General features: G+C 36.0%; 1 long non-coding RNA gene across 1 annotated transcript; it reads right to left on the bottom strand.

Moving 5' to 3' along the window:
- Positions 1-24,751: 24,751 nt before the first annotated feature.
- Positions 24,752-67,999, bottom strand: LOC136794683 (uncharacterized). Its single transcript, XR_010841763.1, has 3 exons — positions 67,818-67,999; positions 66,909-66,993; positions 24,752-24,997 (listed from the first exon to the last, which is right to left on the bottom strand). It is a non-coding gene; the product is annotated as an uncharacterized lncRNA (long non-coding RNA).
- Between the last annotated feature and the right edge of the window lie 4,090 nt (positions 68,000-72,089).

Genomic DNA, 72,089 nt, shown 5'->3' with positions numbered 1-72,089 from the left:
AGGAATAAACCTACCTAAGGAGAGAGAAGACCTGTATGCAGCAAAGTGTAAGACACTGATGAAGGAAATTAAAGATGATACAAACAGATGGAGAGATATACCATGTTCTTGGATTTGAAGAATCAACATTGTGAAAATGACTGTACTACCTAAAGCAATCTACAGATTCAGTGCAACCCCTGTGAAACTACCAATGTCATTTTTCACAGAACTAGAACAAAAATTTTCACAATTTATATGGAAACACAGAAGACCCCAAATAGCCAAAGCAATCTTGAGAAAGAAAAACAGAGCTGGAGGAATCAGGCTCCTGGACTTCAGACTACACTACAAAGCTACAGTAATCAAGACTCTATGGTACTGCCACAAAAACAGAAATGTAGATCAATGGTACAGGATAGAAAGCCCAGAGATAAACCCACGTTCATACGATCACCTTATCTTTGATAAAGGAGGCAAGAATGTACAATGGAGAATAGACAGCCTCTTCAATAAGTGGTGCTGGGAAAACTAGACAGCTATATATAAAAGAATGAAATTAGAACACTCCCAAATACCATACATAAAAATAAACTCACAATGGATTAACGACCTAAATGTAAGGCCAGAGACTATAAAACTCTTAGAGGAAAACATAGGCCAAACACTCTCTGACATAAATCACAGCAAGATCCTTTTTGACCCACCTCCTAGAGAAATGGAAATAAAAACAAAAATAAACAAATGGAGCCTAATGAAACTTAAAAGCTTTTGCACAGCAAAGGAAACCATAAGCAAGATGAAAAGACAACCCTCAGAATGGGAGAAAATATTTGCAGATGAAGCAACTGACAAAGGATTAAAGTCCAGAATTTACAAGCATCTCATGCAGCTCAATATCAAAAAAACAACCCAATCCAAAAATGGGCAGAAGGCCTAAATAGATATTTCTCCAAGGAAGATATACAGATTGCCAACAACACATGAAGAGATGCTCAACATCACTAATCATTAGAGAAATGCAAATCAAAACTACAATGAGGTGTCACCTCACACCGGTCAGAATGGCCATCATCCAAAAATCTACAAACAATAAATGCTGGAGAGGGTGTGGAGAAAAGGGAACCTTCTTGCACTGTTGGTGGGAATGTAAATTGATTCAGCCACTATGCAGAACAGTATGGAGGTTCCTTAAAAAACTAAAAATAGAACTACCATAGACCCAGCAATCCCACCACTGAGCATATACCCTGAGAAAACCATAATTCCAAAAGAGTCATGTACCACAATGTTCATTGCAGCTCTATTTACAATAGCCAGGACATGGAAGCAACCTAAGTGTCCTTTGACGAATGGATAAAGATGTGGCACATATATACAATGGAATATTACTCAGCCATAAAAAGAAACGAAACTGAGTTATTTGTAGTGAGGTGGATGGACCTAGAGTCTGTCATACAGAGCGAAGTAAGTCAGAAAGAGAAGAACAAAATCGTATGCTAACACATTTATATGAAATCTTAAAAAAAAAATGGTTCTGAAGAACCTAGCGGCAGGACAGGAAGAAAGACTCAGATGTAGAGAATGGACTTGAGGACATGGTGAGGGGGAAGAGTAAGCTGGGACAAAGTGAGAGTGGCATTGACATATGTACACTACCAAATATAAAATAGATAGCTAGTGGGAAGCAGTCACATAGCACAGGGAGATCAGCTCGGTGCTTTGTGACCACCTAGAGGGGTGGGATAGGGAGGTTGGGAGGGAGATGCAAGAGGGAGGAGATATGGGGATATATGTATACGAATAGCTGATTCACTTTGTTATAAAGCAGAAACTAACACACCATTGTAAAGCAATTATTCTCCAATAAATTCATTAAAGATTTAAAATTAAAAAAGAAAAAAAGCCAATCAAATAAGTTGGTTCACAGAATAATTATTAGAGAGAAATGCTACAAATTATAGAGCAGGTTATATTGTTGCTATCGTGTAATATAATCTCTTATATTATTGGTTCTTCATGGCAAGTACATTTAGTTACATTAGTTAGAGAGATGTTAATTACACAGCTGAAGTGTTAACATTTTCTGATATTGAAACATTTTAAGTTATAAAGAATCTTCAAATTTGTTATTGTCTTTGAATCCCTACTGTACATTATTACAGTATTTCTCAAAGTGTGTAGCAAGACATTAGAATTAGTTGCGCTGATGTTAAAATTGCACAGTCCTGGAGTTCGTGTTCCGAAGCGGGAGGCAGGAGGTAAGGAGAGTCCAGGAAGTGATACCCACCAGCGTTCCTATCCTTCCCCAATCGGTAGAAGTTGATCAGAGTCTGGGCCAGAAATTCAGGCAGTGCTTCACTGGGACACCTGCTGCAGCAGGGGGAGTGAGAACAAAGCAGGTTCCCTTGCTGGCTGGCTCCCTGAGGTGGGGGAGAGCTGGTTCCTTAGATGGGCTAAGGGTAGGGGCAGATCCAGGGGTCGGCAGGAGGGGTGGCCTAACCCTCGGGTGGGGTGTGTGCAGGGGGCATGCGAAGTGCCCTGCTTTTCCTCCCGACGCCCTGTTTTTGCTCCTGCCTCTTCAGAAGTGACAGTTGGTCTTTTTGGTCTTTTTGTATCTTTTTGTCCATAATTTGTCCCAACTGAGCATGCACGCAGTTACTTTTAGTCCCATAAGTTTCTTTGTATTTTGTTGCTTGAGGAGAAGTGTGTCCAGGTGCAAGCCCTGCAGCGAAGGGTCCCAGGTCCCAGCCTGTCTCAGTATCTCCATTTTTGATGAGACTTATATCCCCTACCCCCCACGTGTGATACTAATGGACATGAAAGTTTGGAAACTATAGATTTAGACACAACTCAGAGCTTTTATTAGCTTGAGAAAAAACAATTTGCTTTCCTCTTAAATCAAAAGGATAAATCTTGTAAATGAGGGGTAAAATGGTTTCAATTTTTATTTTAATTGCAGTTTTAGAAAAACACATGCTGGAAATGTAAAGAATATTAAGAATGGATCCTAGTACCTTGTAGAAATCTAGATGGTCATTCCAATCAAAAATGGTCTTGCTTTTTTATTCCCATTGCAAAGATGGAAAAACACAGTGCTCAGAGTGTAGCTGGAACATTGGCACCCCATATATATTTATAGAATAAAAGTCTCCGTATCAATGCAGTGATTAATATTAATGCCATTGAGCTGAGTCATGCAGTTTTTAAATTATACTTGCCTATCACCAATTTCTCATTTGAATCTAATAGAACTTCCTTATTTTGAAATTTTGGAGTTGTCTATTTTTCATTGTGTGTGTTTCTCTACATTTGATTAAAGGTAAAATAGATGAATATAGATAACTTCCATAATATTAACAGTTATCCCTTGTTCTGGTCAAATTGCTAGGCATTGTACTTAAAAATTTATCTGAAATTCTCAATTAATTCTCAAATAATAGAGAACCCCATTTTACAGCCGTGGCCATTCAGGCTCAAAGTGTCTAAGTGCCTTCCAAAAATACTTAGGTAGCTGGAGAGGAGGTGGAGAATGGAAGTGCCTAACACAAAGCCCCTGCTCTTAGCTACTAGGCAACACGCCTCTACCAGCTTTCCTGATGAAACGAGGAAGAGGCTAGCCCAAAATAAGATGCCTACGTGGACAGGTGTCCCCTGCATGTCCTCCTGCCTGTTTGACAGTTCTGATGTCATTTCACTCATTTCTATATTCATTCATCTAATGTTCTATCAGCGGGGGATACAGCAGTCAAGAAAATAAGTCTCTTTTTGCAGCGTCTACTTTCTAGAGGAAAAGACGGGAAAAATAGGGAAACAAGTAAATGTGTCATAAGACAAGAGGTGGTATGTGCTACAGAGAATGTAATGGAATAAAAAGTGGTGGTGAGAGGTGCTATTTGATAGTCGTTGGTTGGGGAAACTTTTTTTTTTTTTAGTAATGAGGGAATGAGTCACATATCTATGGAGAAAGAGTTCTCTAGGTAAAGAGGGGACAGTACAGAGATGCAACACCTTGAGGAAAGAGTGTTCCGGAAACAGCAGGGAGGCTGGTTTGTCTGGAGCAGAGGTGGGAGTGGTGGCCAAGGAGGCCAAATATAGCAGAGGGAAGCAGGACTTGAGGACTTTGTAGTCCCAAGTATGGACTGAGATTTTCCTTGTGTGTGGGATGGGAAGCTGAGAGTTTTTTAAACAGAAGAGTGGAAACCAGTCTGACTTATCTTAGAGAAAGATCTTTCTGGATTGGGAATTAATCTGGAGAGTGGATTGAGTTTGCTAAGACTGGACATTAGAGCAGCTCATGCAATAGACCAGGTAAGACATGACTTCATCAAGTGGTTCGTCATAGGTGGTTTGACTAACGTGCCAGGAGTTCATTTGGTGAAAAGTGCAAGGGCTCTGAGTGTATTTTGAAGGTTCAGATGACAGGACTAGGTTTGGGATGTAAGAGAAAAAGAGACAGATTAAGGGAGAGCATCAAGTTGTTGCCATGCGTAACTGAACAGTGTTTACCGAGATGTGGAGCCTTGTGAGTTGGGGATGGGGAGAGCTGGTCTATTTTAGACACATTAAATTCGCCGTCTGCATCCCCTAGATCTGAGGTCTGCAAACTCCTGTGCACCAGGCAGATCTGCTTCACTCATTGTCTTTGTAGACCCACTAACTAAGGATGGTTTTCACATTTTTAAATAGTTGAAAAGTAACTATTAATAAATACTATTTTGTGATATGTGAAGGTTACATGAAATTCACATTTCGCTGTCCATAAATAAAGCTGGTAACATAGTCACACTTACTTGTCTATGGCTGTACGCCTGCTACACCAGCAGAGTGGAGTAGTTGCAATAAAGACGGCACAGCCCGCAATGCTGAAAATATTTATCATCTTGTCTTTTACACAAAAACTGCCCACCCATGACCCTGATGGTCCGCTCCTACAACATGCTAGCTTGAACTGTAGGAGAGCTGGGCAGCATCTCTACATCATCCCCCATCAAGAAAGTCATGATTTTTGCTCACTTCTTTGAAGACCTTAGTCACGAAAAGACAGCATACGTTTGAGTTTTAATGGGAACATCAGTGCCTTCAACAAAAGTAGATTACTTATGGTGAATGTAAACTTCTCTTAGGACAAGGAAATAATTCATATAAGGATCTTCTGAATTCCCTAAAGTGCATTATGTAAGGTCTGGCTTATTTGGCCCAGAGAACAGCTGTACTGGCCAGGAAGGACCACTTTTTCTCATAGTGTCTGACACAACTGCTGTGCTCTCCATCTCTTGAGATGATGTTGCATCACCAGAAGTGGATTTTCTACCGTTTGGGGATTTGATAAACCCAAAGGAGAAATTCTTTTTTTATTGAATAGTAGTTTTTCCTCCCTCTAACTCCTAACTAGGGTAAATGAATTGAACCCCATTTATTTTTAGAAACCAATGCAATAATATTGGTATTATTAAAAAAAAAAAAAAAGACTTCTATTGCCCCAAACTAAGTATAGTTGATAATTTGGAAGACTTCAAAATGGTCTTTATTTTCTGAAAGCTGAGTATTCAAGGACACAGGAATATGCTGCAAAGTATAATTTCCTCTGAATTTATTCCATATTATTTTTAGGTACTCACTAATTGCACATATACAGAACTGCTTTATATATATTTGTGTGTGTGTGTGTATGTATATATACACACATACATGCAAACACACACATGAAAAACTGAAAATATATTCAATATGTGAAAAGACACTTTCTTTAAAACCTTTTATATCTAGTGGAGCTATTTTTTCCCCTTTCTATAAAAAAGAGACATAGAGAAGGAGAAATGATCAAACCCCAGCAGCATGGCAATACCTGCTGGGCTGCTCTGACAGCGGCAAGACTCCTATAAAGCTTCCGTAGTGTGTGAGATCTCGCCTTCATAAAAATGAGTCAGGGCTTGCTCTGTGACCGGTAAAGCCTTCCATTTCGTGAGTTATTTTTAACTTGAAAAAAATATCAATTTCTGTGAATCTTGTGCTATTGAACCTGCTTCCTAGTACTTAATCGTGTAAGATCTTTTGAAAGGATCTAATGTACTCTTTGCTTTTTGAATATTTGATATTCAAATATTGAAATCACACAACATGCATATGAAAAATACACAACATGCATCAGCAAATTATTTGATTCCATTTTCACCTTGGCAGTGTTACATGAGATTGGACAAAATTAAATGCGTATATGCACGCCAGTGGCTATAAGCTGTGAAGTACAAGGAAGGGACCTTGAAATCTCAGTGATTTAGAGTGTAGGGTGATTTTGTCCTCATCATTATACATAAAGTATTGCTCACACCATTACTATCACCATCCTCATCAGAAACGTCAGCATTACTCTAGTATTCGTTAATCCACCATATGGACCTGAAACTTTGTTAGTTATCATACAGATGAATACTTTCATCTTTCCTTATTTTAATGATTTTCTTTGGCTTTTAATTTTGATACAAGCAAAATACTATTAACATTTTATTGCTGGTAATCCCACCAGTAACATCTGATAATTAGGTGGAGTTATGTCAGAAAAGCCAAGAGTTCCATTAGCTAAATAGAATGACCTATAAAAAGGCAATAAATTTTAGAGCCTGTCTATACGGATGATTGGATTGTTAATTTTACAGGTCACTTGAAAATGAATAGTATGTCTGGATACTATTCATGAATAGTATGGAACTGGTCTGTTCTACAGAGATAGATGATTATGAGAGTGGAAAAAAAATGCTATCACATCAACTGTAATAAATTCATATGATCACCTGCTACATGAGCCTTAGTTTTCTGTATTTTCCTAGCATTTCAGAAACTTTTGATCAATTATTTGACCTGCAATGAAATTTTCAAAATGCAGCAGAGATTCCAGTTTAGCAGTAATTTTCAAATTGCTCTGGGTGTATTTATCATGAACCTGGGAAGAGATTTTTCAGAAGGTAGGATGGAGCACGGTAGAGTTTTTTATAATAAAATGGTTCAAATAGTTGAAGCAGAGTTTCCTGCTGTGTGAGGGCTGGGCTCTCAGTTCATCTTGCTGTGGCTGGTTGCTGGTTATCTATTTGCATCTGCTGATGGCCCAGGAGCTTCTTCAGAAAAATCACATGTTCCATTCACAGCTGTAGTTTACATATGACGGGTTTACAGAGGAAGAGGGGGGAGGTCATCATGGTCAAAGAAGCAAGGAGACCCAGCATATAGGGACTGGCCATAGCAAAGAGGAGAAGGAAGTCAATGCAATAAACTAGGCGTATCAATAAGACAGTCATTTTAGGAGAATGCTGTTTATAGCACTCGAGGAAATATGAATTGGCTTGGGGAGGGTGTAGTGTGGATATGTGGCCCAAGAAAGTTTGGAATAATTCCAAGACATAAAACATCAAACGCTATTGCATCTCAGGGCTTAAGCTACCCTACTGTGTACACATGGAGAGAGAGCTTTCTCCTCTCTTGGCCGAGCTGTCCTGTCCCTGTGCGTTTTGTAAGCCTCACTGGTTGGGGGATTGTCAGCTTCGGGCCTCAGGGAGATCCGTGGTCTGAGGGGACCCTGGAACAAAGAAGCCGGGGACATGGTGGGGGCAGGCGAGACACCCTCCAAAAGCACTAGGACTGTTTAGAGATGAGGAAAACTTTGTGTCCTGCTTGAGCAAATGGGAGACAGAGAGCTGAGAATCCAGATATTTGCTTTATGGTGAGCTAATTTCTTACCTGAGTACCGGGGGGCCTGTTTGGTGGCAAACCCAAGACTGCCAGAATCGATGACCCATTCCCTAAATCTTAGCTAGAGAGGCTTTGGCATAAATCTTGTTGTTGATGTTCATAAAGATGAAATCATATCATTTCAAACTGATCCATCTGTAAACTTGCTTAATCTTTACAATTTAGTAGGAAAATTTATAACAGCTGGAATATTAGAATGTTTCCCTCTTTTATTTTTTACTTATTTATTTTTTAAAATTTATTTTATTTTTATTTATTTTATCTTTGGCTGCGTTGGGTCTTTGTTGCCATGCGTGGGCTTTTCTCTAGTTGCAGTGAGCGGGGGCTACTCTTCCTTGAGGTGTGTGGGCTTCTCATTGCAGTGGCTTCTCATTGCGGAGCACGGGTCTAGGCTCATGGGCTTCAGTAGTTGTGGCACGTGGGCTCCAGTAGTTGTGGCACATAGGCTCAATAGTTGTGGCTCATGGGCTCTAGATTACAGGCTCAGTAGTTATGGCACATGGGCTTAGTTGCTCTGCGGCATGTGGGATCTTCCCAGACCAGGGATCAAACCCGTGTCCCCTGCGTTGGCAGGTGGATTCTTAACCACTGCGCCACCAGGGAAGCGCTCCTCTTTTATTGGTAACTGAATTTAAAAGGCAACTTTCAAAATAAATAAATAAATAAATAAATAAATAAAAGGCAACTTTCTTTTTTTAAATTTTATTTATTTAAATAGAATTTTTTAAAAAATTAAAGTATAGTTGATTTACAATGTGCTAATTTCTGCTGTACAGCAAAGTGGTTCAGTTATACATATATACATATTCTTTTCCATTATTGGTTTATCACATGATATTGAATATGGTTTCCTGTGCTCTACAGTAGGACCTTGTTGTTTATCCATTCTGTATATACTAGTTTTTGTCTGCTAATCTGAGACTCCCAGTCCACCCCTCCCCCACACCCCTTCCCCTTGGCAACCACAAGTCTATTCTCTTTATCTGTGAGTCTGTTTCTGTTTCGTAAATAGGTTCATTTGTGTCATAGTTTAGATTCCACATATAAGTAATATCATATGGTGTTTGTCTTTCTCTGTCTGACTGATTTAATACGATAATGTCCAGGTCCATCCATGTTGCTGCAAATGGCATTTATAAAAGGCAACTTTCTGACGGAAATATGGAGGAACCTAAAAGATTATTCTTACTATTTAATTTCAAATGTTCTCTAAGAATCATTCACAAAGTCTGTTTTTAAAAATTGGGACATATGTCAGAGGAATTATTATGCATTTGAAAAAGCAAGTGAAAGACGGGGAAGAGGAATTTCAGTTGGAAAGTTATTTGTTGACTTGCTTATATTCAATAATTTTCTGGCCTTGATTATAAATGCCAGGCTTTTTTCCCCAAACCTCCTACATTATTCCAAAAGTTCTTTGTTAATTAACGTTAAATTCTGTGGTAACAGGAACAGAGCTAAACATGTTTCTTTTAACTAAAAAATGACAGATAGCAATTTAAAGTACAGTTTCAGACTTTATCATTTTATATAACAAGCTTTAATAAATTAATAATTTTTAATTCTCTATATGTTTATATATGTATTTGTGTATTTGTATATATATACATACATATATTAACAATTTATTGGGATGAATCAATTTTTTTCTGAAACGATTAAAAAGTTTCTAGTTGATAATAAACATTAAAAATAAAACAAAATACTGCATACAACAGAAATGAAAAGAGCAACTTCAGAAAATATAATTACCTTATCTATAGGGATTTAATGAGATTACGCTGACTATATCCTGAAAAATAACTAAGAAAGGAACTCAGGAATGATTTAACAAGCAAGAAAAAAAATTAGAAAGATATCCAACCTTTTGAAAATCATACTGTAAAATGCATCTACTTTAAATACAATTTTTTTTAAAAACGTCAAAGCAACAATGTTTCCTTTTTGTTAGGCAGGAAATGAAAATCAGAAAGATGATAACATATTTGATGCATTAAAACATTTACCTATAACACAGGTTTTAGCAATGAGAGGCATCAGAGACATGTAGTGATAGAAAAACAAGTGAGAGAATCTTTAAGTGGACAAACTAGGTACAAATCTGAGACTTCTGTTGGGATTTCATCATTGCCTTCCAGCTTCGAAAATTGAGTCCTAGAAGAACACAGTATACTGGGACTCGGCTCAGTCAGTGATGAGTCAGTCACTTGCAGGGCAGGAAGGGTTTCAGTGTCTCCCTCAAGTCTGGTCCATTATCGCTATGTTTAGAGAATCAGAAGCAGTCCTGACCGAGTAACCTATGATGCTGCAGCGCCCACATACTGAAATCCGCTGGCTCACACTGGCCGGCCTTTCGTCTGCAGTCTACTCGGGGTCTAGACATTTGCTTTAATGTTCCTGTGTTTTCTTTCCTATTTAAAAACATTTGATAGTGCTGGTAAATCTGCTTTAATTAAGTATCATCCGTGAACCCAAATAAATGATGCGGTTTGCAGTATTAAAGAGGCAACTCTTCTAGCCCTTGGGTGATACGATGATAAGAACCGTAATAGCAGCATTTACCATGGGCCTGGCGTCTGTGATGGGAACTTGACGATCGCTAATGTGTCATGTCCTCGTGGAACCTAGAGACAGGAGATAGGGACTTGCCTGATATCCCACGGCCAGTGAAGAATGGAGGCGGGCTTTGCTCCACAGCAGCGTGGACCCAAAGTCTATGCCTTGGTCCCTCCACCTGCTCACCTCTCATATCCACATCCACCCGTGCAGTGACCTATGAACACATGGCAGGAACGCAAACACAGCTGTCCATTTCATGCATATAAATATTGCATGTATTATTTGTTACATCACTTAAGAAAAAAACAAAATGTCCTACCGCAAGGGAACTATGTATTCTGCACATACCCCGCAGCCATCTAGTAATAAACATACGCTCCTTCATTTTCCACTTACTTTCGGTCTTTCTCTTTTTCCAGTCGATTTTAGAGAAGGGACCATGTGTAATATTGACCATTCCAGCTAGCTTGTAGTCCGGCTTTGCGAACACCTCACAGCTCCATGAATACTACACTGCTGATGTCTTGGTGACCGGACCCTAAATCTTTAGAGAACCAGTCTCACCTGTTTAACTGCAGGTACTTCACACGTAATCAATACAAATACATCTTTCTGACAACCGTGCTTTCCGTAGATCCCGGCTCTTAGGGACATTTCAGATAATTCTGCCTTGCACTTTATCTCCCAGTATGTTACTTAATGGGGCCGTTGTTCTGTATCTTGTTTATGGCACTCATTCACTGTCAGCCAGTGATCCTCCGTGGGGATCTAAGCACTTCCTTGGACATGGCTATGCTGGTCCTTTAGGGTTGGTTTGTTTCTAGCTGTTTGTCAGAAGGGCCCCTCCCGTTTGCTGCCACCTTTTTCAAGCTCATCCGCCGTGGCCACATCCCGGTCCTCCCAAGATGCTCAGTGCTGCCTTTTGCCGGTGGCTGTTCCTTGGTTCATCATTTCACCATCAGGGATGCTCTCATTCTCTGTCCCCCTCACGAGGCCACCTCCGAGTACACGTGCCCTTCTCAGGCTGCGGCTGCTCGCTCGGAGCCGCTTTCATGCCTCCCACTCCAAAGAGGTATCTTGTCAAGTCCCCTTGCTCTGAGGTTTCCTTGGTGTTTTATTCTTTCCGAACCTCCCCTTTCTCTAAGGGCATCTCCTCTCCACATCTCTTCACTTGCTTCTTCCCTACTTACAGGTAGGGCTAACAGACTTCCGGGGGGGAAAATGAAAATAATAAAGGCAAGTGATTGAAGTTTTCGTTTTTTATTAAAACAATAGGTGCAAGCACATTTTTCAGCCTAAGCTCCAAGAAGTTAGCAAATAGAACAAAATTGAGCCAAGTGTAAAGAACTCTTACAAGCAGCCAAGCTTCATTAACTTTTGAAAGGAAAGATTCACGGTTTCACATTTGGGTTTCGATTTCTAGTAGAGAAGTGAATTAGCATTCGTATAGCCAACGTTCCAATTTTCTGTGGGAGTCAATGTAGCCTAACGTTATATTTATAAAAATTCAGGGTAAATTATGTGACTTTAAAACTGTCAAAAACTACTGCTGTCTGTCTCCTCGTGTCTCTAAAGGAATGATTTGGCAAGGCTGGGAGGTAAACTAGAGGGGCTAAAATTTAGGATAACGAATATTTATTCCTCAGTGATGAAACATAATCACACTACATTTTAGTGTTTCAGAAGGAGGGAGGAGTTTGAAAAGGATGAAAATGATGTCCACAGGACTTTTCTTGATAGCAGCATAAAACAAACAGAAAGAAACAAGCGTTTCTGTCCTTCAGATCACCTGCTGGATTCTACCATGAAATAGGCACAGTTTATATGCAGTTATATGTAGCCAGCGGAGTTGAATGCTAGGTGTAGTTCTGGCCATTCTGCACTGCTGTTTCACTGAACACTAACTTGAAAAATACCGAATAGGTCCTAGGTTCGCCAGATATTTTAGGCTCTGCAGTGGGTACTGGGCATACAGTAGAGTGTACTGGTTCAGAGAAGGGGCACTGGAGTGAAAATATCAAGTTGCAAGTCCTCTGTCATTTATTTAAGCTGTGTGACCTTGAACAATTTGCCTCACCTCTCTGAGCTGCAGTCAGAAAATAAAAATAATGTCTCAGTCTTTTTTCTTTGGACGTTCTCTTTTTTTTTTTTGCTTGTTCCACTCATCCAGACTGCTCTCCTTCATTTCTTTTTTGTTTGTTTGTTTTCGCGGTACGCGGGCCTCTCACTGTTGTGGCCTCTCCCGTTGCGGAGCACAGGCTCTGGACGCGCAGGCGCAGCGGCCACGGCTCACGGGCCCAGCCGCTCCGCCGCACGTGGGATCCTCCCGGACCGGGGCACGAACCCGTGTCCCCCGCATTGGCAAGCGGACTCGCAACCACTGCGCCACCCGGGAAGCCCTCTTTCATTTCTTGAAGCTGGTGCTCCTGACTCACTGTCCCTCTCATGTCACCACACACATTAAAGTTGGTGATTTCAGTAGCTACATAGATGATCCTTTCAGGGCTCTGGCTTTAGTTTCCGGATAAATCTTATTTCCTCTCTGGCCTCATCATTCACTGCTGTAATCATACTCTAATCTGCACTGCCTACATTAGTATAAAATTAACCACATATGACTATTAAAATTTAAAAAATTAGGACTTCAGTCTCTCAGTTGCACTGGCCATATTTCAAGTGCTTGATAGGCACATGTGGCTAGTTGGCCATCATATTGGACAGCTCAGAACACCTCCATGTTTGCAGAAAGTTCTACTGGATAGTGCTGACTCCTAGACTGCTTCAATATCTATAACTGAAATTCCTCCATAATCTCGGTTTTATACCTTCCACTTTCCGACCCTTACTTTCTACATCTCCAGCTCACTGCCTCTAGTTGGCTGACTCAGTCTTGGACACCTCCTGGAGATACGGTTTATCAATCCCAACCTTTATTCATACTCGTAATCTTTTTCATGCTCTTACTAGTCTATTAAAACAGCTTGAATGCTGTGTTCAAATTTCATAAACCCTAACCTGCTTCCCCTCTCAGCTCCCTGTCCCCTCCCTCATTTCTTTAGATTCTTCTGGCTAAAATACAATCTTGGTTAATCAAACTACCCGCCCTGTTGTCTAAACTGCAGAAGTTGTAAGTAGCTGAAGGATATTCCATCATGCTGCTTGGCCTAATTCTGCACCCATTACCTCTAACTTCAAGAGATAAATAGAACTGTTTTTGAGATTGGATAATATCAACTATTGACTGGTCTTCTAGTTCACCTCCCCCTTCTTCTGTATTCTGTTCTTCAAACTGTTGTTAGCTCATTCAGTGAAATTTCACTGAAATATACTTTTCTATTCTCAAATTTCCATTTGATTGTTTAAAGGTTTTCTATTTCTCTATGGAGATTTATCATCTGTTCATTCTTTGTATCTTCCCTCAGGTCCTTGGTTTATTTATAATAGCTCTTTTAACATCCTTGACTACTAATTTCAACATCTGAGTCATCTCAGAGTCTAATTGTATGTTGTTTTCCTCCCTTGAATATACATTGAGTTTTCTGGTTTTTTTGTTTTGTTTTGTTTTGTTTGCTTGCTAAGTAGTTGTAACTCTGTGCTGGATACTGTGAATTATATGTTGTAGGGAATCTGGATTATCTTCTCTTCATTTATAGGTTTTTGATTTTTGTTGTGGACGGCAGTAGAATTCCTTGAAGACTTTTTGAACCTGACAGACTTGGCTTTGTTTTTTTGTTGGTTCTGCTCTCTGTTGATTTTTTTCCATTTTACCTTCTCAGTTTAAGTGAGACTGGTAATTTTTTCTGGCTCTACCTCCAATAAAGGAAACCAGGGCAGTGTAGAACTCACCTCATGTGTTTCCCTTCTCTTAAGAATCTTGGTACGTTGAAGCTCTCTAGCCAATGCCTGTTGTAGATTTGTACAGTTCATGTTATATTTTCTCCAGTGGTATAATTGTTTAGGACAGTAGGCCAAGTCCAGTATCAGTAATTTTGTCATGGATGAAAGTAGAATTCTATCCCACTGTGCTTCCCATTTCAAAATGCTTTATTTTGCAAAAAACATACATACAGATGTAAACGTAAAATGTAGCGTACAGCTTACTGTTTAATAGAAAAGAAACCACCGATGAAACTTCTATGTAGATCAAGAAATAGAACATTTTCACTACTGCAGAAATGTGTCCTCAAACTTGACATTCACAGTCTAAACCCCATTGTTCTTCCGTAAGTGTAATCACTCCTTTTATTTTCTTTATCTTTTTACTATCTGAGTGGACATTGCTAAAGACAGAGACTTAGTTTTACCTGGTCTTTTGCATCGTATAAATGGAATAATACACACAGTAAATGTGCTCTTATGACTGGCTTTCTTTCCTGGACATTATGCATAAGGAGATTTATCTAAGTCACTGGATGTAAGTATAATTCATTCATGTTTATTCACTTCTCTCTTTAATTCACTCCAATCAGACTTTTCCCATGCTATTTCACCTAAACTGTTCTTGTCAAGGTTGCCTATGCCCTTCATCAAGGTTGGACCATTTCTTGTCTCAATTTCAAGCACTAGACCTTCTACACTTCCTCCCTCCTGCTTATCTCCTCCACCTCCAGCTTATTCATTCCACTCATAGACGGATCCATAGGCCACTAAGAGAGCATGTGTGCAGATCATTAAGTTTTGTGGGAACCATGGAATAGATATGTATGTATACATACAAGGTAGTGAATGTATCTACTATAGACATTCTGAGACATGCAGGAGTCTTCCATTTAACCACTGGAAAGCCATATCAAAAAAATAAAGGCTTAGTTGTTGTCTGTAAAATGGATTCTGGGGGCAAAAAGGATGTAAAAAGAACATGTCTCTCCTTTGCAAAGGCTAATCAGAAAGGCTGTCTCTGGTCATTGGCTCAGCAAAATTTCAGTTTAGAGATGAAATGGTGAAAGACTTCAGGGATGAAGGTATTTTTAAATGTGTTCACAATTCTGGAACTTCTTATATCTTTTATTTTAGTAGAAAATTGATCATCTGGGAAAGGCATTAAATGAAATAACATTATTTCTTTTATTGCTAAGAGAGATCTACTTCTTTAATTTCCTCGAATGTTAAACTGTCTTTGAAGTCTTATATGCTAAAGCATATTTTTTGAATTATCCAAAAGGGTCCTGTTCTTATTCTCATTTTAGTTATTAGTCTGGAAATTGCCACCATTCTGGGATCTTTTAGTGGCAAGTGAGTGAAGACAACATAAAGTCAGATGGTTTTACATTAAGCTTGGGATTGGTGCCCAGAATTACCACTTTGATGCCAGAACTACATTCTAAGTCTTATAGCTACTCTTATCTCTGAATATTAGGTAAAATGACCACTCTTTCTTAAATTACCTAGATAAAGTTTCTTCTCTAAAAAGCACCTTGACTACATTAATTATCCTGGTCACTGTATAAAATTCTTTATTTTGTTCGATGAATTGAGAAGGGACTTTTCCTATTTACGGCACTTTTGCCATGTGCAACTATATACTCCTGAATGTATATCAAATTTTAAAATCACTAGAATTTCCTCTCTCCTCTGATGCCATTAACTAAGATTAGTATGTTTTCAAAGGCTGACAAAGGCTGTAAATGTGAAAAGACAGTGACTCCACATCACTGGGGTACATGAAAAGGTCCTGGGATGGCTATGCTTGTGTTGCATGAAATGCATTTTGAAGTCATGTGTTCACACCAAAAGTTGGCATTCAGTGCCCTCTGGAGAATATAATGGTCCAGTTCTATTAACATATCAGAGTGTGCTTTACAATCGTTGAGCAGCTAAAAAGCTAGAGAGATGGTGTATTTCCATTGCACATTTCACATGATTCTATTTTTATCAGCTCAAACTGACTTAAAGGAATGACAATCCAGCATCCATCACAGGGAAGTCCTACGCATTATCAATTGATGCAGGCAGTGCACAAGAAGGCAGACTTTGAACAACCTGTCAGTCTAAGAAATGCTGGTGAAAAGGCAGTTTGTTCCTTGAGAATAAGCTGATAGTCCAAGGACAGAAAAAAATGTTATACAACTATAAAGGCCGATCAAAGTCTGAATGATGCAGTGGTAAATGGGACTGTTTCCTTAATTTCCCTTTCAGATTTTTCATCATTAGTGTATAGGAATGCAAGCGATTTCTGTGCATGAATTTTGTATCCTGCTACTTTACCAAATTCATTGATTAGCTCTAGTAGTTTTCTGGTAGCATCTTTAGGATTCTATATGTATAGTATCATGTCATCTGCAAACAGTGACAGCTTCACTTCTTCTTTTCCGATTTGGGTTCCTTTTTTCTTTTCTGATTGCTGTGGCTAAAACTTCCAAAAGTATGTTGAATAATATTGGTGAGAGTGGACAACCTTGCCTTGCTCCTGATCTTAGTGGAAATGGTTTCAGTTTTTCACCATTGAGAACAATGCTGGCTGTGGATTTGTCATATGTGGCCTTTATTATGTTGAGGAAAGTTCCCTCTATGCCTACTTTCTGGAGGGTTTTTATCATAAATGGGTGTTGAATTTTGTCAAAAGCTTTCTCGGCATCTATTGAGATGATCATATGGTTTTTCTTCTTCAGTTTGTTAATATGGTTTATCACATCAATTGATTTGTGTATATTGAAGAATCCTTGCATTCCTGGGATAAATCCCACTTGGTCATGGTGTATGATCCTTTAAATGTGCTGTTGGATTCTGTTTGCTAGTATTTTGTTGAGGATTTTTGCATCTATGTTGATCAGTGATATTGGCCTGTAGTTTTCTTTCTTTGTGACATCTTTGACTGGTTTTGGTGTCAGGGTGATGGTGGCCTCGTAGAATGAGTTTGGGAGTGTTCCTCCCTCTGCTCTATTTTGGAAGAGTTTGAGAAGGATAGGTGTTAGCTCTTCTCTCAATGTTTGATAGAATTATCCTGTGAAGCCATCTGGTCCTGGGCTTTTGTTTGTTGGAAGATTTTTAATCACAGTATCAATTTGAGTGCTGTGATTGGTCTGTTTAAATTTTCTATTTCTTTCTGGTTCAGTCTCAGAATGTTGTGCTTTTCAAAGAATTTGTCCATTTCTTCCAGGTTGTCCATTTCATTATCACAGATGCTTGCAGTAATCTCTCATGATCCTTTGTATTTTTGCAGTGTCCGTTTTTACTTCTCCTTTTTCATTTCTAATTCTACTGATTTGAGTCTTGTCCCTTTTTTTTTTTGATGAGTCTGGCTAATGGTTTATCAATTTTGTTTATCTTCTCAAACAACCATCTTTTAGTTTTATTGATCTTTGCTATTGTTTCCTTAATTTCCTTCTCATTTATTTCTGACCTGATCTTTATGATTTCTTTCCTTCTGCTAACTTTTGGATTTTTTTGTTCTTCTTTCTCTAATTGCTTTAGTTGTAAGGTTAGGTTGTTTATTTGATATGTTTCTTGTTTCTTGAGGTAGGGTTGTATTGCTATAAATGTAATACACTGATGAAAAAAATTAAAGATGATACAAATAGATGGAGAGGTATACCATGTTCTTGTATTGCAAGAATCAAAATTGTGAAAATAACTGTATTACCCAAAGCAATCTACAGATTCAGTGCAATCCCTCTCAAAGTACCAATGGCATTTTTCACAGAACTGGAACAAAAAATTTCACAATTTGTAAGGAAACACAAAAGACCCCAAATAGCCAAAGCAATCCTGAGAAAGAAAAATGGAGCTGGAGGAATCAGGCTCCCGGACTTCAGACAATACTACAAAGCTACAGTAATCAAGACAGTATGGTACTGGCACAAAAACAGAAATATACATCAGTGGAACCGGATAGAAAGCCCAGAGATAAACTGACACACATATGGTCACCTTATTTTTGATAAGGGAGGCAAGAATATAATGGAGAAAAGACAGCCTCTTCAATAAGTGGTGCTGGGAAAACTGGACAGCTACATGTAAAAGAATGAAATTAGAACACTCCTTAACACCATACACAAAAATAAACTCAAAATTGGTTAAAGACCTAAATGTAAGGCCAGACACTATCAAACTCTTAGAGGAAAACATAGGCAGAACACTCTGACATAAATCACAGCAAGATCCTTTTTGACCCACCTCCTAGGGAAATGGAAATAAAAACAAAAATAAAGAAATGGGTCCTAATGAAACTTAAAAGCTTTTGGTTTCGAAAGGACAACCCTCAGAATGGGAGAAAATATTTGCAAATGAAGCAACAGACAAAGGATTAATGTCCAGAATTTATAAGCAGCTCATGCACCTCCATGTCCAAACATCAAACAACCCAATCCAAAATTGGGCAGAAGACCTAAATGGACACTTCTCCAAAGAAAATATACAGATTGCCAACAAACACATGAAAGGATGCTCAACATCACTAATCATTACAGAAATGCAAATCAGAACTACAGTGAGGTATCACCTCCCACCTGTCAGGATAGCCGTCATAAAAAAAATATACAAACAATAAATGCTGGAAAGGGTGTGGAGAAAAGGGAATGCTCTTGCACTGTTGGTGAGAATGTAAATTGATACAGCCACTATGGAGAACAGTATGCAGGGTTCCTTAAAAAACTAAAAATAGGGCTTCCCTGGTGGCGCAGTGGTTGAGAATCCGCCTGCCGATGCAGGGGACACGGATTCATGCCCCGGTCCGGGAAGATCCCACATGCCGCGGAGCGGCTGGGCCCGTGAGCCATGGCCACTGAGCCTGCGCGGCCGGAGCCTGTAAAAAAAAAAAAAACTAAAAATAGAACTACCGTACGACCCAGCAATCCCACTACTGGGCATATACCCAGAGAAAACCATAATTCAGAAAGAGTCATGTACCACAGTGTGCACTGCATCTCTATTTACAATAGCCAGGACATGGAAGCAACCTAAGTGTCCATTGACAGATGAATGGATTAAGAAGATGTGGCAAATATATACAATGGAATATGTATGAATGTATGAATGAATATTCATGCCATAAAAAGAAATGAAATTGAGTTATTTGTAGTGAGTTGGATGGACCTAGTGTCTGTCATACAGAGTGAAGTAAGTCAGAAAGAGAAAAACAAATACCATATGCTAACACATATATATGGAATCTAAAAAAAAAGTGGTTCTGAGAACGTAGGGGCAGGACAGGAATAAAGATGTAGGTGTAGAGGATGGACTTAAGGACACAGGGAGGGGGAAGGGTAAGCTGGGACGAAGTGAGAGAGTAGTATTGACATATTTACAGTACCAAATGTAAAATTGGTAGCTAGTGGAAAGCAGCTGCATAGCACAGGGAGATCAGCTCAGTGCTCTGTGACCACCTAGAGGGGTGGGATAGGGAGGGTTGGGAGGGAGATGCAAGAGGGAGGAGATATGGGGATATATGTATATGTATAGCTGATTCACTTTGTTATACAACAGAAGCTAACACAACATTGTAAAGCAATTATACTCCAATAAGGATGTTATAAAAATAAGTAAATATATTTTAAAAAGGGATGAACTATTGATAGACACAACAAATTGAATGAACTTCAATTAAGTTACGCTGAGGGAAGAAAAGCAATCTCAAAAAAGATACAAAATGCATAATTCTGTTTATGTAACAACTGTAAAATAACATAATTATAAACATGGAGAAACAGAATAGTGTGGCCAGAGGCTAGGGGTGGAGGTGGAGGGGACAGGAGAGTAGTGGCTGTAAAGGGGTCAGACAAGGGAGTCTTGTGGTGATGATTCATTTGAGTTTCTTGATTGCGGTGTGGGTTATGCAAGGCTACACATGTGGTAAAACTGTAGAGCTATAAACCCACACAAATGGTACATGTGTAACTCATGAAATCTCAATAAGGTCTGTGAATTGTGCCAATGTCAGTATTTTGATTTTGCTATTGAAGTATAGTTGTATAAAATGTTAACACTGGGTGAGGCTGAGGGAAGTGTAAGCAGGACTTCCTTGTACATTTGTTTGCAACTTCCTATGAACCTATAACTGTTTCAAAATATAAAGAAAAAAAGATAATTTAGAAAAAAACCTCTGCCTTCAAAGCTCCCTGATGCCAGCTTTGCATATTAGTGATTCTTTGTGTACATGCATGCGTGCGTGTGCGTGCCAGTAATTATGATAATTCTGTGGACTTAAAATAGTCTTTGCTCAGAAATATGACTATCATGCACATGAAGGGTGGGGTGACTGAGCAGATAAATTAATCAATTTCCTAGTTTTCACATAGCTTTACATGGGGTATTTTCTTCTAAAGGGTTTAATTGGGTTGAGGGTCCAAAAATTTCAAAAGTTAAGTATGAGAGTGACAGATGATTATCTGCCTGAACTTTTCTCACTGCTTCTTCATCAGCTAAGGAATCCTGATTTCATTCCCAGTGGTAATGTTCCCATCCTGCATCTAGCTGTGGCCCTGTGATTTTTAATCAATAAGACATAGGTAGCTTTAACCATTGTGAAGTGCTGTGTCAGAATCTAGGCATACTCTTCAAAGCGAGATAGCTTCTTCTGAAAGTGCCTCCTTTAGGGTCTGATCGCCTTTACCCTTCTTACTGCCTCCAGTGTGGATGTGATGTCTGGTGCTCCAGCAGCCATTATGAAGACATGCTTCAGCATAAGAATGGAAGCCATGTGTGGAGAGAACAGAGGAGACGTGTGGGGGGAGCCTGGGTCCTGGTGAGTGTCTTGCTCCTGGGCCTGCCCAGGATGCTCAGTCAATCACTGTCCTTTTTATTTTATTTTTTAATGTGAAGGAATAAACATAAGCCACTGATTTGGGGATGGGGGTGGTTTCCTCTTTTTAGCAGTCAAATGTAATCCCAAAATATATATCTTGAATAGGGAAAGACTTAATGTTAAATGCAGGGAAGACCTTGTTCAGAGGCGGGGAGATAGGACATTTATGTAAGGTATTTGTATGGCCGTCTTGACACTCCTTTCAGTATTAGGACAGACTTCAGTAGTCTTCATTTCAGAGCTTTTCAAGTGAGATTATAAAATATGTATTCTTATACAAGATTGCCTGACCGTTGAGGGGTTTTTGCTTTTGGCTACCTGTGTGTGTGTGTGTGTGTGTGTGTGTGTGTGTGTGTGTGCGCGTGCGCGCAGGGGACGGGGAGGGGACATAGATATGAGCTATTCTTACTCTCCGAGAGATGTACTATGGCAAATTATCAAACTATTTTTTTGGAAATATTTTATCATAAAATTAAAAACCTGCACTATTTTTCCTAAGGTCAGTTAAGAAACTTCAGCGGAATGTGCAGGATTTACACACTGGCTTGCTCTTAGTTAGATATGTTCACCAGTCGTTCCTCTCTCAGTTGAAATAGATGCTGAGTTCTAAAATAAAATCGAATTGCAGACTTTTGTCTCACTATTAATTCTTCATTCTGCTCTTGCCTTGGGTGCGTGTATGTGCACATGCTGAAGCTTGTATGACTTATCTATGACTGCTTTTGTCATGGGTACTGCTTCTGCCTTTAATGTATGTATTATGCATGTGTGTGTATATACATGTGTGCATGTATGTACTTATGTTATGGCAAATGTATATACGTACATGCACACATGGGGATGCTTCAAACATGACCAGATTGTATTTACGTGTATATGTAAATCCCCCATATACAGTTGCATATTTCTACCTCTCCAGACATTTTCTCTTTTCTTATCAACACTCACCTTTACCTTAATGGTGCTGAGGTTTTCTCTCACAGTAAGCTTACCTTCCTGGTATCAGCTCTTAACTAAGGAGAAGGAAAACAGGATATTTAACTTTCCCAGTGCTTCCTACCGCTTTCTCTGTTCTGTAGCACTTACTGTGATGTCACATGCTCTGTGTTTTATGTATTTCTCTTTTTTATTGCCTGCTTCTCACTAGATTATACATCCTGTTGGGGAGCCAAGATTTCTTCTTTTGTTTACTGGTGTATTCCTAGCACCTAGGGTAACACCTGGTGCCTTGTAAGCTTTAAGTAATATTCGTTAAGTGAATGGATTGGTTCCAGTCACTGGTAAAAAGAGTTACTAATGGAAAAGTCCTTTTAAAGAAATACCATTTTAGAGTTCAGCTCTGTGAGCTGTTCAAATTTCCCATCTGAGCAGAGCCATCAGATGATAACGTTTCAGAAGGAGGCCTCTTCCTCGGGGTAGATTCTTTTGGATGTCCTTTACTTTTACTATTTCCCATGTCATTTGCGAGGGGACTATTATGTGCTTAAAAATGTAAACTTCCAAATTATTTGGGGAATAATGAAGTGCAAAGGATGTCCGAAAGAAACTACCGTCAGAAAGAGGCCACTTCTAAAATGATACTATCTTTGACTCTTTGCGGTGGAGGACACCTCGGCAGGAAATGATGACAATTCTACCGATAGGAAGCTGAGTGGCCCGAGGTAACTCAGAGCCCAGCTTTCCTACAGGCACAAACGGGAAGCCAGCGGCATCACTGGAGCCCGAGACGTGACTGTGCTCTCACGCTCAAGAATGCTACGACCTTGAGCAAATTACATAACACGACGTAGCCTCAATGGTGATGATCATAGACATTAGGGGGTAGGTGTGAATGAAACATAAGAACGTTTAACAGCACTTCCTGTTATTCTTCCCTCATGCTATTTCCATTACACGTCTATGCGTGTTGGTTGCTAAGTATTTTCTCAGGTGAAACTAGGTGACTGTTGGGAGGATTTGGCAGGCTTTTTGGTCCATTATGCATTGCTATCTGAAAAAGAATAAACCCTTTAAAAATATTACTTGTTAGCTTTTCTCTGCTTTAATTTTGGCTAATTGTAAAGACAGAAAATGGAATACCGTTCATTTTGATGAATAGCATTGCATATTCCTTTAGAACCATTTAGTATTTAACTGTACTACTGATGTATGGGGTCTTGTCACTATTTTGAAATGAGAAGGCTCTGTCTGGGACATAGTTCCATCCTGATAAAAGGATACGAGTTACTTAAGCTCTAGGACATAAGGACAAAGGCTGCATTCAATGTCTTTGCCCATAGAAATTTATCTTCTGAGATCTTACATTTTACAAAATCCGCAAAGTGTCCTGAGGTTAAGAATTTACTTTATTTCGATGTACTTTGCCTTGGAGCCAAAGCTGTGAAAGAATATTTTTGAGCCCTTACGGACAGATTCTGCCACATGCTAAGAACGTAGAGATGCGGGGGTGGGGGTGGGGGCGTAGTGTCTGCGCTGTCTGAGCTCAGAGCTTATTCAGGTGCCTGAGACATCGCAGGGCACGTGATGGGTCTTCTGACACAGAGGTGACAGGAGCATGCAGCTGGACCCCTTACAGAGCAGCCCTGTTCCAGCCGGGCTCCCAGGAGGAAGTGGGTTTGTGTAGGAGTGGATGTCCCACCGTTGGAGGAGGACAGGGTCCTAGTTCAGGCAGTGAGGCCACATCAAGAAGAACAGGTGATGCACAGGGCAAGAGGAAGGAGGAGGGTTCAAAACTGCTCAGAAGGGTGAAGTGCAGGAGAATGTGGCAGAGTGACACACAGCTGGGGTGGCAACTAAAACTGGCCCCTTTCCCTGAGCCTTTTTGAGACATCTGAAAGTGAAGAATTTCCTGCAAGCGCCTTCAAAAGAGCCTCTCTGGGTGTTTACAGAAGAATTTCCAAGTTGTTTATTATATATGAATTACTGCGTAGTGTTTTGTAGGATGGCATCCTAGAACTTAGATAAGCAAACTGCCATCTCCACAACTCTGCTGGTCGACATATTTAGAAAGATCATATAGGTTTAAAGGTATATTGTCATGAAAAGTAGACACTGAATTTTTAAGCCAAATTACTCAAGGATAAATAGAACCTAAAGTATGTAATTTATTTTACTTATTCATAGCTCACTGCTCCTAACACAAATATAATTCCTTGCCGTATTTCAGGTACTTTTTTTTTTTTTTTTTTTTTTTTTTTTTGCGGTACGCGGGCCTCTCACCGCTGTGGCCTCTCCCGTTGCGGAGCACAGGCTCCGGATGCGCAGGCGCAGCGGCCACGGCTCACGGGCCCAGCCGCTCCGCGGCACGTGGGATCCTCCCGGACCGGGGCACGAACCCGCGTCCACCGCCATCGGCAGGCGGACTCGCCACCACGGCGCCACCAGGGAAGCCCCAGGTGCCTTTTTGTAAACAATATTAAGTGTATTCTGTCAGTTTATGTAGATACCATATCATCTTTAAAATTCAGTTTCATTCATCAAAAACTCTGAATATTTCCAAATTTCTGTTCACGTCTTACATAGTATTCAAGCATAGTTAGTTACATTCCCTATGGATGAAATTCTTTTATCCATTCTAAGTTAGAATTTCTGAGCCTCTGGCATCCCCTGAATGGAGACCCAGATAGAAAATGGTTCCCTGGGAATTATCACATGGCGAAGGCTGTAAGAGCAATTCTACTTACTGCTTTTTTTCTGTCTTAAATTCCTTCTTCTGTTTCCATCACAGTAGTTTGTATTTTCCTTCCCAACATACAGAAAATTCTTTAAAAAATGTGCAGGTCACTCTCCCTCCGTCACCTCAGTCTTCATGTTTGGTGAAAGATATTCATGACTGACCTCAATGTAACAGCAAAGAACAGAGTGATTTTTCATCAACTTGTTAATGATCACAGAGCTTTTCCTGTTCCAGCTGTTCATATTCTGTTACCAAGGCTCTTGTAGTTCAGACCTTTCATTTTTGGGTAAAGTCAGATGTACCTAAGTAAGAACAAGCACGGGCAGTTAACCAAAACTTTAAGGATAAAGTAGCAAACCTTGATAGGGTTTAAAAAATCTTTATATAAAACAATATAGACAAATCTATGGCTTTTTTATTGAAGTATAACTGCTTTACAATGTTGTATTAGTTTCTGCTGTACAGTGAAGTGAAGCAGCTCTATGTATACATATATACCCTTCCTCTTGGACCTCCCTCCCACCCCAGCCCCCTTCCTGCCCATCTAGGTCACCACAGAGCATCGAGCAGAGCTCCCTGTGCTATAGAGCAGGTTCCCACTAGCTATCTGTTTTACACACGGTAGTGTAAATATGTCAATCCTCATCTCCCAATTCATCCCACCCTCCCCTTCCCCCACTGTGTCCACACGTCCATTCTCTACATCTTTGTCTCTATTCCTGCCCTGCAAATAGGTTCATCTGTACCATTTTTCTAGATTCCACATATATGTGTTAATATACAATATTTGTTTTTCTCTTTCTGACCTACTTCACTCTGTATGACAGACTTTAGGTCCATCCACATCTTTATAAATGACCCAATTTCATTCCTTTTTATGGCTGAGTAATATTCCATTGTATACATGTACCACTTCTTTATCCATTCATCTGTTGTTGGACATTTAGGTTGTTTCCATGTTCTGGCTATTGAAAATAGTGCTGCAAATGAACATTGGGGTACATGTGTCATTTTGAATTATGGTTTTCTCAAGGTATATGCCCAGTAGTGGGATTGCTGTGTCATATGGTAGTTCTATTTGTAGTTTTTTAAGGAACCCCCATACCATTCTCCACAGTGGCTGTAGTAATTAATATTCCCACTAACAGTGCAAGAGGGTTCCTTTTTCTCCACACTCTCTCCAGCATTCACTTTTTTGTAGATTTTTTTGATGATGGACATTCTGACCAATGTGAGGTGATACCTCATTATAGCTTTGAGTTGCCTTTCTCTAATAATTAGTGATATTGAGCATATTTTCATGTTCCTCTGGGCCATCAGTATGTCTTCTTTGGAGAGATGTCTATTTAGGTCTCCTGCCCATTTTTTGATTGGATTGTTTGTTTTTTGATATTGAGCTCCATGAGCTGTTTCTGTATTTTGGAGATTAATACTTTGTCTATTGCTTCATTTGCAAATATTTTCTCCCATTCTGAGGGTTGTCTTTTCATCTTATTTATGGTTTCCTTAGCTGTACAAAAGCTTTTAAGTTAAATTAGGTCCCATTTGTTTGTTTTTGATTTTCATTACTCTAGGAGGTGGGTTAAAAAAGATCTTGATGTGTTTTACGTCAAAGAATTAATCATAATTCCATGACAAATTCTGATTTGGTCAAACATGTATTTTGATACCATGTCTCTGAGATGAAAAATAAGCTTATAATTAGGTCAAAGCCATAATACTTGTTAATCCAAGTGATTCTTGAAAATTGATGTAGATTTTCTATAATGACTGTGTTTTGGGTCATTTCCTGGATATTAAAAAAAGTGTAGCATTAGCTGCCCTCAACATTTTCATTCCTTAAGATTATTTATTCCACAGAAGTGGTGTGAGTTGAAATGATTACTGCTTAATTAACACATTTTTCTAGACTGCTGATGTTTCCAGAATAAAATGGTGTGTTTTGGAAACACAGGAGATTTCATTTTTTATGGAGCACTGAAAGTAGTCATTTTAAAAGAAATCTTGCCTTCTGTGTGTGATGGAAGAAGGAACCTGTGAAAAGGGAGATTTGGTTGAGTTTTGTTCTGGGACATTCTCTTTCATATGTTGTTTCTAAAGAAGAAATGGCAGGATTGCTGTGTGTTGTGTACTACAGCCACTTAGCTGCTTTCTTCTGCGAAGACTTTCATGTATGACCACTTTTAGAGGTTTAATTTGAACAATTACACTGCCCCTTAGAATCATGTTATTATTGTTTTATTATTGTGGAAATGAAAATAGTACTGACGTAAATTCCTTAACATTCAGCTCCTCTTGAAAAAATGCAGATAACATGCTAAGTTTGGAACTTCAGTCGGGTTACCCTGAGTTTTTAAGGTGTTATCTGATATTTGTCTTTCTCTATCTGGCTTATGTCACTTAGTATGATAATCTCTGGATCCATCCATGTTGTTGCAAATTACATTATTTCATTCTTTCTTCATGACTGGGTAATATTCCATTGTGTTTGTGCGTGTGTGTGTCTTTGTGTGTGTGTGTGTGTGTGTATATATATATATATATATATATATATATATATACCACATCTTCATTACCATTCATCTCTGTCCTTGGACATTTAGGTTGCTTCCATGTCTTGGCTATTGTAAATAGTGCTGCAGTGAACATTGGGGTGCATGTATCTTTTCAAATTTTGGTTTTCTCCATATATATGCCCAGGAATAAGATTGCAGAATAATATGTTGGCTGTATTTTTAGTTTTGTAAGGAACCTCCATTCTGTTCTCCATAGTGGCTGCACCAGTTTACATTCTCACCAACACTGTAGGAGGATTCTCTTTTCTCCACACCCTCTTCAGCATTAATTATTTGTAGTTTTTAAATGATGCCCACTTTGACCAGTGTGAGGTGATACCTTATTGCAGTTTTGACTTGCATTTCTCTAATTAGCGATGTTGAGTATCCTTTCATGTGCCTTTTGGCCATCTGTATGTCTTCCTTGGAGAAATGTCTATTTAGATCTTCTGCCCATTTTTGATTTTTTTTTTTTTTTTGATGTTGAGCTGCATGAGCTGCTTGTATGTAATCCCTTTTTGGCCACATCATTTGCAAAAAAAAAGAACAGGTCCTGCAAAATGAAAATTCCATACACCTCTGGAAGTCATTTCCTCAATACTAAAGAACATTTTTTTCATGCTTTTACAAATGTTCATTTTACTGAACATTTCCTTTGGTTAGATTATTTTCAGTGCATATCTACTTTTTATATCCAAGTACCCAAAGTCCTTCCTCTGTAACACGTGGGCTGTCCTTTAAAACCTTGCTGGCGAGCATATCAACTTCACAGGACAGCTTCCTCAAAAGGTGCCCTGAGCAGTTTAATTACATGTTCCTGTGAATCACAGGAAGTCAGCTCTTTTTTAATTGGGGTCTAAATGCCATATAACATTATATTAGTTTCAGATGTACAACGTAAAATTTGATATTTGTATATACTGTGAAATGACCACCACAGTAAGTCTAGTTACCATCTGTCACCATCCACAGTTACAAATTTTTTTTTCTTGTGATGAGAACTTTTAAGATCTACTCTCTTAGGAAGTTTCTAATATGCAATTCAGTATTATTAGCTGTTGTCATCATGCTCTATATTACATCCCATGATTTACTTTTATAACTGGAAGTTTGTACCGTTTAACCCCCTTCACCTGTTTTTCCCACCCACCCCCTACACACACTCTCTAACTTTGGGATTTGTAAAACTTCACTAAAGATAAACCTCTGGTATGTGTATGTTTCCATTTCCTGGAAACTGTCTTTAAAAAAAAAAACCAGATAACTGTAAGTTGTAAAATATTTGTTCTTACAGACTCATGGATTCATAGACGAAAATGAAAATAAATGAGGAAATTACAGGCTTTGTATCTCTTCGTCCCAATATTCTTACCACTAACATCTGTTCTAATATCCAAAGATGACAAAGGAGCCTTTACATAAGTCTCATATCCATAGTATATACATATTATTCTTATTTCAGTGTTTGCTTTGTTTTAAGGTGGTACAGATCTTGATCTGTGAACAAAGGTAGAAGTCGGCAGCAAAATTAGGTGCCAAGTTCAGGACATTACAAACTGATAGATTATAAAACCTGTACTTCTAAGGATTTCATATTTGAAATGGATTTCAGAAATGTATTTACATTGTTTCCTATACCAAGGTAGTTCTACTTCTCTTTTTTCCTCTTTTCCCCTTTTATAAATAAAGGCAAATTCTCTCATTGCTAAATCACAGTTGTCAGCTAAACACATACAAACACACATACACAAGAAAGAAAGGTTCACACAGTTGGGGCCCACGTGCCCTGATGCTGTACAAAGGCACATTCAATACAGCAGAGTCCATCAGACGATGGTCACTAATATGCATTCACAGTTTTATCGACGTCTTGAGATAATATTTTCAAAGAGCAGGCCGTACATCCTGCATGTATACTGAAATGTCTTTTACATTTTTGTCTGTCTTGGTGGCTGTGGACAACCTTCAAGTGAATGGCAGAGGCTCCCCCAAACTCCCCTCTCTGCTCATCCATCCTCACTCCCTGAAATCCCAGCCTTTGGGTTCTGTCCTTTCTTCCTCTCCCCTTTCTGCTGATTTTGACCTCTCTTCAATCTCCTGGAGGAAATCTGGGTCATTTGAAATTTCTCTTTCTCTCTACCTGCTGTCTAGGTCTGTTTCACAAATACTCAGGAAACGGGCTGGCCAAGAAAATACTGTTATTTAGCAGGTGGGTGAGAGATTCAGTTTCTCAATTTTGTTCTCACCCCATAGTATCCCATTCAGTCCATATTCACACCCACTCTTTAAAAATTTAGGAAGAAAAAAAAAGTCAACAACTATACGTGCAAACGGAATGTCTTAATGAAAAAACTTCCCCTATTTTAAAAATTACTAACTGAGTTAGGATTAATTTTTCGCATTGATTCCACTTGGCCTCTTGACTACTAAGATAGTTTTATGAAAAGCCTTTGCTCTGTTCATCTTGAATGTTCTGATGCTTCTGGAAATTCTAGATGTATCATAGTAGGAAGCAGAAAAATGGTTAAGGTAAGAACACTTCACTAAATCAGTAGAAGTCATCCCTTTATAAAAATTGGTGAGATCAATGAATGTTAACAATGTCCCCCTCTGCATGTATGGTGTGAGCAACTTATCATTAACAGACCCATTTTCATATCATTTAACCTACCCAGTCTCATTTTAATGAGATCAGTGTTCTATAGGATTGCTATAGAAAGACAATAAATGAAAAGAAGTATTTACTAGGCTTGAGAAGCTACCTTAATCGAGAAACATTTAAGGGAGGCATGAAAAAACATGAAAAATTCTTGCTAATAAAATGATGTGAGAAATAAGGTTACGTTTAGTTGCATTTTGTCAAATTAATCTTTTTTTTTCCCCATTAACAATTAATCTTTGGAACTTCCCAACATTCTTAAGATGTAAAAAAGCACAGCAACAATTTCTACCCTTTTGTATGCTGCACTGGTTTGGAATTAATAATAGCAATTGTTCTATTTTATGCAGTCTTCCATACAAATGATAAAATATTTTGAAGAAAATAATTCCTTCATAAAATAGTAAACTGCAGAATACAAATCAGTGTTGAAAACATATTCACAGACCTTAAACAAGTCAATAAATCATTGGATGGGAAAAAAGAAAAAGAAGCCAGTGTTTGTGATGCTAATCAGTTGATATAAGATAGTAACATGACTTAAAACAATATGCTAAGTTTTGTCATCCTCAACTTCTCCCCAAAATGAGAACAACATATTATTAATCTATGGAGGAAAACATTACAAGTTTAATTTGGGAAATGAGTGTCTACTCCTATTCTCTTTTAAACTATTATATAGCTCTTTGGCCAGACATAAATCTGTCCGTGCATTATACACACGTGACTTGTAATACCTGTCTTCACAGTTTGCTATTTTCTTTTCCTAGAATTCCCTTGCTCATCTCTACCTAATAGAAATGTACTCATCCATCAAGATTCATGCTCAGTTACGACTTATATAGTTTAATCCTACTATCTCTAATAAGAATTAACCTCTTTTGGATGACATGTCTTTATATTAGAAAAATGTTAACCTTTTACAAAATTATCTCTAAATGTAATTCAATTCAACTAAAATCTATTTTTTTGTATGTATATTATTGCTGATGTATTGGGGTGGGTGGAAAATGGAAAAATCATTTAATATCTTATAGAAGAATAAATGTGTGAATATTATAATAATCGTCAAAGGAAACATTACTAAGTTGTATTTTGCCATACTGGACAAAATCACTACAACAAAACTGTTATAAATCATGATCAAGGCATTGTGGGGTTGTCATAGAAACACACAAATGTATCAGTTTCTAAGAGTACCACTGAAAAGATGGTAATACATACTACACCTAACATTTGTTTTAGTTTCAATATTCTATGATATTGCAGAGGAATAGGAGAGAGGAATTTTGTGAAGAATTCAGCAATAAGTAACCCTGATTTTGCTATTAAGTTTCATGCCTAATGCTAATATTTTTCTCATTTACTGATGGGGAAACTGAGGTTGAAGAAACCTCAACAACCAGGAAGAAGCAGAGCCATGGGTTCAGAGCCAAGTCAGGGCTGGCTAAGTCCCAAACCAGTTCCCCTCAATAAGTCTCATTCTCTTCTTTTTGGTTTTACTTACTTTCTTTCTTTTTTTCTTAACTATATCAAAACCAAGTCTCCTTTTCCGTGCTTTTGAAAATAACTTCCTAGTTAATATTTAAATGTATTTGCACACTAAATTTTTCATTAATGTGTTAATATGATTACTTTTAGCTGTATAACAGAACACCCCAAAGTTGGTAGTTTAAGCCAAAAAAATGTCCAGTTACTCTCACATTTGCATGGTGGACAAGGCTCAGCTGATGAGTTCTGGCTTGAAGTCCCTCGGGTGTGAGTCAGGTGGGGGCTGCCCGAGGGACCTCATTCACACGGTGTCAGCTGCCGCTGCCTGTAAGCAGGGGACTCAGCCAGAGCTGCTGACCAGTGTCCACACATGGCCTCTCCTTGTGGCCTGCACTTCTCACAGCCTGGTGGCTGTTTTGAGATGTAGCATCCCAAGAATGAGTGTCCAACAGCCTAGCAGGTAACCGTAAGGTATTTCATGACTTGACTCTGAAATCTCAGATATTCACTTCATAAGATTCTATTGATCAAGCAAGTCATTAAGACTAGCCTAGTTTTAAGGGAAGGGGGCTACACACATCTGTAAATAGCGGGAGGCACGGTTCATTAGGAAGACATATTTGGAGACTACCAAAATTACAAATACGCGTCATGTGTAGACTCTATTGTTCTCATTATTATTATTCTCCTTCTATTATTTTTTTCCTCCCTCCCACTTCAGTGTAAGCTCCCTTTTTGGTGTGTGGCCCATTGTAACAATTGCATATAGTTGTTCCAGGAGCCCCTGCATACACCAAACTCCATGGATGCTCAGGTGCCTTATGTAAAAAGATATAGTCCCATAGGTACCCTCATCTGCAGGATGTGATCCACAGGCACTTGAATCCATGGTTACCAAACCTGTGAATACAGAGGGCCAGCTGTATGTTTATTGAAAAAAATCTGTGTGTAGTGGACCAGGCATTTCAAACCCATGTTGTTCACGAGTCAACTGTATTCCCTCCATGTTTCTACCCGTAGTTCATAATCATAAAATTATATGCAGGTTACACACCCATTCAATATTTTATTTCATTTTAAAAGTACAATTTTTAGATTATACATCTACCTTTTCTATACTTAATTTTTATTGAATATTATTTCATAGAGATCCCTCTGAATCTTTTCCAGTTTTAATAGATACACAATATTCTACAATGTGGATGTGATGTACTCTATAAACCGCTTAATTATAAGTAGGCATTCACTGTTTCCACTTTTTGCCATTATTAATCATTTAATAGACATCCTAGTTAATATACTGTTTCATAATTTCTCTTTAAAATTTAATTGAATTTATTTTTATTGGGGTGTAATCAACATATAACATTCTATTAGGCTTATGTGTACAAAATAATAATTTGATATATTTTACATATTGCAAAATGATTACACCAATAAGTTTAGTTAACATTCCTCCTCACACAGTTACAATTGTTTTTTCTTGTGATGAGAACTTTTAAAACTTATTTTAACTTTCAAATATACAGTACAGTATTATTAACTATAGTCACTATGCTGTACATTACATCCCCCAGACTTTTTTATCTCATAGTAGAAGTTTGTACCTTTTTATCACCTTCCCCCACTTTTTCTGCTCCCCAACTCCCAAATCTGACAACCACCAATCTGTTCTCTGTACCTGTGAGTTCTGTATTATTTTAGATTCCACATAGAAGTGAGATCATAAGGTATTTGTCTTTCTCTGTCTGACTTGTGTCACTTAGCATAATTCCCTCAAGGTCCATCCATGTTGTTGCAAATGGCAGAACTTCCTTTCTTTATTGCTGAATAATATTTCATTATATATATGTGTCTGTGTGTATGTATGTATATATATATATATATAAATGTGTATGTGTACATGTGTGTATATATGTATGTATATATATGTGTATGTATGTATATCTGTTTGTGTGTGTGTATATATATATATACATATATATATATATATATACACACACACACACACCACATCTTCTATATCTATATATCCATCCTGGAAACATAGGTTGTTTCCATGTCTTGGCTATTGTAAACAGTGCTGAAATAAATGAACATAGGGGTGCCTATATCTTTTGAGACAGATTAATTTTCCTTCAGATAAATGTCTGGAAGTAAAATTGCTGGATGATATGGCAGTTAAATTTTTAGTTTTTTGAAGTACCTCCATACTGTTTTCCATAGTAGCTGCATCAATTTACATTCCTCCTAACAGAACACAAGTCTTCCCTCTTCTCCACATCCTCGGCAACACTTGTTATTTCTTGTCTTTTCCAGGATAGAACAGGTACGAGGTAATATTGTGGTTTTGATTTGCATTTCTGTGATGATTAGTGAAGTTGAGCACCTTTTCATATACCTGTTGGCCACTTTGATGTATTCTTTTGAAAAAAGTCTGTGTAGATGCTCTGCTTATTTTTAATCAAATTGTTCTTTTGCTATTAAGTTGTATAAGTTCTTTATATACTGGGGATATATATGTATATATATGTATATAATGATAAATAAATACATAATATATACATATATTTATACTTATATAAATATGTTTATATAAATAATGTATACATATATGTCATATATAAAGGTAAATAAATATATAAATAAATACTATGTATAGATATCCAAAATGTATTTTAAAAGCCAGTATTTGGATATGTATATAGTTGGGAAATATTTTCTCCCATTTTGTAGGTTGCCTTTTCATTCTGTTGATGGTTTACTTTGCTGTGCAGAAGTTTTAAGTTTGATAGTGGCCCAAATATTTATTTTTGCTTTTTTTGCCCTTGGTTTTGCTACCAGATTCAAAGAAACTATTTCCAGGATGGGATAAGTAGCTTACTGCCCATGTTTTTTTCTGGGAGTTTTATAGTTTCAGGTCATACATTCAAGAATTTATCCATTTTGAGTTAATTTTTGTATATGGTAAGAAAGGGTTCTGGTTTCATTCTTTTGCATGGCTGTCCAATTTGCCAAACATAATTTGTTGAAGAGACTGTCCTTCCCCAATGTATATTCTTGGCTCTTTCGTTGTAATTTAATTGAGCATGTATGTGTGTATTTATTTATGGGCTCTCTGTGTTCCACTGATATATATGTCTGTTTTTACACCAAAAGCATACTGTTTTGATTACTATGGCTTTGTAATATAATTTGAAATCAGTAAGCATGATGTCTCTAGCTTTCTTCCTCCTCAAGTTTGTTTTGGCTATTCAGGATCTTTTTTGGTTCCATATAAATTTTAGGATATTTGTTGTACTTCTGTGAAAATGCCATTGGAATTTTGATAGGGTTTGCTTTGAATCTCTAGATTGCTTTGGTTAGTATGAACATTTTAACATTATTAATTCTTTCAATCCATGAACACAGACTGTCTTTCAATTTATTTGTGTTTTGTTTAATTTACTTCATCAATATCTAATAGTTTTCAGTGTACAGCTCATTCACCTCCTTAGTTAAATTTATTCCTTATATTCTATTCTTTCTGATGCATTTAAATAATTGTTTTCTTAATTCTCTTTCTGATAATTCATTATCATTGTCTAGAAGTGCAACAGATGTTTGTATATTGATTTTGTATCCTATACCTTTACTAAGTTCAGTTATTTTTTTTCTAATTTCAGTTATTAATTCTAACAGCTTTTTTTGGTAGAGTCTCTAGGGTTTTCTGTAGATAATAACATTTTAATTACAAATAGAGACAGCTTTACTTGTTCCTTATTTATTTATTTATTGCTTTTTCTTGCTTAATTGTCCTGGCTAAGACTTTTAGAACTGTGTTGAATTAAAGTGGTGAGACTGTCATTCTTGTCTTGCTCTTGATCTTAGAGGAAAATCTTAGTTTTCGCAATTGAGTATGATGTTAGCTATGGGCTTGTCATATATGGAGTTTATTGTATTAAGGTATGTTCCTACTGTACTCACTTTGTTAAGGGTTTTTATCATGATGCATTTTGAATGCTTTTTATGAATCTATTGAAATGATCGGATAATTTTGATCCTTCATTTTGTTAATGTAGTGCATCACAGGTTTTGATTTGTGGATGTTGAACCATCCTTGCATCCTTTGACTAAATCCCAATTGATCATGGTGTATGATCTTTTAAATGTTTAATTCACTTTACTAAATTTTTGGTGAGAAGTTTTGCATCTATGTTCATCAGGGATATTGTCCTGTAATTTTTTTTTTTTCTTGTAGTGTCCTTGTCTGGTTTTGGTATCAGGGTAATGCTGTTCTCATATAATGAGTTTGCAAGTGTTTCCTCTCGTAATTTTTGGAAGAATTTGAGAAGAATTGGTGTCAATTCTTTAATGTTAGGTAGGATTTATCAGTGAAGGCATCTGGTTCTAGATTTTTTTTTTGTTGGGAGGTTTTTGATTAATGATTTAATTTCTTTACTTTAGATTGGTCTGTTTAGATTTTTTATGTCTTCCTGATTCAGTTTGGTAAGTTGTATGTTTCTAGAAATTTATGCATTTCTTCTCAGTTGTCCGATTTATTAGTGTATAATTGTTCATAGCAGTCTCTTATGATTCTTTGTATTCCAGTGGTATCAATTAATATCTCATCATTTATTTCTGATTTTATTTATGAGTTCTCTCTCTTTTTTCTTGGTGAGTCTAGTTAAAGTTTTGTCTGTTCTGTTTATGATTCTTAAAAAGCAGCTCTTAGTTTTATTGATTTTTAAAATCATGTTTTAGTCTCTGTTTCATTTTATTCATATCCCTTGAGGTATAAAGTTAGGTTGTTTATTTGAGCTCCTTCTTGTTTCTTGAGGTAGGCATTTATTACTGTGAACTTCCCTCTTATAACTGATTTTGCTGCATCCCATAGGTTTTAGTATGTTGTATTTTCATTTTTACTTGTCTCAAGATATTTTTTGATTTCTCTTTTGATTTCTTCTTTGATTCATTGATTGTTCAGTATCATGTTGTTTAATCTCCACATATTTGTGGAATTTTCCAGTTTTCCCCTTATAAGAATCTTGTCTAATTTTAATAGACACATTTTATGGTATGAATGTACTTTATGGATAATTTACTATAAGAAAAAATTTACTTTGTTGCCATTTTTATGATTATGAAGAATGATTTAATAAACATACTAGTTAATATATTATTTCATAATAATTCCTTTCTTAGGGATAGATCCCTAAGAATGTATGAGGGCATTGATCTAAGTCTATCTATCTGTCTGTCTATCTATCTATCTATCTACATCTACCTATCTATCATCTATTTATTTAATATACATTGTCAGAGTTCTTTTCAAGAAATCATTGACACTTACTCTTTTGACCAAATGCCCAGGAGTGTACCTTTTCCCCCATTTGTTTACCAGTGATGACATTTTTTTTTTGTTTTCAAGTTTTGCCTTCCTGATGGGTATAAAATTATATTTCATATTTATTTTAATTTACATTTATCTGAATACCATACAGTGCTCCAACAAAAGGGTGGATACAGAGGTATTAGCAAGAAGGAACAGTTTAGCAGGTGGTGACTTTGGGGTAGTAGATAGCTTACTTCTCCTGAAAGTAAACACATGGATGAAATAACTAGTCAAGTATTTTACCTCTTTTTATGCCAAACTCAACTATTTTCCTCCATTTCCTTAATTTATCTTCCATTTTTTCTCTTCCCTCCCCTCCTCCTTTCTTCTCTTACCTCCCTCCTCTTTGTTTCTTCCTGTCCTTTCTTTCTGTTTTCACTTTCTCACTCCTATTTCTTCAATTTTTCTGTCTCATTATAAGAAATTTGTCATACAGCTATATCCGCATAAGGAAACAAAGATATTCATTGTGGAAATGTTTGGAAAAATGAGAACAACTCATGAAAAAACACTATTATTTGACTCAATAAAAATTCCAACCCCTTGCTCATTTAACTGAATTCATTACCTCCTTTACCCACCTCCCCTGCCACCAGGGGTGGCCATTTCATATCTTTCTGGCAATGAGATGTAAGCAGAAATGTGTTAAGCCATCGGTGGGATAAGTTCTCATTTTCCTCATGAAAGAGACAGACAGTTTGGATGTGGGTGTGATGATGACCTGGGGAAGACCTTTTGTAACTATGAGGACAAAGGGTAAAAGAATCATAGACACCTGTACTGACGTTATGGAGCTACTAAACCAAAGCTGCCAAACGTTCACCTAGAGAGTTTTTGTTTTAGAAAAAAGTCACTTTTTAAAAGAATAATATACTTGGCAGTTCCATTTTTCTGCCAAAGACATTCCCAGCTAACATAAGATCCACTGTCCACTAATCAGAGCCTGTTAATTAACTAGGATGTACTTGTACAATCAAATGCAATCATGTAATAGATAGAAGATAAAACCATAGGTATGGACATTGGGAGATGGACACAGTAAAGTTAATTCAATGTATCAAGTGAGTTAAGAGCTGATATAAGTTGTGAACTTTAAAAAATGTATATATACCAAGGGGACTGTCTTGAAGAATCTGGAAAGAATTGTTAACTGTGGTTATTTCTGAGGCTGGGATATAGGGGCCAAGAAGGAGAGGAGAATGCTTTTATTACTTAAAATATTTTGTTGTATATTTTTTCTTTTACAACACGCATAATAACGAATAAATAGTGAAAAAACAAAGTGGCCTACAGAAATGTTCCATGTTTTATTTGCCGGGACGCATTAATAAAAAGAAGAAAAAGAAAATTAGATATTTAAAATCTAGAAAATTTTTTTATTCACAATTTTTAATACTCCATACTACTAGGCAACATGAAAATGCAATACAAGCATTGACCTAGGTGTCAGGAAATCTATTTTCTGCACATATGTCTGTTACCAACTTGTTTTCTAGACCTTGGGCTATCTCTATTTATGTTTCTCACTTTTCTAAGTTAAGACAAATTGGTTGCCTGAGGGTGTCTCCCCGATCTGGTTCCGATATTCAGTAATGAGACTGATAAAGGTATAGTATTTGGTAGTACTCTGTCTGGAGTGCAGTATCCTACAAATCTAAGGCTCCACTACTCAAGCTGATAAAAAGATGAACTGGTGGTCAGCTTAGTATACCAAGCTTGTCTGTGATAAATGGTCTTTAAGGGGTCTATGGCATCAGACTCTAGTGTTGTACATCTTGTTGAATATGTGCCCCAAAGTGGACTGATAACATCATCTCATCAAGGCACACTTTATTTTCAATTATCAAAAAAAAAATTCTAAATATTTTGTCATATAAATTGTTGCAAATAATTACTTAGAGAAATCTGAATGGATTGTAGGGTTACTGAAATTAGTATTAACCTTTATTCAAGATTAAGCTCAAAGAGTTTAAATATTCAATTTTTAAATTTTATTAAAATATACTTTTTTAAAGTGATAATCAACCTTAAAACTCCAGCTACTTCTTGCATTTTTTTCTTAAGCATTCTTTAATTACTTAGGGGAATTTCTAATACATGGATTAGATTGTAGAAAAAAAAGCTTTGACAATAAATTTCGTGAGCTTGACAAACCATGAACATAGGAATATTTTCATGTTGAAAATTCCCCAGACATTTATAATACACAGAGTATTCCTTGTTTAGATTTTCCTGTCATTGGCTCCACTTAGTTTTATAATACAGATTATCATGAAAGAGGCAAAGAAAGCCTGTGTCCCACTCCCTTGAAAGGAATTTGTTTTCAAAGTGATTATTTTTTGAAAATAAGTACAGTTGTTCTTTCACTATGTCCTGATGACTATGTACATTCAATGCCTACCTTTTTCATCTTAGGCTGTATCTGCACAGGTGATACCACTATCCTTTCCTGGGGAAGGTAGAACTGAGCTCTTCATAACATGTTTGTTATCATTCGATGGTAGAAATTCCAAATCTGCTTAGTAGCGAAAAAGAGCTCTGTTGTTTTCCTGATTGCTTCCAGTCTCACTTTCCTATGAATCTCATGAATGTGAATGTGAATGTTAGGTCTATGTTTCCTATTCCCACAGTTTTGGTCTTATTTTCAAAGTTGTACATGAAAACATACAGTCAATAATCTAATAGAAAGTTGCATATTTTAGTTTATTGGTACTGGAAAGAGTAAGACATCATAAGTCAATTACTGTGCAAAGCATTAGGAAGAATCGGGCCTGTTTTCCAGTGAATTTCAGTGAATTTCAGTGTCTTCCTGTTGATGATAGTTTAGCAGTTAGTTGTGATTCCAGTGCTCTCGCAAGAGGGAGTGAGCACACGTCCTTCTACTCCACCATCTTGCACAACCTCCCATGTCCATACCAGTTCTTGAAAAGACTTTTCTTTACACATTAAATTGCCCTGGCACACTGATTAAAAATCAACTGGCCATAAGTGTATGGGTCTATTTCTGGACTCTCAATTGTATTTCATTAATCTATATGTCTATCCTTATGCAACTACCACATTGTCTTTATTCTTGTACTTCTGTATTAAGTTTTGAAATTTGGATGTATGAATGCTTCAACTTTGTTCTTTTTTTTTTTCAAGATTAGTTGTGTTATTCTGCATCCCTTAAATTTCCATATAATTTTTTAGAATTAGTTTATCAATATCTATTTTTAAAAGTGACATTCATAATTTGGTATGCATTGCATTGAGTCCACAAATTAATTTAAGGACTGTTGCTATGTTAATGATGTTACATTCTGGGCCATGAGCATGGATGTTTTCCATTTATTTATATTGTCTTTAATTTCTTTCAACAATGTTTTAGAGTCTGTAGAATACAACTTTTTCATTTCTCTTTTAAACTTATTCCTAAGTATTTTATTCTTTTTGATGACATTGTAAATGGAATTGTTTATTTCATTTTTTGATATTTCATTGCTGGTTGATTTTTCTTTATTAATCTTGAACTCTGACACCTTGATTAACTTGTTTATTGATTCTAGAGGTATTTTTTACCTGATTTCTTAACATATTCTACACATAAGATTTTATTTGCAAATACAAATAGTTTTAATTCATTGTAATTTGGGTGTCTTTTATTTCTTTATCTTGTCTAGTTTCCCTGGTACAACCAACATTACAGTGTTGAATGGAAATGACTTTGTAACAGTCACATATTCCTATTTCTTTGAATGTCATGAATTTTTTATAATATATTGTAGCAACTCTGGATACTGATTTACACCTCACTGCTAGAACTTGTTGTTGTTGGTTTACTTGCTTGGCTGGACTATTTCAGTAAAGTCTATTTTTCCTGCAATATGTAATTTCCGATATTGCTCTTTATAGATTGTAGCCTTGGACAGGACAACCTTGGATCACAGTGGTTTGAGCTGTATGCTCTTTGACTGTCTTTCCTTGATCTCTCTGTTAAGCTATTCATGACTCTTGGTATCACACTCAGCTAATAGCCACTGATTATGTTATCATAATTACCAGCTCATTGCTTTACTGCTTTCCATAATGTGTGGCATAAATTTCTCCACTGCCTGATCTAATTAAATTGGGCCCATTTTCTAGGGCATGTGCATTCTACATTTGAACATATTAGTAAATATCTTGTGGATAATAAAAACCAGTTCTTGAAGAAAGGAGTTATAAATAAACTAGGGAGAAGACCAGGAAACCCTGTGATGCTCATGAAATCAGAAATATCAATATGTACTAATAGTTTTAAAATAGGTATATAGACAGATAGACGTGGAAATAAAACTAGATGCATGTAGATACATACACATGTTTCTTAGCTATGTCCACTGAGAAGTAGTAACATATCAGTAGCAGTGAGCACATCTAACACCCCAATCTTGGTGTCTAAATGACCTTCTACAATGAATGGAACTAGGGCTTCTTGGAGGATGATCTGATACCAGGGCTGGGATAAGCAATGTAGAAGATAAACTGATAACATCTTTTTGACCAAAAACTAAGAAACGGCTCAAAAGTAATTGTTATATAACAAAATTACAAAGAAGTAAGCTTGACAGGGATACTTCTGGCAAAATAGGGAAAATTTTGTATTCCAAAGAAAATGATTATAGGAAAGAACTATAAATCCTTGAATATGCTATTCCCCTAGTCCACTTTAATATAAATAATTTTAATGTAGTGTGACTCAACTCATAGAATAAAATAAATATCCATGAGTCCACATTGGTATAAAGAAATAATTGGATAATCACATTCTTTTATATTTTTAAAATTTTTATTTATTTATTTTTGACTGTGTTGGGTCTTTGTTTCTGTGCGAGGGCTTTCTCTAGTTGTGACAAGTGGGGGCCACTCTTCATTACAGTGTGCGGGCCTCTCACTGTTGCAGCCTCTCCTGTTGGGGAGCACAGGCTCCAGACACGCAGGCTCAGCAGTTGTGGCTCACGGGTCTAGTTGCTCCGCGGCATGTGGGATCTTCCCAGACCAGGGCTCGAACCCATGTCCCCTGCATTGGCAGGCAGATTCTCAACCACTGCACCACCAAGGAAGCCCCAATCACATTCTTTTTAATAGAATAATGTTGGAAAATAAGATGTAAAATGTCAAATGTCACTGTGAATAACCACAGATTATGACATATTTCTCCAAGTATTAATTTTACATCTTCTATAATCCATCATTATTTTGTAAAATGATAACTCAAAATTTTCTTTTTAAAATAAAAAAATCCAATTTCCTTATTATATAATAATAGAAAATAAAAATATAACAAAATATAAAAGAAAATTTAAAAATAATATAAAAAAATGAACTCAGATTCAAATTTGAAATTATTTTCAAAATATGTATATTACTCAGTGCCTCTCTGAACATTCTTGGTAACCAATAATTTGCTGTATCCCTGAAACTAACACAATGTTGTAAATCAACTATACTCCAATAAATTAACATTTTAAAAAATTCCCAACAATTATAGTCATTAAACAAACACATAATTTTAAGTTATATGAGTTTGATTTTTATTTTTAATTGACAAAGAATAGAAAACATTATAAACACCATGGTGTAATCTTGCAATAATAGAAAATATAAAACTTATTAAAAAGATTTTTTCTCTTATGCCTGAAATAAATTGTTCTATTATATACTTCTCGGATTATACTTTAACAACATGCTTTCATTCTGATTATTGACTACCTACTTAAAATTTTTAACATGCAAATATCTATAACCACTGTAAATATTATAAATTCTTTATAGATTTTTGCTTTTATTATAAAGTAATCACAGTTATAGAGCTGAAATTTCCTTTCCTGTGGTGTCTGTAAATAATAGTAATTTACTGAGATTTTTCTAAAGGTCATAATTTCTTTCCAACTCAAGCCATTTTTTGTTATATATTCATCTCAGCACTTAAGGAATTATACCTGGAGCTTCTATTTACATAGAAATAAGTTTATAATAATTCTTTGCAAAATGTTGTTAAAGTATAATACAAGCATGTTGTTAAAGTATAATCCAAGAAGTATATAATAGAACAATTTATTTTATTTCAGGCATAAGGGAAAAAATCTTTTTAATGAGTTTTATATTTGCTATTATTGCAGGATTACACCACAGGGTTTATAATGTTTTATAGTCTTTGTCAATTAAAAATAAAAATCAAACTTACAGATTTTCAAACTGGAATGGAGAAGAATGGTTTGATTTTATTCAAAGTTCTCAAAATGAGGCTGCTTGCCATTTTGTAGTAAATAGGGGACATTTTCAAAAAAGATTCAAAGGCTTAAAAAGTATTAAGTACTTTACTGTGTTGGATAGCCAACAAATTCAGGAACTTTCTGCATAACTGTGAGCTGATGTGAATAGCTTGTTAAATATAATGGATTCACCTAAGAAAGAAAGCTAAGACACAAGACACATATCTCTTCTCTTATTCTCACTCATATTTTGTTTTTGTGGGTTTTTTTTTTTTTACCATCATTCATTGTGCAACTAGTTTTCAAAATCTTTCCTCAGAATAATAGTTAAGATTGGTAGAGAAGTTTTCTCTGAATTCAATTTATAATTCCCCTAGCTCAATCTCATCTGATTATCTTTAGTTCTTTTGTATAATCAACTTGAGCTCTTTCAAAGAGCTAGTGAATGAGTATGATATATGATCCTTAGTGTTATAAACCTGTTTACCCCTGAAAGCACATTTCCATATGCGGATGGATTCCTGGTTAATTCAAAATTATAAAAGCAAAGCTTAATTTTAAGTGCTTAGGTTTGTTCATTTATTTTTAATTTATTTTAAAAATCAAGGATACAGTAAACTAATGGCATGTGCTAAATTTCACTTAGTGGATAGCTTTGGAGGAATGTATTATAAACAAATGTGGAAGTTCGGAGAACTTGTGTCTTCAGAAAGTATATGGAAATTAATAAATAAGTGTAATAATTAATATGAATGCACGTGGCAGAATTTTTTTCTAAAAGGCCCAGAATTGAAAATCATGGGCCTTAGTTTCAGACATACTTGGGTTTAGATCGTAACTCAACCATTTAGAGACTCTCATGATCGATGGTGAATTTCTTAACCTCTTTAAACTTTATCTGTCTCATCTGAAGCAATACTTACTAAACCTTAGAGAATTACTTAAAAATTAATGAGATAAAGTACTTAGCATATAAAGGAATGCTTCCTTTATTCAGCAAATGTTTACTGAATGCCAGTTTCAGACACTTTTCCTAGCTCTAAGTATACTGAAAGAGCAAAAGAGACACAATTTTTGCTCTTTTAAAAATTTTACCACAGACACCAGGATCAGGTATTTTGCAACTGAGGGCAATCTAACCTTTACAAAACAAACAATTCCAATATGATTTAATATATTCTAGGTCATAAAAGTTTAATCCTTAAAGCTTAGGAAGATATAAGAAAAAGTTAGATATAAATTTATTTCTAGAGATGCATAATTTTAAAGAATTATAAAATAGAATAATCTACTGTTTGGTAAAGTGTTACATATACAACAATTAAAATTTGCTCCAGGAAGATATAGCTGTGATCAAAGATTCAATCTACACATTCTATCAACATATTTCCTAAATCAACAAGTTAAGCAAGAAGAAAAAACAATTAACAATAAACTTAGAAATAGCATTCAATAAAATTCAGCTGAGCAGGAAAAAAAAAAACTCAGAAAGTTAAAAAGTTCTTTAAATAAAAGGTAAAAAAAAATGGTTTAAGTAAAAACCCAGCTGCAAATATCATAATAAAGTTTGTAATAGTAAATTTTTATTTACTTTTTTATATGTTTTTATGAAAATCAAGGGTAAGTATAAATAACTTAATTTCCTTCAAATATCACAAATTCAACATATAAATAAGAATGTGGTTCTAATTAAAATTCAGTAGTGATATTTTTGTCAGGAAAAGGCATGGGAGAATGGTATACAATCCCATAAAGCTATACATGGAAGCTTGATTTCTGAGCATAGCTAAGAATATAAGAAAAATAGAAAAAGGACTTGATTACAAGGAATGAGACTATATTATCAATGTGTTTCAATAAAATATTGGAATAGATCAAATAGATCAGTGAAATTTAATACATGGGAGATATATATATTCATATCCCTGTTTAATGAGAATTTAATATATGAAAAAAGTGGTATTTCAATTCAATAACAAAAAATACTTTTAGTCAATTTGCCTTGTATTACAACTAGCTATGTGTCTGTGTGAAAATAAACTAGTTGATTTGGGACCCCACTTTACATATTTAGACATACTTGACTACATGTAATGTAAAAATCCTTAAATTAAAAGTAAAATTTAGAAATATTAGTTTGAAAAATATTTGACATGCATTTGAGAAATAGATAATATTTTTTTAATTGCTAAGGAAAGGACAATCCAAAGAAAAATCACAAAATTATAAAGAGATAATTCAAAGAGGTACAAATCTTGATTCCTAAAATAAAACTTGAAAACTACTTGGTCTAATTTTTAGTCAAAGAAATACCAACAAGGTAGCAATTAGCTTTTGATTCTAATTCTCAGGGTGGTAAATATTTTAAGTTACAACACCCACTACTGATGGGGATGTGAGGAAAGTTTACTACAAAATTTCTAATGGAATTGTGATTTGTCACAGCTTTTGGCATACTCAATCATAATTGTTATCATTTAAAATAAAACCTATTCAACATGGAATCCAAATACTTGGTAGTATTCTATGAAAACAAGATTTCTAGGGGTTTCCCTGGTGGCGCAGTGGTTGAGAGTCCGCCTGCCGATGCAGGGGACGCAGGTTCGTGCCCCGGTCCGGGAAGATCCCACATGCCGCGGAGCGGCTGGGCCCGTGAGCCATGGCCGCTGAGCCTGCGCGTCCGGAGCCTGTGCTCCACAACGGGAGAGGCCATAACAGTGAGAGGCCCGCATACCGCAAAAAAAAAAAAAAAAAAAAAAAAAAAAAAGATTTCTAGTAAGTAACAGTATACGTACTCAGTTGTTCAATATAGGAGATATAGTTTCAGGTGTACAGCAAAGTGAATCAGTTATAAATATACATATATCCACTCTTTTTTAGATTTTTTTCCCATATAGGCCATTACAGAGTATTGAGTAGAGCTCTCTGTTCTATACAGTAGGTAGTATTGTTTAAGCTGATAGAAAATAGCTTTAAAAAAAGGTATCAGTAGGTGATTTTTTTTTTTTTTTTTTAGAATATTGTGTTACTCCATTCCAAGGGATGTCTTGAGGCCAAAACAAATAAACAATACATATAGATATATATTAGGTGAACTGGAGAAATTTTCATTATGTATAATTAGTGAGAAATGCAAGGAAGGTGCCCTGATGATGACTCATTAGAATCTGACCTTCGTTTGGTCAATATTGATACCAATCTCCAACACAGTTTACTTTGTATTTATAACAGATACATGTTTATGTCTATACATATGTGTGTATGTATAGTCATTTTTATTCATTCAACAAATATGTCTGAAGAACTTCTGTGCTGAACACTATTGTAGCTTCTGAGACAAAGGAAAACAATCCCTGCCTTCCTGGCTTCAGTTAGATGGGGTTGGGTACCATGGGAGACAACAGAACAAGATGTGGCTGGAGTGCAGGATGGCTGTAGTATTTAACAGTGAGAGACAACACATCCATGCCGGGTATGCTGTCTTCCATCTCTGGTTCTAATGTCAATTCTCAAGTGCTCTTGGCAGTGACATTTCTACATCTGCAGTCTCATTAACTCGTCTTTTTAGAACAGTATTCTCTATAGGTCAGTTTTCAAGGCAACCTGCCCATTGTCTGGTTTGTTAATCTGAATTGGGTCTCACTGCTCCCAGCCAAGAAAACTAGCCATATCCATTATTTTTGTAGGAAGATGTTATAAGGGTCAAAGTCTGAGAGTATTTGTACAGTTATAATATTGCGAAATTGAAAAAAGTTTTCACATTATAGAATCTCTCTGACTTTTGAGATCTCTCATGTAAATTAAGGTGAATGTACAGGCTGAGAAGGCTTTCTCGTCACTATGCGTTCTTCTCTGACTAGGATGAGAATATTCTTGTCTTTGGGTAGAAAGCAAAAACTACCAAAAAAAATGTCAATCATAAAACCAACATGTATGAGAAAATTTTATTAATATAAAATTAGAAAAAATATTTTTATAATGAATTAAAATTACAATAAGATGTACATCTTTATGTGAACATTTATGAATATTTATATGAGTCAATGAAATAGAAATGATGGTTACTCTGTTAAGATGATATGGAATTTCATGGGCTTTTGAACTTTTAAAATATTTTCTACATTGATTAATTTTGATAACTTAAATATTTAAAAATTCAAAATAACAGAAATATGCTTATAGCATATTTGCTAAACAAAATTCATACTTGTGTTATGGGGTATAAGGTATAATACACACTATTTTAAATACTAAGGAATCATTTATATATAAATGATACATAGGTATATATGACAGAATAGAAACTCTAATACATTCTCCAAAATAGAATTTTTATGAGCCAGTTTTGCTGACCACAGTGGTGTAAATATGAGTAGAGAATGACAAGGAGATAAATTATAAATAATGGAATGAGATTATAAATCAATCCTGAGTAAATGGAAAATAACAACAGAATATATATTAAATAATAACAAAACAATTCATTGACTAAACCAGCAAATATTTAGGAAAGTACACTCCTGTTTGAGGAGTGCAAACTTGAAAATTTTTTCTGGAGGACGATTTAGAAGTATACACTAAATGGCCTAAATAATTTGACAGAGCTAGAGTTGCCAGAATTTTTTCCTAAACTAATAATGAAAAATATCTCTAATTATAATAAATTTAGTAATTTACTAGAATGTTTATTTAAAACATAGTATATTTATATGATGCAATAAATATGTCCATTTAAATATCTTAATGTATAAAAGAATCACTGCTAGTATAAGTACATGGTCAAAAATTTTAACAAGTTACAAAATATATTTTGTTAATATATGAACTCATATTTATCTCTAACGGAATGGACTTAGAGGTATAACAATAATTATCTGTTTGTATCTGGGTATCTTACTAACAGCTGGCAGGGTGCAGGCCTGGGTTCACCCCAGGACATGAGACACAGGGAAATCGGGAACTATTTCTGGGCACTAGAAACCTGGTCACTTACTGGGTCCCTGTCGTGAGTGACAGTGTTTTTTCTTCTTTTCCATTGTGGTTTATTACAGGATATCGAATACAGATCCCTGTGCTATACAGTAGGACCTTGTTGTTTATCCATCCTATATATGCTGGTTTGCATCTGCTAACCCCACACTCCCACTGCATCCTCCCCCACCCCCCTCCTCCTTGGCAACCACAAATCTGTTCTCTATGTCTGTCATCTGTTTTTCTTTCATAGATAGGTTCATTTGTGTCATATTTTAGATTCCACATATAAGCAGTATAATATGGTATTTGTTTTTCTCTTTCTGACTTACTTCATAGTATGATAATCACTAGTTGCATCCATGTTGTTTCAAAAAACATCATTTCGTTCTTTTTTTATGGTGGAGTAGTATTCCATTCTATACATGTGCCACTATATATTTTTTAACATCTTTATTAGAGTATAATTGTTTTACAATGGTGTGTTAGTTTCTGCTTTATAACAAAGTGAATCAGCTATACGTATACATATATCCCCATATCCCCTCCCTCTTGCATCTCCCTCCCACACTCCCTATCCCATCCCTCTAGGTGATCACAAAGCCCCGAGCTGATCTCCCTGTGCTATCTGGCTGCTTCCCACTAGCTATCTGTTTTACATTTGGTAGTGTATATATGTCCATGCCACTCTCTCACTTTGTCCCAGCTTACCCTTCCCCCTCCCCATATCTTCAAGTCCGTGCTCTAGTAGGTCTGTGTCTTTATTCCCGTCTTGCCACTAGGTCCTTCATGATCCTTTTTTTTTTTTTCCATATATATGTGTTGGCATATGGTATTTATTTTTCTCTTTCTGACTTACTTCACTCTGTATGACAGACTCCAGGTCCATCCACCTCACTACAAATCACTCAATTTCTTCTTTTTATGGCTGAGTAATATTCCATTGTATATATGTGCCACAACTCCTTTATCCATTCATCAGTCAGTGTACACGTAGGTTGCGTCCATGTCCTGGCTATTGTAAATAGAACTGCAATGAACACTGTGGTACATGAGTCTTTTGGAATTATGGTTTTCTCAGGGTATATGCCCAGTAGTAGGATTGCTGGGTCATATGGTAGTTCTATTTTTAGCTTTTTAAGGAACCTCCATACTGTTCTCCATAGTGGCTGTATCAATTTACATTCCCACCAACAGTTCAAGAGCGTTCCCTTTTCTCCACTCCGTCTCCAGTATTTATTGTTTGTAAATGTTTTGATGGCCATTCTGACTAGTGTGAGGTGATACCTCACTGTAGTTTTGATTTGCATTTTTCTAATGATTAGTGATGTTGAGCATCCTTTCATGTATTTGTTGGCAATCTGTATATCTTCTTTGGAGAAATGTCTATTTAGGTCTTCTGCCCATTTTTGGATTGGGTTTTTTTTTTTTTGATATTGAGCTGCATGAGCTGCTTGTATATTTTGGAGATTAATCCTTTGTCAGTTACTTCATTTGCAAATATCTCCTCCCATTCTGTGGGTTGTTTTTTCATCTTGTTTATGGTTTCCTTTTCTGTGCAAAAGTTTTAAAGTTACATTAGGTCCCATTTGTTTATTTTTGTTTTTATTTCTATTTCTCTAGGAGGTGGGTCAAAAAGGATCTTGCTATGATTAATGACATAGAGTGTTCTGCCTATGTTTTCCTCTAAGAGTTTGATAGTGTCTGGCCTTACATTTAGGTCTTTAATCCATTTTGATTTCATTTTTGTGTATGGTGTTAGGGAGTGTTCTAAATTAATTCTTTTACATGTAGCTGTCCAATTTTTCCAGCACCACTTACTGAAGAGGCTGTCTTCCCTGCATTGTATATTCTTGCCTCCTTTATCAAAAATAAGGTGACCGTATGTGTGCCGGTTTATCTCTGGGCTTTCTATCCTGTTCCATTGTTCTATATTTCTGTTTTTGTGCCAGTACCATGCTATCTTGATTACTATAGCTTTGTAGTATAGTCTGAAGTCAGGGAGCCTGATTACTGCAACTCCGTTTTTCTTTCTTAAGATTGTTTTGGCTATTCGGGGTCTTTTGTGTTTCCATATAAGTTGTGAAATCTTTTGTTCTAGTTCTGTAAAAAATGCCACTGGTAGTTTGATAGGGATTGCATTGAATCTGTAGACTGCTTTGGGCAGTATAGTCATTTTTCCAATGTTGATTATTCCAAGCCAAAAATATGGTATATCTCTCCATCTATTTGTATCATCTTTAATTTCTTTCATCAGTGTCTTATAGTTTTCTTCATACAAGTCTTTTGTCTCATTAGGTAGGTTTACTCCTAGGTATTTTATTCTTTTTGTTGCAATAGTAAATGGCAGTGTTTCCTTAATTTCTCTTCAGATTTTTCAGCATTAGTGTATGGGAACACAAGAGATTTCTGTGCATTAATTTTGTATCCTGCTACTTTACCAAATTCATTGATTAGCTCTAGTAGTTTTCTGGTAGCATCTTTAGGATTCTCTATGTATAGTATCATCTGCAAACAGTGACAGCTTTACTTCTTCTTTTCTGATTTCAATTCCTTTTATTTCTTTTTCTTCTCTGATTGCTGTGGCTAAAACTTCTAAAACTATGTTGAATAATAGTGGTGAGAGTGGACAACCTTTTCTTGTTCCTGATCTTGAAGGAAATGGTTTCAGTTTTTCACCATGGACCATTATGTTGGCTGTGGGTTTGTCATATATGGCCTTTATTATGTTTAAGTAAGTTCCCTCTATGCCTAGTTTCTGGAGGGCTTTTTGTTTTGTTGTTTTCTCTGTACGTGGGCCTCTCACTGTTGTGGCCTCTCCCATTGTGGAGCACAGGCTCTGAACACACAGGCTCAGCAGCCATGGCTCACAGGCCCAGCCGTTCCGCGGCATGTGGGATCTTCCCGGATCGGGGCACGAACCCATATCCCCTGCATCGGCAGGCAGACTCTCAACGACTGCACCACCAGGGAAGCCCCTGGAGGGCTTTTATCATAAATGGGTGTTGAATATTGTCAAAAGCTTTTTCTGCATCTATTGACATGATCATATGGTTTTTCTCCTTCAGTTTTTAAATATGGTTTATCCCACTGATTTACGTATATTGAAGAATCCTTGCATTCCTGGAATAAACCCCATTTCATCATGGTGTATGATCATTTTTATGTGCTGCTGGATTCTCTTTGCTAATATTTTGTTGAGCATATTTGCATCTATGTTCATCAGTGATATTGGCCTGTCGTTTTCTTTCTTTGTGACATCTTCGTCTGGTTTTGGTATCAGGGTGATAGTGGCCTCTTAGAATGAGTTTGGGAGTGTTCTTCCCTGTGCTGTATTTTGAAGAGTTTGAGAAGGATAGTTTTTTTCTCTTCTCTAAATGTTTGATAGAATTCACCTGTGAAGCCATCTGGTCCTGGTCTTTTGTTTGTTGGAAGATTTTTAATCACCATCTCAATTTCAATGCTTTAGATTAGTCTGTTCATATTTTATATTTCTTCCTGGTTCAGTCTCAGAAGGTTGTGCTTTTCTAAGAATTTGTCCATTTCTTCCAGGTTGTCCATTTCATTGGCATATAGTTGCTTGTAGTAGTCTCTCATGATCCTTTGTATTTCTGCAGTGTCAGTTGTTACTTCTCCTTTTTCATTTCTAATTCTATTGATTTGAGTCTTCTCCCTTTTTTTCTTGATGAGTCTGGCTATGGTTTATCAATTTTGTTTATCTTCTCAAACAAACAGCTTTTAGTTTTATTGATCTTTGCTATTGTTTCCTTCATTTCCTTCTCATTTATTTCTGATCTGATCTTTATGATTTATTTCCTTCTGCTAACTTTGAGTTATTTTTGTTCTTCTTTCTCTAACCACTTTACATGTAAGGTTAAGTTGTTTGAGATGTTTCTTGTTTCTTAAGGTAGGATTTTATTGCTATAAATTTCCCTCTTAGGGAAGAGGTATGGGAACATATGTATATGTATAACTGATTCACTTTATTGTAAAGGAAAAACCAACACACTATTGTAAAACAGTTATACTCCAATAAAGATGTTAAAAAAATATTTCCCTCTTAGAACTCCTTTTGCTGCATCCCATAAGTTTTGGGTCATTGTGTTTTCATTGTCATTTGTTTCTAGGTATTTTTGGATTTCCTCAGTGATCTCTTGGTTATTAAGTAGTCTATTGTTTAGCCTCCATGAGTTTGTATTTTATACAGATTTTTTTCCTGTAATTGATATCTAGTCTCATAGCATTCTTGTTGGAAAAGATCCTTGTTATGATTTCAATTTTCTTAAATTTACCTGGGCTTGATTTGTGACCCACGATATGATCTGTCCTGGAGAATCTTCCATGAGCACTTGAGAAGAAAGTGTATGCTGTCGTTTTTAGATGGAATGGCGTATAAATATCAATTAGGTCCATCTTCTTTAATGTATCATTTAAAGCTCTTATTTCTTCATTTATTTTTATATTTGATGATCTGTCCATTGATGAAAGTGCACTGTTAAAGTCCCCTACTATGAATGTGTTAGTTGATTTCCCCTTTTATAGCTGTTAGCATTTGCCTTATGTATTGAGGTGCTCCTATGTTGGGTGCATAAATATTTACAATTGTTATACCTTCTACTTGGATTGATCCCGTGATCATTATGTAGTGTCCTTCTTTGTCTCCTGTAATGTTCTTTATTTAAAACAGTATTTTGTCTGATATGAGAATTGCTACTCCAGCTTTCTTTTGATTTCCATTTACATAGAATACCTTTTTCTATCCCCTCACTTTCAGTCTGTATGTGTCCCTAGGTCTGAAGTGGGTCTCCTGTAGACAGCATATATATAGGTCTTGTTTTTGTATCCATTGAGCCAGTCTTTGTCTTTTGTTTGGAACATTTAATCCATTTACATTTAAGGTAATCATTGATATGTATGTTCTTGTTACCATTTTCTTAATTGTTTTGGGTTTGTTATTGTAGGTCTTTTCTTTCTCTTGTGTTTCCTGCCTAGAGAAGTTCCTTTAGCATTTGTTGTAAAGCTGGTTTGGTGTTGCTGAATTCTCTTAGCTTTTGCTTGTCTGTAAAGGTTTTACTTTCTCTGTCTAATCTGAATGAGATCCTTGCTGGATAGAGTAATCTTGGTTGTAAGTTTTTCCCTTGCATCACTTTAAATATGTCCTGCCACTCCCTTCTGGCTTGCAGAGTTTCTGCTGAAAGATCAGCTGTTAACCTTATGGGGATTCCCTTGTATATTATTTATTGTTTTCCCTTGTTGCTTTTAATATTTTTTCTTTGTATTTAATTTTTGATAGTTTAATTAATATGTGTCTTGGCATGTTTCTCCTTGGATTTATCCTGTATGGGACTCTCTGCACTTCCTGGACTTGATTAACTATTTCCTTTCCCATATTATAGACGTTTTCAACTATAATCTCTTCAAATATTTTCTCAGTCCCTTTCTTTTTCTCCTCTTCTTCTGGGACCCTTGTAATTTGAATGTTGGTGTGTTTAATGTTGCCCCAGAGGTGTCTAAGACTGTCCTCAATTATTTTCATTCTTTATTCTATGCTGCAATAGTCATTTCCACTATTTTACCTTCCAGGTCACTTATCCATTCTTCTGCCTCAGTTATTTTGCTATTGATTCCTTCTAGAGAATTTTTAATTTCATTAATTTTGTTGTTCATCATTGTTTGCTCTTTAGTTCTTCTATGTCTTTGTTAAATATTTCTTTTATTTTCTCCATTCTATTTCCAAGATTTTTGATCATCTTTACTATCATTACTCTGAATTCTTTTTAGGTAGACTGCCTATTTCCTCTTCATTTGTTTGGTCTGGTGAGTTTTTACCTTGCTCCTTCATCTGCCTTGTGTTTCTCTGTCTTCTCATTTTGCTTAACTTACTGTGTTTAGGGTCTCCTTTTCGCAGGCTGCAGGTTCATAGTTCCCATTTTTGGTGTCTGCCCCCAGTAGCTAAGGTTGGTTCAGTGGGTTGTGTAGGCTTCCTGGTGTAGTGGAGTGGTGCATGTGTTCTGGTGGATGAGTCTCGATCTTGTCTTTCTGATGGGGAGGACCGTATCTGGTGGTGTGTTTTGGGGTGTCTGTGGCCTTATAATTTTAGGCAGCCTCTCTGCTAATGGGTGGGGTTGTGTTCCTGTCTTGCTAGTTGTTTGGCATAGAGTGTCCAGCACTGTAGCTTGCTGGTTGTTGAGTGGTGCTTGGCCTTAGTGTTTAGATGTGCAGCCTGGCAGTGTTGGGCTACACAGGCTCCCTGGAGGGGACATGTAGATATTGACCTGTGGTTGCACACAGGCTTCTTGTTGGCTGCAGCAGCAGTCTTAGCATTTCATGACCGTCTCTGGTGCCCATGCTGATAGCCACAGCTTGCCCCCATCTCTGGAGCTCATTTAGGTGGTGCTCTGTATCCCCTTTTCTTGCACACCCCAAAACAATGGTCTCTTGCCTCTCCGCCTGGTCCAGACTTTTTCTCAGACTCCCTCCCAGCTAGCTGTGGTGCACTAGCTCCCTTCAGACTGTGTTCACTTAGCCAACCCCAGTCCTCTCCCTGGGGTCTGACCTCTGAAGCCCCAAGCCTCAGCTCCCAGCCCCCAACCTCCCTGGCGGTTGAGCAGACAAGCCTCTCAGGTTGGTGAGTGCTGGTCGGCACCAATCCTCTGTGCGGAAATCTGTCTGCTTTGCCCTCTGCACCCCTGTTGCTGCGCTCTCCTCTGCAGCTCCAAAGCTTCTCCCCCGCCACCCCCCATCTCCACCAGTAAAGGGACTTCCTAGTGTGTGGGAACCTCTCCTCCTTCACAGCTCCCTCCTAGAGGGGCATGTCCCATCCCTATTCTTTTTTCTCTGTTTATTCTTTTTTCTTTTGCCCTACCCAGTTACGTGGGGAGTTTCTTGCCTTTTGGGAAGTCTGAGGTCTTCTGCCAGCATTCAGTAGGTGATCTGTAGGAGTTGTTCCACGTGCAGATGTATTTTTGATGTATTTGTGGGGAGGAAAGTGATCTCTATGTCTTACTCCTCTGCCATCTTGAAGGTCCCCTCCTCATAGTATACTTTGAAACCTCCAGCTTTTGCTCAGAAAGACAATATTCTATAAAACTGCAGTATTATTGTTATGATAAATAACTACAAGAATAAATGAAACAGAGCAAAGAAATGGGGAGTCAATGATATAGCCGCTATATTCTGTTAGGGATGATCAACAGCTTATCCAGGCTATTCTCCATAGTCAAAAGTAGTCATCGAGGCTTAATATCCATGTCTGATTGTGGAACTCAGACATTGCTGCATCTTTGTGAGCTCAAGCTGGCAAATCTAAAGCAACCCATACTATTGACATTATGTGAAGTGTCACTATGACATTCATTGGGTGAGTCAGGTGGCAACAGATTACATCGTGTGGACTCTGCCTACTGTGTCCCTTTGGTTGTGTTAACAGGTTTATTTGCATCATCTTAATTACTTATCACAGATTTCCATAGATAATCATCCACTTTAAGCCTATACTTCATAAGCTTATACTTATGGAAACTTATAGCCTCATGCAGTTAAGAGGCCTTGGATTTGAACACTGGACTACTTGATTCAAATATCTAATATCCATTCATTGATTGTGATTCTTTTTTCAAGGACAACATATTCCTAGGTGGGCTGAGAAGCTGGAATACTGTAAGTAGAGCCCACCATTTCGTTTTTGTGGGGTTTGGGAAAGACAATTTCTTAGGCTATTTAGAAACCACCTCTTACCATAATTTTGATAAATTACATAGAAGTCAGTGAAATGGTAGTGAGATAGATAATAGTTCTATCAAAAGAAGAAAAGAAAGAAAAAGGAAAATGTATGTATTGGGTTGAATTGTGTCCCCCCCCCCCCACCCCACAACGTTTCTTTCTACCTAGAACCTCAGAATGTGACCTTATTTGGAAACATGGCCTTTGCAGATGCAACTAGCTGAGGGTCTCAAGAAGAAATCATAGCAGGCCCCAGATCCAATGACTGGTGATGTCTTTAGGAGGGAAAGGAGAGGAGGATTTGTACACAGAGACCCAGGGGATAGGCCACAGAGAGATTGCAGTTATGCTGCCATAAATTAAAATATGCCAGGAGGTTCTCTCCTGGAGCCTTCAGAGGCAGCATGGCCCTACTGATAGCTTATATGCAGACTTCTGGCCTCCAGAACTGTGGGAGAATAAATTTCTGTTGTTGTAAGCCACTCAGTTTGTGGTCATTCGTTATGATAGCCCTAGGAAATGAATACATCATAGAAATTATTTTATCCCATACAATTTGGGGATTGTTTCAGTGCAACAGGTAAAAATTGAAATAAGAAAAATGTGCTACATTTGATGAAACCATACAAATAGGTTTATTTTAAATGACCTTATGAATAAAGTTGTCTACATACACATGTATGGCTGTGAAAAAAATCACAATACAATGATTTTTGAAAGTTTAACATTAATTTAACAGGCACAGCAGCTACAATCGTGATGCATATTAATTGCTAAGATGTTCCTTATGTGGACTCAGTCTTAACTTTAAGCCAGCTTGGATGGATGGATGGATAGATAGATGGATTGATAGATGGATTAAGTAAGATATAACCAACACAATTAACAAGCTTATCTACTCTATGTATGCTTTTAGCAGTATATATATATATATATATATATATATATATGTATATATATATTTTAATATATATACACACACATACCTACATATGTGTGTATATATATGTGTATATACATATATCTGTATATATATATGTGTGTGTGTGTGTGTGTAATATGAATGACAGGTAGATAATCAACTGGGACAAGTTTGTTGATTGTGCAGGTTAGATCTTATTTAATCAGTAGACTTATTGATCTTTAGTTGGCTTATTCTATCACTTATTAAATGAGATGGGTTAAGGGCTTTTTTGTGATTGGAAATTTGTCCATTTCACCTTCTGTTATTTTTTCTTTACATGTTTTGAAAGGTAAGGTATTAAGTATATACAGAGTGCGGATTGTGATATCTTTCTGCAAATTTGAATGCTTTATTCCTATGAAATGTTTCTCTTTGTCTCAATTTGTATTTCCTTAGGACCTTTTTGGCTGTCATTGAAATAGTTACACTGCTTTCTTTTGTCTAATGTTTTAAATGTTTTCTTTCTTATTCTTTGTTGAAATTTCTGTTTACTTAGCTTTAAGTGGTGACTCACATAAGCTTCATATAGTTGCTTTATATTTTTTAGCCCAGCCTGATAATCTTATTATTTTATTTTCTATTAACTTACTAATCATCTATTCTTTGATTATCTTTGTTGATCATTATAAAGATGACCAGTTCCTTGAGATATCTCAATAAAATTATTATTTTTACCATCTATCTAAATATGAAGGCATCTTTGAATTCTTAAAATTGATGACCTTTTTGTGCTCTTTGCATTACTATTATTTTGCTCAGTGAATATATATTTAGTATGTATTTATGTTTATACATATATTAGCACTTTAACTTCATTCTTTTTCTTATAATTTTGTACTGTCTTCTGAGATCATTGTTATTCTTCCTGAAAAACCACCTTTTATGTATCCTTTAGTGTCAAAATTTTTAGAGATTAATGCTTTCACTTTCTGTCTTTCTAAAAACCATGTTTATGTTTGCAAGATAACTTCACTGGGTAGAAATCTAGGTTGAAACATTTTCTTTTAGCATTTTAAATTTGTCATTTTTTTTATGGTTGGTTTGATAATTACGGAGACATAGTTTGAAGGTAATGTATTTTTTTCCTCTGTCTGCTTTAATATTTCTTTTTAAAAAAATTTCAACAACTATAATAGATATGCCTAGGTGTGGCTTATATTCAGCTGGAAAAAGTAATGACAGGTTCTAAAAACAAAGGCTTGGTTTGGTGCTGATTTTATTTAGGATGTCAAAAGGAATGGAAGAATAAATTTTCAAAAGAAAGAATTGGGTAAAAAGAAAAATTATAGTAATATACATTAATTTCTTTTCTAAAAGGGGATACTTTATAAGACTTTTTGATTTAAAAAATGGGTGGTGCTGAAGAATATTAAAACTTGGAAGGAAATAAAAACAGGTACATAGGGAAAATTAATTGGTATATTTTAACTTTCTGTAACCTTGTTTTTAACAGTAATATTCATCTAAATGCAGGAGACCCCTACTTCCTTCTCCACCAAAATGCCTTTTAATTAGGTAAGTCCAAATTATAACTGTTTTACTTTTCAATGTTTAAAATGGGAAAGTATGAGATATAATTGTTTTTCTTGCATAATATCAAAGTGATTTTCTTTTTTTATTGAATTAGAGTTAATTTACAATGTGTTAGTTTCACGTGTATGGCAAAATAATGCAGTTCGTATATATATATATTTGTGTATATATATATATATATATATATATATATATACATATCTGTGTATACATATATATATTTCCTTTTTCAGATTCTTTTCCATTATAGGTTATTACAAGATACTGAGTATAGTTCCCTGTGCTATACAGTAGGTTCTTGTTGTTTATCTATTTTATATATAGTAGCTTTTATCTGCTAATCCCCGAATCCTAATTTGTCTCTCCCCCTCTTTCCCCTTTGGTAACCATAAGTTTGTTTTCTATGTCTGTGAGTGTATTTGTATCATTTTAGATTCCACATATAAGTGATATTATGCTATTTGTCTTGAGATATAATTTTGAGGTAGCATATCCAGGACTGAATGATGGATTGGATGTGGGAAATAAAAGAGAGAGGAATCAAAGATTATACTACTAGTTTCTGACTTGGCCAACCAGGTGGATGGTGGTGCCATTTACTAAGTAGAAGAAAACTAGGGTAAGAAAACACATTTGAGGTAGGAAATAGTGAATACTTTTTGAATATGATAAATTTTCCATATGTGATATATAAACATAGCTTTTAGATTATTAATTATAATCCAAATTCATGGCCTTTCCTTGGGAAATAAGTAGAGTCATCTGATTGTATTTTAAATAACAGAATCAGTTGAGGGCATCCAGGACAGGTTACAGAGAAAGGAGCATAGAACCTCATGACTAAGCGCCCAGAATTTAGACATCAGAAAGAGGAAAGTAATTCCAACTCTTCAATTAGTAGGAAAGGAAGGAGTCACAGGGACTAAGAGGAGGGAGTGTTTCAAGAACAAGGGAGTGTATGACTTTGAACAACAAAGAACAGAGTACATAGATCATGTTCCTCAAGTGCCTGCTAAGAATTGGCGCCCTGGAGACCATCAACTTTCCAAGAGGAGTTCCAGAAATGTGGCGGGACAGAAAAGCAGGTATTGGGTTTATGAATAAAAATGTGGTCAACTGAAAACTATTTGGAAATAATTGTATTGTAAAAATATGGAAAAAAAGAACCTGGAACAACATGTGTCAAGGGAGAACTTGTTTGTAAGCTGATATTCTATGCTAGAGAATAAGAGATCTTGACTGTTAAGGAATGAAAATGTATAATTTAAGGTGTTAAAGTCTTTGAGTCTACTGCACAAATGGAGAAACTTACATTTGGTAAGGGAGAATCACATGCCCATCGTAGTTCTCATTGTGATTCACTGTAATTTATTGAAAAGAATAAGACAGGTAGATTTGCACATTTGGTGATGGAAAATAAGAATAAGATGTAAAGATTTTGGATTGCTTAGAAAATAAAAGACAAGTTCAGAAGCTAAAAGTGATGCGTGTGAAGAAGGAGTGATAAGTGAGAATATGAGAAATAGTCATCACAGTAAGAGCAGATGTTCAAGAGTAAAGATAGTGCAGTTACTAGGTAGGGTTGAGGACCCATGGAGATCAGTGATCATGAACATAGAGTGAGACGGTTTTGTCCAGTATGTGATTTTTTTCCAGCAAAATTTTCTGCACATGTGTAAGTTAAGACCCTCCAGGAATGGAGAGTTTCCACATGATTGGGAAAGAAGGAGGTTAAAATTTATGAATTTTTGAAAGAAATTGAGGATCTCAGTGATGTCAAATCATTAATAAAGTTAATGCTTATATACATACAATATAGGTTATATTGGAAGGCTTTTCAGGTTAAAATTAGTTTTGAAGGTAATGTGATTTCTGCGGATAAGATCCATGATATAACATGGGAATAAGGTAGTTGGATAGAATGAAGCAAAAGCTCACTAGAGATCTACAGGTCAAGGGTCTTAGAGGCTAGTAAGCTGGATGGTTTAATCACATGTAAGTTGAAGTCACCAAGAGAACAAAAGAGTTAGTTATGAGCCAGGTGCTAAATCTTTCCAAGATAATACAGAGACCAGATAGCTTGGGTGACCCCCCCCCCAAAAAAAAAGGAAGAAAAAATATAGAGAGGGTGGAATAGCAAAATGTCATGATTTTAACTGAATGAAGAGATTTTATAAGTGGAGAGAGACAGGTGGTTTGGAGATAGCCTTGGATGATGAGAATAAACCCCTAAGCGCACCTCATTATTCTGATGTACAGATTCTACTTAAGAGAAGATTATCCTCTTTTCAATTTAGGTAGTGGAAATACTGAAATAATCTTGAAGAGGATAAAGATGCAGTAGAGTGATTTGGTCAAAACCAAAAATTCCCTGGGGCATAGTGAAATAAGTTTGGAAGCAAGGGGAGGGTGGTAGGAAGGAGATGATAAACATTTATAATGAGATAAGGAAATTATGCATAACAACAGAAACCTATAGACCCCTGGTGGAGTCGAGAAAAACAGGTGAGCAGTATTAGTATTTATTAATTCAGTGAATATTTATGGAGTAACTTCAATGGGCAATTATTAACATACAGCAAAACAGAGTAGCCCTTGCTCTAATCGAACTGACAGTCTAATTGACAGTAGCAGAATATAAATAATTATAGAGGGATAGTGCTCTGGACAAAAATGCAGCAAGATGAGGGATATCGAGTGTTAACGTGGTGCTAGAGTGTTATTTTACATAGAGTATTCAGGGAAAACTCTGTTTAAGTGATACTTGAACAGGATACGGTGGGTGTCAGGTTTGTGGTAGGAGGTAGAGTGGGAAGAAGTTAGGAGCTAGAATGTGGAAGACCTATGAACTACTCAAAGTCCTGAATGTTTACCTGGAGTGAGTGGGAAAACCACTGCAGGATTTGGAGCATAAGGAGAATTTTATCGGAAAGACGTTTTAGATGTGTTATTGTGGTTGCTTCATTGAGAATTGACTCTAACGGGATGCAGCAGCATCAGGAAGATCAATTTAAGGTTATTGAAATAATTCATACAAAAGTTGATGGTTTGGACCAGCCTGATAGCGGAAGAGGTAGGAGAAAATGTTGGTTTCTTCCTGTACGTTGAAGGTAGAATCAGTATCATTTGGTGCTGAATTGCAGGTGAGGCAGAAGAGAAAGAAAAATCATCCAGGAGACCCCTCTGTGTAGGTGACTATGGTTTTCCTGTTAAGATGGTAAAATGGAATCACTCTATACTGAGATGGAATTGACAAAGAAGAGAAGGTGTGTGGTTTGGGAATGAGGAGTTTGGTTTAGGACATCTATGTACAATTGTCCAGTAGGCTGTTAAGGAAATAGGTGTACACTGCAGTTATAATTTGAAATTAAATAGCGTGTAGTGGTTTTTATATCCATGAGACTGGTCGAGGTCATGTGGAGAGTAAAGAGAGAGATTTCAAGAATATAGGCTGGGAGATTCCATATTTCAGAGATTAAGAAAGGAGGAGGAAACGGCAAACTGGTTGACAGAGATTGAATTAAGTTGAAAGAGTAGTTCCTCTTTCTTGTATCATTCCTGTCCTTTTCCTTCTTATTTCTTAGCTCATTTATTTTTAAAAGAACTCTTAGGAGTTTCTGAGATTCTAGTAGTCACTGTCTCATTTAATATGGTTTATATTTAAAACCTCTCTGTCAGCATTTGTCTAGCTTGTGTTAATAAAGATCAAAGACTCAGGCCTTTCGCAATTATTTATCCACATTTTGGCATGGCCTTTCAAAGTGATTATTGCAGTTTTGTTAAATGGGATTAATTTTGCATGTGGCAGAAACGTGGAATTAGAGAAAAGTCCTTAGAAGGATATATTTAAGTTGGTACTATTGCACAGTTTTTGAATGATTAAAGATGGATAATAGTCTGCATTTATAATAGTCTGCATTTACAAAGGAGATTTGTTCTAACTGGGTATTTTTAGAAGAGAAAAATAAAAATCCACAAACTACCAAAAATATAAAAGAGTTGATTGAACTATACATAATTTTGAGTTGCTGTTAAAAATTTCCAAGGCTCCATTGAGCTGGAAACACTGTATTTGAAATGGAAAAAACATTTCTATACTTTGCATCTTTATATATGACCATTATTTTGGAGGGAGCTTAATTTAACAGATTGAAGCTAATTTGGGGGAAAATATTCTGATTTGCTCATTATCCTTCCCAACTAACAAGGGAACATGTGACAAACCTTCATAAAATCTTGCTATCTGAGAGCTACATACATTCCACAGATTAATGAAGCTCTGTAATGGGAATGTAACTCTGGAAATCTGGTTATTAGAAATAATAATGTCTCAGGGGAATTCAGAAACCCTTGGCTATGTGTTGAGAATTAGAATATCTCAAGGCCATAATGTTGCCTGGCTACTGAAATAATACACTCTTATTCTAAAATACTCCTTTTTAGAGGAATGTGAACTATATTTAAATTTCCATTCAAATTTTATTTTAAAAAATATCACATTATTTCTCTAGCCATAGTTGCCAATGGTTTGTAAAATAATTTAAATTTAGACATTTAAATTCATTAATAAGAAACTGGTAATATTATTTATGATTAAAAATATTTTCATAGATCACTTCATAAACAACACTGATTATATATTTATGCATGCATATGTAATATGCATTTAGATTTTTTGGCTATGTATATAATGTAAGTTTGTTGAAGTCTGTATTTATACTCCTCATGTGTACTACTGCCTGGATATATGTATCTGCCGTAAAGGTGCTAGGCTTATCAATAGAAGAACTTTTAAAGTTCTACTTCCTGTCCTATTCCCAGCTTTTTGCATGTGTCAGTCTTTATTCTTGAAGATACCTTTTTCTTACGTGTAAAGTAGAATTAGGATTAAAAGTACTCTTCTGCATATTTAAAACAACTGTAATAAGGATGAAATTTGAGTTTTAAAGTACTACTGAATATATCTACATAGGAAATTAATTCAGAGTGAAGGGCTAGGAAATACCAGAATATAATTTATGAATAACTAACTCCAAGGAGACAAAATTATTCAGTAAATATTGAGTATTGAGCATACGACTGAGTAAACTACGTACTGAGGATTCAGTGGAAAAAATATTCTGATATCATGAAACTTACATTCTGCTGAGTTGGGACAGTGGTGAGTTGGCACAGATGATGAACAATATACAGTATATTGGAAGATGATAGATTATTTGAAGAAAAAAATTTAATGGGGTAAGAAAAATGATGTGCCTGGAGGGTTACATTTTAAATAAAATGATATCACTGGGAAGACAACATTCGAATGACCTGAAAACTTGAAGAAGGAAACTGTAAGGACCTTTGGAGGAATAACGTTACAGAGAAAGGGAAGCTCAGTGCAGAAGTGTGAGATCATAGTGGTAGCCTCAGGAAATTTTTAAAAAATATTTTGAACTGAACAAAAGTTAAAAGGCAACATATAAAATTTTTGGAAATGCAGCTAAAGCAATGCTAGGAGAGAAATGTATAGCACTGAACACTTATATTTAAAAAGAGCAAAAGTCTCAAATCAACAATCTAAGCTTCCATTTTAGGAAACCACAGAAGGAAGAAGAAATTAAAACCCAAAGCAAGCAGAGTGAAAGAAATAATTTAGATAAAGGAAGAAATCAATGAAATTGAAAACCAAGCACATTAGGGAATAATCAGTGAAAGCAAACCTGTTTTTTGACGTCAATGAAATTTATAAATCTCCAAAGAGATCATGAAAATGAAAAAAATGAGAAGATGCAATTCAATGATATCAGAAATGAATTATGGAACATCGTGACTGACTTTTTCAGGCATTAAATAGTAAAAAATGAGTACCAAAAAAGCTGTGCCCATAACTTTGGCAAATTAGATGAAATGAAGAATTCATTAAAAGACACAAATTATAAAACTTCCTCAAGAAGAAAGAGGGGTACCCTGAATAATCACTTATCTATCAAAGTTTTAAATTTGTGGTGCAAATTCTTCTGTGAAAGAAGACTTAAGTCTAGTTGATTTCATTGCTGAAATCTACCAAATATTTTTAAAGGAAATATACCAATTTTTCAAATATAATTGCTATACCAAATTGGAATACTTCTCTTCAGAAAATAGAAGAGACGGGACACTTCTGAAGTCTTTTATGAGGCCAGAACTATCCTAATATATCATGATCAAGCAGGATTTATTCCATAGATACCAGGATGGTTCAGTGTCCACAATCAACCAATCAATGTGATACACCATGTTAACAAATGGAGGATAAAAATCATGCCATTTCAATAGATGCAGAAAAAGTATCTGACAATCAAACATTCATTTATAATAAAAAAAAAATCCCTCAACAAGTTAGGCATAAAAGAAATGTACCTCAGTGTACTAAAGACCATATATGACAAATCCAGAGCCAACATCATTTTCAACAGTGAAAAGCTTTTCCTCCAAGATCAGGAACAAGACAAGGGTGCCCACTCTCACCACTTGTATTCAACATGGTACTGAAAGTCCTAGCCATGGCAACTAGCAAGAAAAATAAAAGGCATTCAAATTGGAAAGAAAGAAGTATAACTTTCCCTATTTGCAGACGGCATTATATTATATACAGACAACCCGAAGGACTCCACCAAAAACTGTTAGAACTAATAATTGAATTTAGTAAAGTTACGTAATACAAAATCAATATACAAACGTGTTGCAATTCTATAAATAACACACTATCAGAAAGAGAAATTAAAGAAACAATCCTATTTTATCACATCAAAAAGAATACCCAAGATTAATTTAAACAAGGAGACAAAAGTTCTGTACACAGAAAACTACAAACATTAATTAAAGAAATTAAAGGCACAAATAAATGCAAGGGTATTCTATGTTCATTGATTGGAAATTAATACTGTTACAATGTCTGTAACCCAAAGCAATCTGCATGCAATCCCTCTCAAAATTCAAACAGCATTTTGCACAGAAAATGGACAAACAATCCTAAAATTTGCATAGAGCCACAAAAGACTGAATAGCCAAAGCAATCATAAGAAAGAAAAAACAAAGGTGAAGGCATCATGCTTTCTGATTTCAAACTATATTACAATGCAGTAATAAAATAGCATGGTGTTGGCATAAAAGCACACACCTTGAACAATCAGTCAAATAGAGAACCTATAAAAAAAAAATCACACATGTATGGTCAGTTAATTTACAACAAAGTAGCCAAGAATACACAGTGGAGAAGGACAGTCTCTTCAATAAGTGGTGCAGGGGAAACTAGGCTGCCACATGCCGGAGAATGAAGCTGGATCCCTGTCTTACACCATACACAAAAATCAAGTCAAAAAGGACTAAACTTGAATGTAATATCAGACACTGTAAACTCCTAGAAAAAAAACATGAGGAATAAGGTCCTTGACATCAGTCTTGGCAATGATTTTTATGTTTGACACCAAAAGCAAAGGCAATGAAAACAAAACATTAGACAACCTCAAGCTAAAAAGCTTCTGCACAGCAAAGGCAACCATCAACAAAATGAAAAGGCAACCTATGGAATGGGAGAAAATATTTGAAAACCATGCACCTGATATGGGATACTAGCCAAAATGTATAAAGAACTCATACAATTCAAAAGCAAATAATAGTAATAATCTGATTAAAAATGGGCAGAGGAACTGAATAGACATTTTTCAATGAAGTCAAGTGGCCAACCAGTACATGAAAAGATGCTCAACTCCACTAATCAGGGAAATGCAAATCACCACCACAACGAGACATCACCCCATACCTGCTAGAAAGGCTGTCATCAAAAAGACGAGATAACAAGCGTTGGTGAGGATGTGGAAAAAGGGGGACCCTTATTCACTGTTGATGAGAATGTAAATTGGTGTAGCCACTATGGAAAACAGTATACAGGGTCCTCAAAAAACTAGAAATAGAACTGCCATATAATCCAGCAATCCCACTCCAGGGTATTCATTTGAAGTAAACAAAAAAACACTATTTTGAAGAGATATCTATACCCCCATGTTCATTTCAACAGTATTTAAAATATCCAAGACATGAAAACAACCTAAGTGTCCATCTATGGATGAATGGATGAAGCATATATATACTCACACACACACACACACACATATATACACACATATGCAATGAAATATTATTCCACCATAGAGGAAATCCTGTCATTTTTGACAATAAGGATGGACCTTGAGGGCATTATGCTAAGTGAATAACTCAGGCAAAGAAAGACATACAGTGTATTATCTCACAGGTGGAATCTACAATCACTGAGTTTACAGAAGCAGACAACAATGGGGAAATGGGTGAAGGTGCTCAAAAGGTACAAACTTCCAGTTATAAAATAAATAAGTTTTAGGCATGTGATAGTCTGATGACTTTAGTTAACCATATTGCTTTGTGTATTTGAAAGTTACTGTAGATTAGGTCTTAAAAATTCCCGTCACACAAAAAATCTGTAATCGTGTGAGCTGATAGATGTTAACTTATCGTAGTAATCATTTCAAATCATTATGTTGTATACCTGAGACGAATATACCATTATACAACAATTGTATCTCAATAAAACTGAGGAAAAGAAAAATCAACAAAACATAAAAATAAGCATTTTAAAGAAAAGGAAAATTGAAAGGCCAATCATCACTTGACTAGATCTTCATAATAGACATATTAAAACTACAACTTACAGCATTTTATTGGTCGCATGGCAAGGAGCTGCAGGTGGCCTCTGGATCTGAGTATTGTCTCCATCAAGAAATTGAAACTTTCAACCTACAACCGTAATGAAATGAATTCTCTAAGAACCTGGATGATCTTGGAAGCAGACCTATCCCCATTTGAGTCTCTAATGTGAGGGCATCCCTGACTGTACTTGCATTGCATCCCAGTAAGCCCCTGACACAGAGGATCAGGATCCAGGTAGACGGTATGCCAGGACCTCTACCTACAGAGACTGTGAGTTAATAAACGCGTGTTGGTTTAAGCCACTGAATGTGTGGTCATTTGTTATGCATAACTAGAAAACAAATATAATCTTTGATCTCCATTTCATCAAATGTAAAATGGAGGTAATCCTATCTAGTTCACAGTAGGATTTTGGAAATTAAATATACTGTTTATATTAAATTGTTATACTTTTATTTTTCCATATCTGAATTTAATTTCTTTTATGAGTCCTCATTCCTTTGGGTGTTAGCAATGTAAATTCACTTACTTCTCCATTTTTCTCTGGGATATTGGTTTTGAACCTAATTACTAGGGGAGGTACAGACTTGCCAAGACCTTGGGCCCACAGGGGGTTATCTGGTTTACCATCAATGCATGAGATGTGCTCTCTCCCACTGAATTAAACTGGTGTTTTGAAAAAGTATCTTTTGAAAACTGGATTTGGAAATTAACTTTCTTTCTGAACAAATGTAACCGGGTGCTTTCTTTTGCAGTCCTCTCAGCAATAATGTTACTTTAGGTGTTTTTGCTGGATCCGTGCAATTCTATGTAGTTTTGGACTCCACTTTTATAGAGAGAAATGTAAAAACTGTTATCCCAGAAGGCACTGTTGTGCACTTTCTCAGGAAAAAAAAAATCAAATGGCTTACCGGAAAGCCCACTGTGTTTTGTTAGAAGATTGCACGAAGTGTTGCTCCTTTATTCCACTGTTGGATAAAGCATCTTAATAGTCAATGCACTGGAGACTGCTGGTCCAATAAAATCCATTTATCAAACGTACACCCTTCTTTCTTCCTCTGCTTCTTTAAAAAACATAACTCGAGTTCCTGCAGCACACACTGATTTGCAATGTACAATGTCATTGGTGTCTTGATTTTTTTTAAATTTAGAAAGTCATTCTTAACTATTATCATGGCATACACTCTAACCGTTATTATTGATTTACAAATCAGGCATGTGATGCAACAACAGTTAATAAGGAAAAATACAATCTTACATTTAAAATGTGTGAAATATGTAAAAAAATTATATATATTTTTTTCTTTTTCTCTGAAACTACTAGTTCACAGACTATACAAAACCACCTGTGTTCTTTGGACCAATCTTGCGGAAAGCTACTCATGGGGGAGAATAAGGAACAGTCACCTGTATCCTTGGTCCCTGAAACATGGTTTGTATATGTGGCACGGTAATTTACTGAGACACTCATTTCTGTCTCCTTATATGTGTGAAACAGAAAGGCTGAAAAGAAGATTGTCTGCTATTCTTGTTCCTCATCTCTCACCTATTAAAAACATTCTAATCCAACCTAGGTTTTCTAGGGTCGAGGCCTTTCTTATTGCCGAAGGAATTGTGGCTTTGAATTTCCAGGGCCTATTGAAAGAAAATCTCCAGGCAGCTGACAAGTAGCTCAGCATCATTAAAAGCAGCAGGAAGAGGTATGGTCTTCCTGTCACGAAGCTGGTGTGATGGGCAAATCTGTGTCCTAAATGATGTCGAGGGCTGGCAGAGAACAGAAGACAGGCCAAGAGCTTCTTGTAGCAGAAGCGGCAAAGGCTTCTGTGCTGAGGCCTCTTCCCATTGACAACGTAAACCCCCTGGCATCATTTCCTATCCAGTAGAAATGGGTAGGGGCCCTGAGATTGACTCAATCCAGATGTCCCGATATCCACGCTAAGTACGTAAAGTGCTCACACTGGATTTAACTTCCCTTAGAAATTTTAAAACGTAGTTATGTTTCTTGCCTATGAGTTCTGAAAAACAAATTCTTGTCTGCTCTTATGTCAGATACCTGAAAATAAAAGAAAAATATGAGTGGAGAAATAAAGGTTGAAAGAAGGAAGGTAGAACATTTAAATAAGAAAAAGGTCCCTTGGCTGGTAATATGGGACTCATTACGAATAAGACTGGAATACTCAGTTTTTCTTAGGAACAAATTACTCTTGATTCTCTGAAAGTTGTAAAATAATGTCATGTAGGGAAAAGAGTGTGTTGTAAGAGGTTATAACAACTGAATTTTTATACGATTACACATTCTACAAAATAATTCTCTTGGATGCTTTGCCTGATGTAATCCTAACAGGATTTTAGGATTACATAAAATATACAGATGATATAGATTAAAAAATTTTTTTTATTCCTCACCAGGACTAAATAGTACTTCTTTTAGGAAGCAAGTGAATAGTCCCTGGTGAAGCTCTTTTAAATTCCCTGTGTAGGTGCCTCAGTGGTTTTAGTGATGACTGGGGAAATATTTAATTCAGGATATACTATGATTTTCAGAGATAACCTTCACTCTATCTTCAACTAGGCAACAGGATAATTTTTAAAATTGTGTGATTACTGTCTATCTAAAATATACATTGTATTTTTGGAAAATGTAACTTAATTGTAATTTTGTTCACTCATAGTAAAATACTAATTATATTCTGTTACTTATTTTATATTCATGACCTTAAGCAATGTAGATGAACTGAAAAATTAAAGATGAATTCTGAAACTGAAATACATGATTTTTATACTCTGGGCAGTTCTTCCCTTTTCCTCCTAAGAATGCTATCCCTCCAGATGTCTTTGATTCAAAAATTTATATAATGCTAAAATTATTCCACATATTGGTGTCTAGAAAAACATACAGAAATGTTGAGTGTGGGAGAAGTAATTCAAACCATCATGCAAACTAATCAAATATGTTAACATTAAGTTTTTAAATACAAGAAACAAGTACAAAAATAAATCTAATAAAGTATAGTTAACTCATCACATTTCATGGAAATACTTCCCCATTTTGAATTGTAGGTAAGGTGTCTTCTTCCATATTTCAAGTTACAATTTGAGGATAACCAACTTTTCGGAAATCTTTGGAATCTTGATTCTTCTGGAAGCAAATAAACTAGCATAATTGTAATGTTTATGTTAAAAACAGAAAAATGAGTTTAAACTTTCCTGAGAAACTAAATCAGGGCTTTAAAATCATGCAAAGCATTAACAGAAGATATATGGGGCTTCCTTTATCTGGTAGAGGCACCCTAGTTTAATGGAATCAATTAACCAATTGTAAACTCAAATATAAACATACCAACAAAACATAAGAGCAGTGTTTCAAAGAGACAACAGAAAATGAACACCTAGACGCATTTTATTGAAAATCAAAGAGAAAAATATAATAACAAAAGAAAACAATTACCTTCAAATGACTGACATCTGACAGAGACAGTAAAATGTCTTCCATCTGCTGAAAAAAAAATGGCCAAGTTAGGATTCTGTAACCAGTGACACTATCTGTCAAGTTTGGAGGAAACATGGCATTGAGATAAATAAAAACTGGGAGATTTCACTGCAGGAGACCCACACTAAAGGAAATTCTCTAGGATGTATTTCAGGCAACAAGAAATGATTCCAGTGGCAAGTGTCTTTACATGAAGTAATGAAGAGCAAAAAACTTAAACAACAAATCCAAAGTAAAAAAGATAAATAAAAATCACTGTGTGTGTGTGTAAAACAATGATGGTGATTCTTGATAACTTATTCTTTCTCTCCCCATAGAGATAAGAAAATGAGAGTAGCAAGCTAATTCTTGATTACGGATTTTAAGTTATGTGGTGGAAAAAATATTCCTCAGGAGTGGTTCTTTTTCTTTTAACTTCTTTCAATTTTTTTCTCTGATGAACATGTCAAGTTATATAATAAAATAGTCAGAAATTATAAAACTAAATGTAAAGATTATTATCACCATGAAGATTTGTGTGTGGTCCTCGACATTCATGAGTGACTCTGCTAAAATGCTGTTTACTGTCTGTTTTTTTTTTTTTTTCAACTTGAGATAGTGGAGTCCTGATGTGCATCAAGATAATGTTGTAAATGAACAAGGTAAGTCATCAGCATCATAACTTTAGATCCTTCATTGCAATTCTGGTAAGCTGAAGTACTTGACATTCAACAAAGAGCTCAGTCAGAGGGAACACATTCATTCATTCTAGTTAAATATAGTTAATTTACAATGTTATGTTAGTTTCTGGTGTACAGCAAAGTGATTCAGTTATACATATATATAAAATATATATAGTTTTTCACATTCTTTTCCATTATAGGTTATTACAAGATACTGAGTATAGTTCCCTGTGCTATATAAGGGGACCTTGTTGTTTATCTATTTTATGTATAGTAGTTTGCATCAGTTAATCCCAAGCCTCTGATTTATCCCTGCCCCCCCTTCCCCTTTGGCAACCATAAATTAGTTTTTCTATGTCTATGGGTCTGTTTCTGTTTTGAAATAAGTTCATTTGTATCATTTTTTTAAGATTCCATAATAAGTGATATCATATGGTATTTGTCTTTCTCTGACTTACTTCAGTTAGTATGACAATCTCTAGGTCCATCCATGCTGCTGCAAATGACACTATTTCATTCCTTTTTATAACTGCATAGTATTCCACTGTATTTATCCATTCCTCTGTAGACAGACATTTAGGTTGCTTCCATGTCTTGGCTGTTGTAAATAGTGTTGCAATGAACACAGGGGTGCATGTGTCTTTTTGAATTAGAGTTTCAGAGAGAACACTTTTCATAGATGACAGATGTGATTCCCTTTAAGAAAATATGATAACCAAACATATAAATATAATTTGTTCATTTGCATTATATAACATTTATTTTAGATTTAAGTATAATTACTCTTTTATAAAGCAGGCTTCTTATAGCAAGTTTAAGCATTTCTCAAAAACCATTTATGTTTTAAAAGGGTGAGGGCCAGAGAAGCATGTGAGTTCCAAGAAGGGGATTTCTTTACTACTTCAGTAAAGAGTGAGCACTTTTTAAAATCTTCAAACACATTTCTATGATTAACAGACAACTCATGCTTGAATTAGAACTATTCACATCAGCAACATGTCCCAAATACCCATCACTGAATGAAATCTACT

Source organism: Kogia breviceps, chromosome 8, assembly GCF_026419965.1.
Source record: "Kogia breviceps isolate mKogBre1 chromosome 8, mKogBre1 haplotype 1, whole genome shotgun sequence".
Classification (NCBI taxonomy): Eukaryota; Metazoa; Chordata; class Mammalia; order Artiodactyla; family Physeteridae; genus Kogia; species Kogia breviceps.
This window is presented reverse-complemented; position numbering and strand designations above follow the sequence as displayed.